The sequence below is a fragment of the Gymnoscopelus microlampas genome (genome assembly GCF_963454915.1).
Source record: "Gymnoscopelus microlampas genome assembly, chromosome: 13".
In the NCBI taxonomy this organism is placed as follows: domain Eukaryota; kingdom Metazoa; phylum Chordata; class Actinopteri; order Myctophiformes; family Myctophidae; genus Gymnoscopelus; species Gymnoscopelus microlampas.
In genome coordinates, this window is record NC_139950.1 from 45418895 (window position 1) to 45490983 (window position 72089).

General features: G+C 40.4%; 4 protein-coding genes across 8 annotated transcripts; 3 read left to right on the plus strand and 1 right to left on the minus strand.

Annotated features, from left to right (window-relative positions):
- The first annotated feature begins 8274 nt into the window (after positions 1–8274).
- On the plus strand, positions 8275–26239 carry LOC311058469 (nectin-4-like). 4 transcript variants are annotated; one of them, XM_084075930.1, is made up of 8 exons: positions 8275–8348; positions 18749–19096; positions 19389–19694; positions 20626–20719; positions 20999–21153; positions 23559–23667; positions 23786–23889; positions 24101–26239. In XM_084075930.1, exons 1-7 carry the CDS (start codon positions 8282–8284, stop codon positions 23883–23885), a joined length of 1179 nt encoding a protein of 392 aa, XP_083932056.1. In that variant the 5' UTR covers positions 8275–8281; the 3' UTR covers positions 23886–23889; positions 24101–26239. The 4 variants fall into 4 exon arrangements, 2 of the variants coding, with proteins under 2 accessions (XP_083932056.1, XP_083932057.1); XM_084075931.1 differs by having other exon boundaries at positions 24219–26239; XR_014602057.1 differs by lacking the exon at positions 23559–23667.
- A 569-nt stretch (positions 26240–26808) lies between these two features.
- On the minus strand, positions 26809–30466 carry LOC311059200 (uncharacterized protein). 2 transcript variants are annotated; one of them, XM_084076904.1, is made up of 4 exons: positions 30331–30466; positions 29291–29384; positions 28476–28563; positions 26809–27420 (listed from the first exon to the last, which is right to left on the minus strand). In XM_084076904.1, the coding sequence occupies exons 1-4, from the start codon at positions 30383–30385 to the stop codon at positions 26923–26925; spliced, it is 735 nt and encodes a 244-aa protein (XP_083933030.1). In that variant the 5' UTR covers positions 30386–30466; the 3' UTR covers positions 26809–26922. The 2 variants fall into 2 exon arrangements, with proteins under 2 accessions (XP_083933030.1, XP_083933031.1); XM_084076905.1 differs by lacking the exon at positions 29291–29384 and having other exon boundaries at positions 30331–30457.
- A 1288-nt stretch (positions 30467–31754) lies between these two features.
- sft2d1 (SFT2 domain containing 1) lies at positions 31755–56181 on the plus strand. Its single transcript, XM_084076907.1, has 8 exons — positions 31755–31954; positions 34615–34701; positions 35600–35685; positions 40198–40279; positions 42768–42803; positions 42918–42976; positions 51822–51851; positions 55744–56181. The coding sequence occupies exons 1-8, from the start codon at positions 31889–31891 to the stop codon at positions 55781–55783; spliced, it is 486 nt and encodes a 161-aa protein (XP_083933033.1). The 5' UTR covers positions 31755–31888; the 3' UTR covers positions 55784–56181.
- Positions 56182–59566: 3385 nt separating this feature from the next.
- prr18 (proline rich 18) lies at positions 59567–61260 on the plus strand. The gene has a single exon (XM_084076610.1). It carries the CDS (start codon positions 60194–60196, stop codon positions 61106–61108), a length of 915 nt encoding a protein of 304 aa, XP_083932736.1. The 5' UTR covers positions 59567–60193; the 3' UTR covers positions 61109–61260.
- Positions 61261–72089: the final 10829 nt, after the last annotated feature.

The window sequence follows — 72089 nt, forward strand, 5'->3', positions numbered from 1 at the left end:
AAACTTGTGACTTGAATAATTCTATCAGTAAGACAGAGGAAATCCTCAAGTAGTGGTTGCACACACTCCGGATCAAACTCTGCTGTTGATTCCACGTCCAGAACCTGCCTCGTTACACTCACTAATTCTTCAAACGTTGATGATGCCATGGTGAACGTGTCCAACACCTGATAGAGAACAGTAGTCATCAAGAGTCTGTCCAGCATTTCAATTTGCTGCAACAGTAAAGAACAGATATCATCTGCATTCTGCTTGGGGCGTTCAGGATCCTCCGGGAACTTCAATATTCTCGTAATGTCAGACCAGAACTGCAGGACATGACGACAGTAGCCTACCACTCGTTGCTGAAGCTCTTTACGAGAAGAATTTGCCACCACCATGCAGTGGAACACGAGATCTCGCACCATGCTATCAAAGCCACTGCCTCTGATTGAAGAGATGAAAGAACTGGTCAGTAGTTGTACAAGACTATTGCGCCTCCCGGTATAATACCCACAAGGACCCAGGGATCCTCTGTGGCAGTCACTCTTGAGCGTTACAATGATGTCGTTGACCGTACTTTCCACCTTGTCGAGGATGTACCTCTTGGATGCTTGGGCCTGCTCACTAGCAGGATGTTTGATGGTCGTGCACATAGCGGTGTGCAGCATGGAGACGCACTTTCTCAGGGTCTCCAGCGAGTCAAACAGTTGTTGTGCTTGTCTGGGATCCTGTAAGGATTTCGCCCGGTCCATCGTCAGATGGTTGAGGAGAAGCAGGGCCTCGGAAAACAACTTGAAGGACTTCAGAAGGGACACGATGTCCAGTGAAGACCCCAATTCACCGAGGCATTCCAAAACCTGGTCAGCGGCTGCTAATATTTTCCTTACGGTTGCATCGTCATCCACTACAAGTACCTATGGAGCAGACAGACAGGAGAACCATGTTGTTGACAAAGGATTTCTCAGACTTACATTTCAAATGTATTTTTGGATACTGCATGACCTAGCATGGCCTTGCATATTTAAACCAATTTGATAACAAAATGTAAGATCTAAAACGAGGAGCAATCTTACATGCAATCTTGATGAATTTTGAAGATTTTTTTATATTTACAGTATATACTTATTATTCATCCATTCACTGTGGATCATATAAGAAACAGTATATTTTCGCAGTTTTCTCCCATAGCCATGTTAAAGATCTCCCATTCCTTAATCAGCAGGTCTACTGGACAGCTCCATAGAGGATCAATTGGACATTTCTAAAGAATAGCAGTAGGCCTACCATAAATTGTAGGTGTATGTTTATGTATATATTATGTTTTGCTATTTTACGATTGCATGCACCGGTGTGACATTACACAGTTTTAGTTCTTTTGGCTAGTGCAAAATAGTGAAAATGGCCGATCTACAAGCTCACAACGCGTCGCAGCGCGACGCGTTGTGAGCTTGTAGATCGGCTATTTTCAAAACTTTTGCTTGTAGTTTGTAGCTTGTAGTTTCTGATCACATAATAAAATCAAACTGTACTTTGACCACTCCCAGCAGGACGTTTTGTGCAGCGGTGATGAGTTCCTCTTTGTGTTCAGACAGAGCGGGCTGGATGCTGAGCTTCTGGGCGGTGAGCAACACATGCTGTCCAGACACACTGACTGACTCCAACAGGGAGGACATCTCCATCTGCAGGACTTCATCTTCTGTCTCACTTATTTGCCTGGAAAAGGAAATCATAAACAGACCCTGGCATTGATCTGATACTGTAATGTGCATTACATTGCTTAACCAGTAATCCCATAGATACCTTGTAACTGTTGCCTCAGGGCTCTCTCCTTGGCCCATTCCTTTTTTAGATACACCAAATCTCTTCGCTGAAAATAGCAGATCCACAAGTTCACAACACATCACCTTGTAGATCTGCTATATTCATTGAATGTTTGCCTATTTTTGCCAAATTATCAAATATTATGACATGGCCAGAATAGGGACAGGGAGACCCCTGTTTCTGAACAAACACTAAATGATTGCTACTGGAAATTAGAGCTATTTAACAATGTATTACACCCCATTTAAAGCATGTTGAATGAGCCTGCAGAAATGTATGAAGTGACTTCTAAGTTATTGAACTGTGGAAAATAAACTACCATTCTTATTTTTACTTAATTAAACCACTGCACGCTTACATACCTGGAGGCCACTGCTGCCATTCTCTTAGTGGCTTTGGCCACCGCCAGCGCTGTGTCCTCTAGCTGGGTGAACCGCTCAGGTTCCGCCGCACTGTCACAAAGCAGAACCAGGTGACACAGATGACCAGCGATGGGCGCCACCACCTGCTCTGCCGCCGTAGTTTTGACCAAACCGTGATCCACCAGAGATGCCATCGCAGGAGTCTTGAGCTCTCAAAGAGAAGTATAGAATGGCTCTGTGTCTATTGTGGTGATGTTGTGTAGTATAAATAATTCATTGCACTCTAGTAGGGAGAGACCCTCTCAGCTTGATGTCAGTGTTACATAGCAACCAGTGTCAGCTGACCAACACCTGTAGCCTCTTCAGGAAACAATGCTGCACTAGTGGGCACTGTTACATATGTGCATATAGAATGTGCCACACATCCACAGCCAGCACAGGCCAGTGGTGGAAACATGTACTCAAGTACTGTACTTAAGTACAATTTTGAGGTATTTGTACTTTACTTACGAGTATTTCCAATTTCCAATACTTTTACTTCTACTACACTACATCTCAGAGGCAAATATTGTACTTTTACTCCACTACAATTATTTGATCACTTTATAGTTACTAGTTACTTTGTAGATTTAGCTTACAAAACATACACACAACTTCAGCGCTCAAAACTTTGAGTCATTTGAAAATAGCCGATCTACAAGCTCACAACGCGTCGCATCGCGACACGTTGTGAGCTTGAGGTAGCCTATAGGCCAGAAGATCTCCCTCTTTTAAACAACCAATATTAGCTGGTATATATGCCTGTAACTGTAAGCCACATTTCAAAATTCTTAATAATATTCATCCATCAAATTAATTGCTAATTAGAATGACATTTAATATAGATCATAAGGTGTAGCTTTTGTGACACTGAATTTGAATCATTATTTTTTCCCACTGTATGTACTCTGGGAGGATTTACAGGTAATAGTGTAGTGCAAGGTGTATGGATGGGAAGTAAAGTCAGCCCTAAATAATAGGGGCATGGCGACCGGTGTAGAGCCGGTGGAGACAACAGGGTTAATAGCATGTCAGGCACATCCATAACTACCCAGACTATAACCTGGGGCATCACACTACAGGCTCAGCATTTGGTCACAGCACCATTCATACAGCCTGTCAGTGATCAAACTCCCCCCACCCTCCCTGGCCTCCTCCCTGTGGCATTTAGTTCTCTATGTCAAATGTATGATTCTGTGGATTGTATGATGATATGTGTCTGTGTATCTTAACTTATACCCTTGAAGTGTGCAATGTTATGTTCATGCAGTAACTGTACCTTAGGCTCTGCTTGTGGGGGATTAGTTATCTCAGATTCATGTGTCATGCTTGTGCATAATCTGTAGTTTCACAGGAGCAGAGTCACACCGCCAAACTGAATGCAATATCATTGCAATAAATGTTGCAATGATATTGTGCCTTTTGGATGTGTAGTGAGCCTACTTTAGTTAAAATATCTTTGATGGGCGGTGCATGCTCTATTACGCGCACGCACGCACAGACAGACAGACAGACAGACAGACAGACAGAAGTTGTGAGAACCACTGATTTCCACCTAACTAGTAATTATAATTATATGTAACATATACACTTGGCACACCCCTTTTCACTGCCATTATGAAGGAGTTTAAGTTGACTTAATGTTGGTTAAAGCATAGACATTTTCACACACTACTAACAACTTTTGTGAGTACAAATTTGGAGAGATGTGGCCATGAAAAGCATTACATGTTTGGACAGCAGGGGGCGTAATTCACACTAAAACAGAGCGTACAGTAAGCAAGTAGCACTGTGTACACATACAGGCAGCTGTCTGTCAACACTTGGCAGGACACTGAAGGTGTGGCCAACTTCAGTGGAATAGCTTCAGTATGATGAAGAAAATGCCACGGCAAGAGGCTATGTTAACCACAGATACAACTGAAGCCTATTCATCATTTAACAGGTTTGTGCTTATATTTGGATGTTTCTCTGTGTAGCAAACTTAGCCAATATAGAAGATTAATCATGTTGTCTAGTTATGACCACAAAGCATGATGTGATGTGTGGTTTGATACAAAATGTCTTTACTCTCAAAACATAAGAAAAAAAACAGTGTTAAAAAAAACCCCAGAATAGTTAGCCTATATATGTATTGATTTTATGTCACTTTAAAGTTTTCTTTATGTTGAAATCTGTATAATGTCATAAAGATATTAATGTGGTCTTCGGTTATACTGCAGCCTGCATCAAGAACAGCCGACATACAGTGACTGTTGTTATCTGGAGTTATTAGAGACCTGAATGCTCTTTTAGATTTTATTTTAATTGAGCATCATAGAAAGATCATTATGTATCATTGTCTCAGTTTTGTTTTATGTAAGCTGGATAGAATCTTAATCCATTTAAAACAGACCTCTATGGAATTAAATTGCTTAATTGCAAAGTTCAATTTTTTTCCCCCACTGGATATGTGTGATGAAACTTCCCTATATGAAATATGCCATTTGTAGCAGAAGTGTCTTTCTGTATGTTGGAACATTCAAGGTGGAAGTACAGTATGTGACTGTTATAACGACTTAGCTGCAGAAATTGCATTTTAATGTAGGAAATGGCATCTTAAGTAACCATAATCTAAGCAAGACTATGTATTTCATAATCTAGGACAATGTGTTTTATACAAAATTAATAATCTGTTTGATCTTCTATGACTCTTCTTATGATAGAATAAAGAATAACCAAAGAGTCCTGTCTGTGTGAGTGCTTCTAAGGAAAGGAGACATTGAGTATAAGAGGTTGTAAAGTAGCTCAGAATACAGTGACCAGGCCTTATAGTATTTCTCAATTTGTTTGTGTCTTCTGAAGTTGCAGCACTTTCCTAACTGTAACGTATGCGTTGTCAAAACATCTGTTTCCTGTCTGCTGCATGTGTTTGTAATCTGCTAAACTTCAAGTTTCATGTTGAAGGAGGAGGGAAGAACTAATCTAGAATTCAGATTTCCTGTTGAAGGAAAAGAGTGGAAACGTCTGAATCTTCTGATACGCTGCATGCACAGTAGCTTGATTTGATTACAATGTGATTTTGATTGAACAAAGAAACTACCCCTGCATTGTTGAAGCTCTTCAGTGATCATCTACATAGAACATACGGTTGCTGAATGATAACTAAACGTTGTTTTTTTCAACTGGTGATTTCCATGGACCACCCATGCAGGAAGAACGTTGTCAGAGGAGCAGCAGGAGATCTGGACTGCTTGATGCAATGCTGAAGTTAAGTTCTGCAGCCAAGCTGCAGGATAGGTATGTAGTATGTTTATTTCTTACTGCTGGTTTCCACTGACTACTACAGAATTAGGTATGTGTTAATACAAAAAAATCTGTTGTGTAATTCTCTGTTTGTGGCAGGTATTTTATTATACAGCATAACAGTGGTGGCACTCTGGTGATCCTCTCAATGAATAAAACAAAACAATATGTTATCAATGTCAAGTCAAGTACATTTTTATTATAGCCCAATATCCCAAATAATGTCCCAAAAGGCTGCACATAAAAACAGAACAATAGTAAAAACCAAGTTAAAACCAAGGAGTGCAAAGTTTATGTATACATACAGCCACACATAATAAGTTACAGTAAGTAAATATGAGTGCAATGTACATACATATATACACACACACACACACACACACACACACACACACACACACACACACACACACACACACACACACACACACACACACACACATACGTTCACATGCACACACATAAAACACTGTAGACAAAAGATTAAATCAACACACTGGGTGACTGTAATAAAGTAGGTTAGGTGAAGTTGGTTTGGATTAAATCATGTCAAATGCTGACGCAAATAGGTATAAAGCTATGTAACTTATTTTACTGAATAAAAGTTATTTTGTCCAATCTGTATGGTAGAGTAGGATAATGCAATATAAGTTATACAGTTGTGGTGGTTGTATTTGGTCTCCCTGCATTTAGATCGTGTGTCTGGTTTGACATGACCTTTGACACGATCCTGTTTCTGGTTTGACACAAATTTTGAGCTGAAGGTCAAAATTCAATTTCTCCCCTGAGCAAGCATGCAGGCTCTATTAGCTCGGTGGTAATAATGTCATCACTTAAGTAGAAGACTGTGGTTAAAATCTGGGGTAGAAAAGGAAATTTATAGCACAGCTAGGATTAGGTCAACTGAGCAAGATTCTCAAATATGGATTGGATGTGGTTCCAAAAACCAGGGGCCTGGTAAGAGAATGCCCTGCCACCTACTGATTATTTATTTTGGGGATGGTCGAGAGACCGGCATTTTGTGATCACAGGGACTAATAGTAGTATACAGAGTGACTAGCGGTCGGTAGGACGGATCAAGGTTGTGTTGTATTTTATAAGTTAACAATAGAATCTTGAAGTTGGATCTGGTGTGTTTAGGGAGCCAGTGTAAGGAAATAAGCACAGGGGTGATATGGTAAAATGTTCTCACCCTGGTTAAAATCCTGGCAGCAGTGTTCTTTACTAGTTGTAATTTGTTAAAGGTTGATTTGGGTAGTCCAGAAAGAAGGGTGTTACAGTAATCGAGTCTAGATGAGGCAAACGCATGGACACGTGCTTCAGCCTCAGGAATTGACAGGATGGGAGGGACGAATCTTGGCAATATTTCATAGACACATGCAGTCTTTGTAATAAAATTGATGGTTCTTAAAAGAGAGATTTGTGTCAAATAGAACACCAAGACTTTTAACAGTAGAGCTGTGTGAGATTGTGGAGCCAGCTAGATTCAGTGTGAGATCACTGATTTTGTTTCTAATGCAGTACATCTGAACCACGTACTAACAATTCTTCTCAGCGTTTAGAAGTAGAATGTTTGATGACTTCCATTGTTTAATTTCTAAGATACATTGTGCAAGTTTAACCAGCTGATGACGTATGTCAGGCTTCATAGAGATGTAGAGCTGAGTGTCATCAGCATGAATGAAAATGTTATTTATGGTGTCTAAGTAATACAGTACAAATAGAAAAGAGAAAAGGGCCACGGATCCCTGTGGTCCACCATAACTGACAATATTGTGGTTTGATGAACAGTTACTAATGAAGAAAAAAGTGAGATCTTTCAGTTAAATATGCTCTAAACCAGACTAGAACCGTTATATTATACCTCAGTGAGACCAATGTTATTTTCTAGGCGATCAAGCAACATATGGTGATCAATTGTGTAGAAGGCTGCACTGCACTGAGTTCCAAGAGTAACTTACAGTTATAGTAAGCATGGACTCTAGTCAATGAATAACTGTGCCATGTTTTCCCATTCAACACCCCCGGCCGCAGGTGTCTAGCCTGGTAACCCCCCAGGCTAGCAGGTGTCAGTGATCCTGCTAAAATGAGAAAACATGGCACAGGCTGACTAAATACCCGATTTAAACGGTTGTTTCACCCGTCGCTTAAATGTTACTTTCCGACTATGTTGCAGACAGCTGTGTGCTTACTGGACTACCTTTACCTTTTGGATACGGTGTGGGGAAAAGGGTAATAAATGAATCGTCGGGACCTTTTGCCGGTTGCGATTTCCGACGCGGCGCAGCGGATAGCGAGGTTTGTTTGAGTCACTCACTGCCTAGCAACCGCTGCTGAATTGTGGGAAATTCTTTAGCCTCGCGTCACCAAACTTTCCGGAGTGCGGAGGAAAGCCTGGTTTCGTTCTAAAACTATAAAAAAAAAAAAGATTCCTGGATCCGGTGGTTGGTTCCGGTTGGCGTTGCATTGTTTTTGTTCCCCACATAATGCGAACCAATTAGATTAGTCTTTCTTGTCGTGCTGCGAGTTAGAATAGAAAATGGACATTCCAAACTAAACACGTTTTAAACTAGGGGAATCATTTTGGAGATGCATGGCGCCGGTGGTTGGTTCCATAGATATATATATGGTTGGTTCCACTTGTTGCTTCCGGCCACCTGATGACGTAACGTTCCGACCGGATCAGAAACTCTGGAGAATGGTATTGATGATCCCAGGCTAGCATGTCTATTGTCTAAAGAACGGACGGCATTGCCCCCACCATTCATTTCACAAGCGCAAGACACAAAGCCATGTCGTGGTCGTTTACTCTGCTGCCGTGGCTGTTGATGTTGATGTCGTGGATGAACACAGTTCAGAGTATGTTTCTATTCTTTATTACTAACATTATGGTCTATGCCTATGGCCGAAATGTTTAATCAAAAAACATTGTCAACACTATGACTATCTATAATACCCGAAATCTCTGCGTGTGTATGTGTCTCCCCAAAAGCTAAGGTATGGCAGATCACCTGACACAATCAATTACAATGACCAACAAACACGGGAGGATGGGGGTCCATTCATTGTTGTCTATTTTGTTTTTTGTGGCATAGCAGGAGAACGAATTTAACCCCTTGTTTGAGCCAAGTCTGGGTTGAACGTGAGTAGTGGAGCTTCCTCTGGTGTTGTGATTGTTGACTTAATTAACGTTTGTGAAGTAGTTTGACAGGTACATGGGTATCTTAACGTTGTGGTGTATCTTGTAGACCAGGCCCCCCAGCTGGCACGCGACGTCCGTTGACGTTGATTTTTGGTTGGATTTAGGTTGTGACGTCAGCTAACCAAAATCCAACGTTGGACCAACGTCAACTTCCAACGTTGTATCAACGTATTAATTTGACGTCAATTGACGTTGATATTTGGTTGGTTTTAGGTTGTGTTGGTAACTGACCAATAACCAACGTCTATTCAACGTAATATCCCAACGTCATGTTGACGTCGAATACTGACATGCTGTTGTCGGATTCTTGACCAAACCTCAATGTCTGCCCAACGTTATTATGACAACGTCCACACAACGTTGCAGTCTAACATCATCAGACGTTGATATTTGGTTGGTTTTAGGTTGTGTTGGTAACTGACCAATAACCAACGTTTATTCAACGTAATATCCCAACGTCATGTTGACGTCGAATATTGACATGCTGTTGTCGGATTCTTGACCAAACCTCAGTGTCTGCCCAACGTTATTATGACAACGTCCACACAACGTTGCAGTCTAACATCATTAGACGTTGATATTTGGTTGGTTTTAGGTTGTGTTGGTAACTGACCAATAACCAACGTCTATTCAACGTAATATCCCAACGTCATGTTGACGTCGAATACTGACATGCTGTTGTCGGATTCTTGACCAAACCTCAATGTCTGCCCAACGTTTTTATGACAACGTCCACACAACGTTGCAGTCTAACATCATTAGACGTTGATATTTGGTTGGTTTTAGGTTGTGTTGGTAACTGACCAATAACCAACGTCTTTTCAACGTAATATCACAACGTCATGTTGACGTCGAATACTGACATGCTGTTGTCGGATTCTTGACCAAACCTCAATGTCTGCCCAACGTTATTATGACAAACGTCCACACAACGTTGCAGTCTAACATCATCAGACGTTGATATTTGGTTGGTTTTAGGTTGTGTTGGTAACTGACCAATAACCAACGTCTATTCAACGTAATATCCCAACGTCATGTTGACGTCGAATACTGACATGCTGTTGTCGGATTCTTGACCAAACCTCAATGTCTGCCCAACGTTATTATGACAACGTCCACACAACGTTGCAGTCTAACATCATTAGACGTTGATATTTGGTTGGTTTTAGGTTGTGTTGGTAACTGACCAATAACCAACGTCTTTTCAACGTAATATCACAACGTCATGTTGACGTCGAATACTGACATGCTGTTGTCGGATTCTTGACCAAACCTCAATGTCTGCCCAACGTTATTATGACAACGTCCACACAATGTGGCAGTCTAACATCATCAGACGTTGATATTTGGTTGCTTTTAGGTTGTGTTGGTAACTGACCAATAACCAACGTCTGTTCAACGTATTATCCCAACGTCATGTTGACGTCGAATACTGACATGCTGTTGTCTGATTCTTGACCAAACCTAAATGTCTGCCCAACGTTATTATGAGAACGTCCACACAACGTTGCAGTCTAACATCATCAGACGTTGATATTTGGTTGGTTTTAGGTTGTGTTGGTAACTAACCAATAACCAACGTCTGTCCAACGTATTATCTCAACGTCAGTTTGACGTTGAATACTGACATGCTGTTGTCGGATATTTGACCAAACCTCAATGTCTGCCCAATGTTATTATGATAACATCCACACAACGTTGCAGTCTAACATCATCAGACGTAGATATTTGGTTGGTTTTAGGTTGTGTTGGTAACTAACCATTAACTAACGTTTGTTCAACGTATTATCCCAACGTCAGGTTGACGTCGAATACTGACATGCTTTTGTCAGATTTTTGACCAAACCTCAGTGTCTGCCCAACGTTATTATGACAACGTCCACACAACGTTGCAGTCTAACATCATTAGACGTTGATATTTGGTTGGTTTTAGGTTGTGTTGGTAACTGACCAATAATCAACGTCTATTCAACGTATTATGCCAACGTCGTGTTGATGTAGAATACTGACATGCTATTGTCGGGTATTGTGACCAAAACCCAATGTCTGCTAAACTTCATAATGAAAAGATCTCCTCAACATTCAAACCTCATTAGATGTAGATATTTTGCTGGGTTAATGTGGCTGTTACTTAAACAAAATCCAACATAGTCTGGCTGTAGAATATGGACAATAAGTACTGAAGGTTCTGACATAGAGTAATGATCTAGCATCTGTTTAACCTGCAATAGTCCAACCAGAGCAATTGGTAGCTGTTTCATCTGTGGTTCAACTATATTCTTCCAGATGAGCTACAGGGCCACCCCATGGCCCAGAAAGGTGTTTGTGCAGTTCTATAACCCTCAGCCTTTTCCAGATAACTGAATTTGACTTTCAGACAAATACCATCAAGTTGCTCCTGGGGCACATGCCAGCATCCCACCTATAGTGAACCTGTGGCTGTATATGAGACTGATTAGCTACAGGTTTCTTTGCCAGTGTGGATTTAGAGCCAAGGCAACATGGTTAAGGCCAGTTATACCTTTTCCCTTCCACTTTAGCAGATGTTAGTTGTCGGTGATCAGCCAGCTGCATCTTAAAGGAATGCGACCGACAGTGAGGTAGGTAGACAGCCATGTCAACTCTTTATCGTCAATAATTTGCCCTTAGTTTGCTTCAGGAGACCTTCCTTAGTTCCAGAGGGCAAATTCAGTTTCAGCTTATGGCTGCTCAAATGTTTTATGTTGAGCGCTTGGGGTGGGTGGACTGTAGGGTCCACCCCTACAGTGTCTTGCTCAGGACACTTCGCCCCGTCCAGGGCCTTTGAGGCAAACCGGGGACCTTCTGATTATCTAACCAGTAACCTATGCTGCCCTAAATAATAAACCCATATGAAAAGAAATGCATCAATACATTACAATGCATAGACACCGGCCTACCTCAAAACCAGGGTCTTCCTTAGTTGTGACATATGGAGCAAGAGTGTGTGACTGTGACACCGTTTATCATCCACACCACTATGTATGTACTACTGGGTGGACGGAAGGGCGGACAGATGGACAGACAGACAGACAGACAGACACTTTTTTGTTACCCTTTCAGCCTAAATGCATGACTGTACCTCATGCTGTTTACATTTCTGACTAATAAAGTAATCAATCAATCACAAAAAGTAAAATAATTGTTTGCCCTGATATGTAGTGGAGTAAAATAATAAAGTATCAAAAGATAGAAACACACAAGTGAATTTAAAAAATACAATGCTAAGTACAGTACTTGAGTAAATGTACTGATTTTCACCATTGTTCATGTTTCATAGCTGTTGCAGTTCTTTATGTTTGCATTATATTAATTGCTAATCAAATAAATGATTGAGGGAAATATTTCACTTTTTGCATTAGGCCTACAGCATAATGCCATATGACACATACAATGTAAACTGACATTTAACATAATAACATTGGGCAGACATTGAGGTTTGGTCAAATATCCGACAACAGCATGTCAGTATTTGACGTCAACCTGACGTTGGGATAATACGTTGAACAGACGTTGGTTATTGATTAGTTACCAACACAACCTAAAACCAACCAAATATCTACGTCTAATGATGTTAGACTGCAACGTTGTATGGATGTTGTCATAATAATACATTTCAAACTGGATTGTCAAATGTCTCCTCAAATCACTGAGCAGTATAGCAACGTTCTGCTCTTTCATTGGACGAATCATTGGACTTGTGGGTGGGACCACAGTTGTATAACACCAGACTGGGCGGGGCAACAGTAACTGCTGCAGGAGCCTGCAGTTTGAATTTGGAGGGAGAGAAGACAGGAAGAGATACTTGTTTGTGCATGGAGATGTTTTTTTGACCATCCCAGGACTTCTAGAATCACAATCTTTTGCACAGGTGAGTTCATAATTAATTTCCTTCTAACTTGAAATGAAATATTTGATTGTTTGTTTTTAAAATAAAGTTCTACATTCTGTTTATGACCGAGTGAGGTGATTTCTTCATATTGCAAATCAGTCATGCTTTGTTGTTTTCTTTTTCTTTTCCTTTTCTTTGCATGTTTTTGAAACTGGCAGCATTGTTTGAGTAAATCATTTGCCCAAAATGGTTACAGTACCTGCCTTTTGTGGCAAAACAGTGGGAACTAGAAAGAGGCTATACTGCATTAACTAGATGGACTGATCCCCATTGCTTTGTGTTGGTGGCTTGGTGCTGCTGAGTTAAACATTTGAATTGCAGCTTTTAAAGCTAATGTCTTATTTTAGGTGAAGTTCTGTTGTTCATGCATGATTCATGTTTTCAGTTGGGAATGTGTGTTATTGAAGGGTAAAAGCTCACATGCCTCACAGCCTGATTTTTGTGTGAGACAGTGCTGTGTAACTAAAAATCAGGCATAAGGGTTGGTTGCATTTGAATAGCCTTGTGTAGCCTTTATCATAGTTTTGATTATATTAGCTTGTAAGACATTATTTTCAGTCTAATATTGGCCAAGCCTAACAGTAAAGCCCACCTAAAAAAAATAAACATAATAGAGGAATGTAAACACTATGTTGAAGATTGATTGGTAAGTAACCAATCCCCAACGTCTGTTCAATGTATCATGCTGACGTCATATTGACATAGAATACTGACATGCTGTTGTCAGGTATTGTAACCAAAAACCAACGTCTGCTTAACGTCATTATGCTGACGTTCACACAATGTCAAATTCTAACATCATTAAGCGTTGTTTTTTTGTTGGATTTAAGTTGTGTTGGTAAGTAACCAATACCCAACGTCTGTTCAACATATCATGCTAACGTCATATTAACATAGAATACTGACATGCTGTTGTCGGGTATTGTAACCAAAACCCAACATCTGCTTAACGTCGTTATGCTAACGTCCACACAATGTTAAGTTCTAACATCATTAAATGTTGATTTTTGTTGGTTTTAAGTTGTGTTGGTAAGTAACCAATGCCCAACATCTGTTCAACGTATCATGCTAACGTCAAATTGACAAAGAATACCGACATTCTGTTGTCGGGTATTGAGACCAAAGCCCAATGTCTTCTTAACGTTATGACGTTAACGTCTACACAACGTTAAATTCTAACGCCATTAGACGTTGATATTTTGTTGGTTTTAATTTGTGCTGTTAAGCAACTATAATACAACGTTTTCTCAAAGTTTTTTTCATTTCTGAGGAATGTAAACACTATATTGAAGATCTATTGGTAAGCCATCTTAAGTTGAAATATTGAAGTAAGTCCTGTACAGTTGAATGGCCCAAACAGAGTGAAGAACAGTTAGTATTTTGCCATAACCGATACTTGATATACAGTAGCTGATAATGAAGTAGGTGTACTGTAGGTTTGATAGCTGTCGTTTTCGACGCTGTTCCAGCCCATATTGAATTTAAATGTCCACAGATGTTTCGGAAGGCAGAGGTAGCCTATCTAATCTGTTTTTTTGTGTGTGTGTGTGTGTGTGTGTGTGCGTGTGCGTGTGCGTGTGCGCGTGTGCGTGTGCGTGTGCGTGTGCGTGTGCGTGTGCTACTTCAGCTTCCAAACACCTGTGATCAAGACTTGGTGAGCCTCCACCAAGTCCGAAGTAAGTATAATATCAGGGCGTTAATTTGAGGGGTAATATGCTTTAAATTGGTTGTAATTTAAAAATATATATTGAATTAGATGATTCAGGTTTCCCACGGTAGTGACTTTCCTGGAACATTTTGAATTGAGTTATAAATTCCCACAGGGCTTTGGGCACCCTGATGATAGTTTTTTGACACAGTTAAACATAACAGGCACAGATAAACTAGTAAACATTAGTCTACAGTCAGCAGTGTAATGTAAAAGCAGTCTTATAGCGTTAATATTGAAAGGGTAGGGATGTGAAGTTTCACTCAACCAACGATTCGATATAATTCACCATACTGGGTTCACAATACAATTTCTTCTTGGGTTTTCTCTGAAGTAGTTGTGCCACGGCATGAGGCCATTGTGAGAAGTCTCTATCTTGCGTCAAGTATATTTTTCATTCATAATGTGTTGTGTATTTCTTATTTTCATGCTAGATGTGGTACATCAAGAGGTGGAAGGTCCTCTCAAGTAGAATACATCGGGTAAGTACCTCCACACTGAACTTCACTATTATTTGACAATAAAGCAACATAATTTTGATTTAAAACAAGTTTGATTTTTCACCGCTATTAAAGGCATCAGGTTAACGGCTATAAAAATGAGGCATCATATACAGTATATGAATAGTTTTGATGCGATAGCATCAATATATTCTAAAGAAGTATTTGTATAATTTATTCGTCATGTCCCTGGTGTTTAAAGACCTTAAGAGGTGTAACGATAGAATAATATCTTAGCTGTCCACTTAATATGGCATTTTCCTTCCTGTGACTTTTACCATACTCTCAGGTTGTCATGGTTGGAGACACAGGAGGTAATTCATTGGATGATGCACCCAGAAGAATGATGCCGTTCCTCATGTCACATGAATTGACACTCCAGTACAACCTTTGTTGACATCATGGCAAGAATAAGTCCCCGGGGCCTGTGTCTTTTTGACGTTGCATATGGTAAGTTAAACATTTTAATTGCCCGATGTAACTTGACCTTTCCGTTATCTTTCAAATTCAAAAAGGAGTGCTACAAAATGTTGATTATTTTTATATACGTTGGCAGTTATGCCTAAGTTCAAGAGTTTGGAATCACTGTGAAAATTAAGTAAGTACAGCCAAGACACTGATGATAATGATAAATGTAATAATAATAATAATAATAATAATAATAATAATAAGGGTAATAATAATAATAATAATAATAATAATAATAATAATAATAATAATAATAATAATAATAATGGTAATAGTAATAATAATAAGGGTAATAATAATAATAACTTATATTCTTCAACATTTCTGTTCATTAAATAATCCACCAAGTGCAGCAATATCTTTAAAGACCTTAGGCATTCTAGATGTCATATTCTCTAGATATCCAGGTCAAATTTCACCCCATATTTTCAGTAGAATTTGCCGTACTTTGAGACTGGTTTGTATAAAACTTCTCATGAACCTTACGGTATAGCTGTTCCCAACATAGGATTTAGATCAAGCAATTGTGATGGCCCTTCCATCAGAGACAGTACTCATATCTGCAAACTCAGTTAATTTCAAAATCATAATTTCTCACTGATTCCAAACTTTTGAACAGATATCTGTCAGTCAATAAAGATGTTTCATAATGTAAAAATCAAGTTAGAGTTATTAAAATAGCTTATTCCTGTCATTTATCTTTAGGGGAACTAAAGAAGAATGCAACCCTCAACAAATTAAACAGAATGATGCAGAGAAGACTCTCCAAGTGATTTACGGGAGCTCAGTGTTATTTCTCTCTCTTTTTAACGTTTTTGCCCTTGGTGCATATGTTATAGACATGCCTCAAAGAATGCACTTCATTGTTTTTATTGATTTGTACTGTTTAGTTATTTTAAAGTTTCACAAATGGAATCATTTTCCTACAAAGGCACTTTGGGCTCTGAACCTATTCACCAAACCTGTAACTGTTTGGACAACAATATGACTTGTAATTTCTGTTTGTTTATACTACCTATTCAAATGTGCCAATTACAAGTTTAAAAAATATATAATAATGTTGTTTTATTAAACTTTGTCAAATAATATTGTCTGATATTGTATTTTCACCTTGGTAAAACTTGACACTGAAACAAGATGTAATTTGTTGTTGTTTGTCTGACGTCGTGATGATGAGATATCGACGTCAAAATGACGTCTGGAAGATGTCCTGTTCCCACCGCCCACTCAGTGGGCACAGGAGACGTTATTTTAACGTTGATATCTTGTTGTGACAAGATATCTACGTGACAAGGTAACTCTGGAGGTTGACGTCCTGCTAATGTTGGATTGACATTTTATTCTCAACTAAAATACAACGTGATTACAACGTTAGAAATATGTCATATTTTGATTGTACTCTAACGTTGAGCCAATGTTGTACTATGACGTCAACCCGATATAAATTTTCAGCTAAAATACAACTTGTCAGTTTATGACGTCAGACAAACGTTAGGTTATGACGTCAGACAAACTTTCATTTACAACTAAAATACAACTTGTATCCAACGTTGGGAGTCTAACCTTTAATCAACGTCTACATAACATCAGAGATTCACGTTAAATCAACGTTAGTTTAAGATGTCAAACCAACGTCAGTTTATGACGTCAGACAAACGTTAGGTTATGACGTCAGACAAACTTTCATTTGCAACTAAAATACAACTTGTATCCAACGTTGGGAGTCTAACCTTTAATCAACGTCTACATAACATCAGAGATTGACGTTAAATCAACGTTAGTTTAAGATGTCAAACCAACGTCAGTTTATGACGTCAGACAAACGTTAGGTTATGACGTCAGACAAACTTTCATTTACAACTAAAATACAACTTGTATCCAACGTTGGGAGTCTAACCCTTAATCAACGTCTACATAACATCAGAGATTGACGTTAAACCAACGTCAGGTTATGACGTCAGACAAACTTTCATTTACAACAAAAATACAACTGGTATCCAACGTTGGGAGTCCAACCTTTAATCAACGTCTACATAACATCAGAGATTGACGTTACATCAATGTTAGTTTAGGATGTCAAACCAACGTCAGGTTATGACGTCTAAACAACGTTGGGTTATGACGTCTAAACAACGTTGGGTTATGACGTCAGACAAACTTTCATTTACAACCAAAATCCAACGGTCATCCAACGTTGGAGTACAACGTTGGGACAACGTTGTACTGACGTCGCGTGTCAGCTGGGCCATTGCAAGTTGCTGTACTATGTCCTCAACCCTGAGCCATCCCGCTCTAGCAAAATGAGCAGGGGTTAGATGGGTTGTAGGCCATGTTTGAGGCCAAGAAGGAGCCATACCAGTTTGTTTTGGGATGTCTGGAGCTTTGTTTTTAAAGCATTTGTGGTGTTATAGTACCATGAGAGGTGCGTGCATAGTCGAAGTGACTTTGGATGAGGGCTCATGTTAGAGTCCTCAATGTATTCTTACTGACCAGAGAGGAGATCCTGTACAAAAATCTTGTTCTTTGGTTGACTTTTTTGATTACTTTAGTTGTCATTTTATCACCGGAAAGATTTGCCTCTAAAATGGAACCCAACGAGGTAATTTTCTATTTTCTTGTAATAGCATTGTCACAAGAGGCACAATCTTTTATGCCGATGTATGGAATTCCATGTCAGCCATGCCCAAATATGGAGCGTCTAGGCCGTCCTATGACATCATATTGATGACATCAGGGTATTCCATATATGGCGATTCGCGTATTTTTCGATATTGTTGTAGGACAACCGCCGATCCGACCAACTTTCACACTGGGAACATCACTCCTTCGGGTCCTATGCACACTGAGTGCTATTCTCTTTGAGTCGGTTGTTGAGGACTTCTTGTCTTGGAGATGCAAACAACACAAGTACTAGGCTCAGCATTGAGTTTGACTGTCCCATTGCAAGCTATGGTTAAGTATCGTAGGGCTTGGCACAACTAAACACCATCTTATGAAAAATTAAGACAGGACATCAAGCCCCCAAGCACTTAAAAGGAGCCGAATCCACGCAAGATGTTCCTTTGTCACTGTAACTAAAACAATCCTTATTATTGCCACTGTCTTCGCTAGGTCTACCGTGTAAATTATATCAATTTGAGGCTTCAAGCTCAATAAAGAATCTATCTGATACAAATAGGCCTGCAGACTAAAAATGAAAGAAAATGTTTATGCCTTACAATAGAAGTGAAGAATCATTGACAATGCATTTTATGAATCATGTACCATGAAGGATTTCACATAAAATCACGTCCAGTTGGATTAATGTTGAATCAAGTTGCTACTGTTTCCACTGTTGACGTGTAACATAACTGCTCTTATTCTGTAGGCCTATTAGAAATGCAGGTAATTCAGCATTAGTAAAGTTTCTCATCTGCTATTCGTCTATCAGATCACTTTGTAATTACCTTAATTGTAAATTGTGTTGTGCAGGTATCAAGGTGATTGGAGCAAAACAAACGGCAGTACAAGGACAGGATGTCTCCTTTCCCTGCACACTGACTGAGAAACCTGCAACTGAAGAAATCGCTCAGGTCTTCTGGAAGAAGACAACCAGAAACAACACCAAAGTTCACGATTTCTTGACTGTGTCTCCTGAATATGGTGCAGAACTCGTCGACGATCGTGACAGTAGATTCAAGTTCATCGGGAGCTTAGAAGAAAACAATGGATCCATCCATTTCTCTAATGTCACGCTGTTGGATGAAGGAGTCTACACCTGCATCTTCACTCTGTTCCCAAGTGGATCATACAGAACAGAGATGCCTCTGACTGTGCTTGGTAAAATATACCCTTTTATATTGTAGTATATTGTATAATGGCGTTATGACAGCCAGGTTATCAAAGCAATAATACACACAAGGCTGTGATATATTTCATATCATGGCTAGAGTGATGAAGTTTTGTTCAGAGTTTCTCTTTATAATGCTACATAATCGCCTTATGCTTTATGATAGCCATTAGAAATTGTACATTTGTTTTCCTTTTTGGATCAAATAAGATATGCAACTAAGCATTGGCTAGTCAGTTGATGCGACTTATTTGTCTACTTTTGTTTGTGCAACTCTCTTAGTCCCTCCAGTGACCAGCCTGAAGGTTGAAGCTCCTGCTCCCGTTGAGGGGGAGGATTTGGTCACGTTTGCGAGCTGCATAGCTTCTGGGGCCAAACCCCCTGCAGATGTCACCTGGGACACTGGGTCTTCTCAAGATTTGAGAGTTGCGACCAACTCCACCCTACATGCCAATGGCACCACCACCACAGTCAGCCATCTGGTCGGCACACCAACCAGAAATATCAACCACCTCCTTGTCCAGTGTGTGGTCAAGCAACAGGCCCTGGCAACAGAGGAAACCCTGCCCTTCACCATTGAGGTCCACTGTGAGTTATATACCTTACCCTACAGCTTATACACTTTCATATTTGTAACAACAGGGAGTCACATGTGCAGGTTAATCATTTTCTCCTGTTTGTGTGAAGTCCTTGTTGAACCACACTATACCTCTAGCGGAACAAAGTTGTATGTTGTCTCAATCTGTAGTCATGCATGTTTTCCAACAGACATCACAGACAGGTAATTGTCTTCTATAGCGTTTAGCCAGTAGGTTCACAGGTATGAGTAGATTCCACTGTGTGAGACCTTGCGTGCCTAGTGGTCGTACAGTAAATTATGCCAATGCAAAGCAATCATGCAAAGAGGAGTCACAAGGCTTCAGTGTTGACATTCAAAATAACCATTCATCTTAAAGTCAGTTGCATCATTATCTATATGGGTGCCATTATCTCCAGTTCAGAACATGGGTGTCACTGACGCGAACGGCCTTTTGGCGTGTAGTGAAGTGCAAGGGGGGGGAGAGAGTCAGCGCACTGAAGTCAAGGCACTGACTACTGTGTTGTTGACAGACAACGGATGCACGCTTATGAGAAACAACAGTTGTGTGCATTAGCGCAAGATGAGGATAAAGGAAGCATTCAGTCTAAAAATCTTTTTTTACTCTCTTGGTGATTGTCTGGCACAGTAGTTGTGAAGCAGTAGCAAACTGGACATTTAGACTGAATGTTTCCTTTATCCTCATCTTGCGCTAATGCACACAACTGTTTTGCCAGGTTTTATTTTTGTTGTTTCTCATAAACGTGCATCCGTTGTCTGTCAACAAGTAGTCTGTGCCTTGACTTCAGTGCACTGACTCTCTCCCCACCCGCCCCCTTGTGCTTCAACTACACGCCAAAAGGCCGTTCGCGTCACTGACATCATTCTTAAACCACTGCCTGCATACTTCATACTATGTCCATTTCATCTCCTTTCTTGCAGATGCACCTCTGTCAGTGAACATCCATGAAACATCCAAAGATGCGTTTGAATGTGTGTCTGACTCCAGTCCAAAAGCAACGCACACCTGGAGCAGGTAGTTTCAACAAACTAGTTTAAATGTAAACGGTTAAGTCTCCGCATACATATTCAATGACATTTGTTGAACCTGTATGCTTACACACGCTCGAAAGTTAAAATAGCCTTTCTGTTAAATATATTGTTTAGTTTATTTTGTATCCACGGACATAAATGTAACGAAACGCACACCATCCCAGCTAGACTGACACCAAATATTTTATTTCAAAACATGACACTTGTGTTCTTTTCTGTGTGGGATACGCTCATCCTGAGTGTTGCTGTGTCTCTGTTGTAGAGTAAACCGGTCATGGCCCCAGTCTGGGATCAGTGCCGAGGGAGGCAGGCTGCACTTCATCAGCCTCGCCTCTGACCTGGGAGGTCTGTACGCCTGTGAAGCTTCTAACCCTCATGGACAACAACATGTCTCTCTCTACGTGTACTATGACGCAGGTGAGAAGCTTGTAGATCTGCTATTTTTTGCAAATCTTTGACATTTAATATATTTTTTTTAAAGATATGTTTGGGGGGTTTTGCTGCCTTTTTATTGATTGGAACAGTAGACTGTCAGGAAATGGGGAGAAAGATGAGGGGGTGACACGCAGCAAAGGTCGTCGTGATTGGGAGTCGAACCCGCGACACGCTGTCAAGCTGGATTACCAGCCTAGGTGCTGGTTATGCCAACCATCCGGGCCAGAATATATATATATATTTTTTCTTTTAAAGCAAACATTTGTAACTCAAATCTTTGCTTCATGGGGGTCCCTGGAACAAAACATTTTGAGATGGGGGTCCGCGGGCCAAATATATTTCTAAAAATGTTTTCTAAATCCTAACAGTATGTTGCTATATCAATGGTGCTCCAACTTTTCCATGTCAAGGATCCCCCAAAATGATATGTATTTGGCCGCAGACCCCCACCTCAAAATATGTTATTCCAGGGACCCCCAGAAGAACAGATCGGAGTTAAAAATGTTCGCTTTAAAACATATATATATATATATATATATATATTCAAAGATTTGCAAAAAGAATTCCACGATTTTTCAAAAAATAGATCTACAAGCACTCTGTGCCACGCTATGAGCTATATATCTTTGAATAGCCAAAGAAATCTTAAAATGACACAGATGCGTTCCCGGTCTGGATTAAGTATGACCTCATTATGACCACGGATACGCTCTAATAGTTTGAAAAACATATTTCATTTAATTATGTCTTTAATAAACAGCAATGACTCATGAGCAATCACCATGCCCAAAAGACACACAACCGAACTTGTGCAAACTTGTGCGTTTTCATAGTTTAGACACAACCTTGTCATAAATGGATTATTTATAAATCGACTTTGATTATACATTTTTATTTAAACAGTACATTCTGCATTGTATAAGTTTAACCATCAGCATGACACACATGCACACTTTCAGTACCGTAATCTAGAGTTACAATAGTCCCGTAGTTAGGTGCTAAAACAATGTTAACAAGGCTATCCTAACTATGCAGACTGACTGACTATGCAGGGGAATCAAGTTAGGCAACACAAGCATAAGGCCATAAACAGTAAAGCGATATTAGAGATCATTTCACTGCTGGCAGACGGTGGTAAACAACCATTGTTTATATTGCTAGCCTAACAAGAACCCAGCTACTGTAAGTTAGCTATCTAAAATAGCTGACATGTTCTGACTCGAAGAGAGAAACAACAGAAATAGATTAATGTAAACATAATTAAACATGGTCTCCAGTGTAAGTTGTCGTCATGATGAAACAATAGCACACACACCTAGACATAAATACTCTACTTAGAATTACTTAAGGCACTTACCTATCTGTGCTTGACGCAAAGCTTCCCTGAATGTAAGAAAGTATTCAACGCTCCACAGTAAGCAGACCAGGACAGACTGAGAGGTGCGTACGTGTCAGAGCAGGAATCTCATAAAGAGAGGGTGGTGTCGTGGCAGTCCCACAGGAACTAACAGCAATGAGAAAACAAGGCGTTGTTGTGATTATTATCAGTCTACAGCAGTGGTGTAAAGTAACTAAGTACAGTGTAGTATTTCCAATGTTCAGTACTTTTACTTCTACTCCACTATACACTCAGAGGCAAATATTATACTTTAACTCCACTACAATTATTTGAAAACTTTAGTTACTAGTTACTTTGTAGATTTTGATTATTATTACAAAACATACATTAACCACTTCAAAAACTTTTATTCAAGTAAATTTAGAATTTCGTACTTGTAATGGAGTATTTACACATTGCAGTATTGATACTTTTACTTAAGTAAAACATTTGAGTACTTTTTCCACCACTGGTCTACAGGTGGTTGAGGGTGGAGCCCTTGTTGAACACAAAGCCTCTGCTCTGGTAGATTTACTAATAGAGCTTCATACCTCATGTTGGTGATCATAAGGAAGGCAATAGATGAGGGTCGTGAGGATTCCCTGATTCTCTCTCCCTCACGGTCTTCACTATGTGCTGAGTGCTGGTACACAGGGCTGAGAAGGCATTAGTGGGAGTCCTCATGGTAGGTGTTTACACGGTAACCGGAAGACTCGCCCCAAAACACGCTCACCCAAAAGAAAATTTGCGGACATCTCGAGTTTAAGTTTAGGAATAAGGTTAGGGTTAGGCATAGTTTTACTGAGGTTAAGATTAGGAATATGGTTAGGTGAATTCCGGACTTTAACTTGTAACAGAGCACTTCTACATTGCAGTATTGGTACTTATACTTAAGTTGTAAAAAATGTAGTACTTTTTCCACCACTGATGTCATGTCATGTTCCCATGATGTCCTTTAGTGTCAATGTGTCATGATGAGTCTTTTATATCTCTGTCTTCTGTTCTTTAGGAGGCTGCATGGTCTGCATGACTTTATTCATTCTCAGCATCCTTGCCATTACTGTTGCTGTTGGTTCTGCCCTCTTGTACTACAGGCGAAAATACGGAACTTTCCCCTGGTAACTAACAGTAACACTAACAATATTATTTTATTTTAGATTTAGATATTCGGAATAATGCAAAAGAAATGTATCTGTGAAGTATTGTTCTGATATGAGCTGATGATTCCTAAACCAGGAGAGAAGAAGTGATGTTTCAGAGTGCTCACCGGCTGTCCAAAACACCCAATGATCTACATGATGAGAAACACAGACCAGGAGAAGAAAGAGAGACATGATCATGTAAGCCATTTTCTTCTTTGGGATATAGCTTACTCTAACTTAACTCTATAGTGCATTATGCAGAGTTTTTCAGTGATGAAAGCATTGTAGTGTAATGCAGGTCAAAACAGCATTTTATTACAGTTACAGTTGTAGAGTTGTAGAGTTGTATTTTGATGATGGTTGCGTTCATTAAAAACCTTTTGGTTCTCTGATTTATTGATTCATGTAGAGATCTCTGGAATGTTTACCAAAGGTTGGTACCAATGATACCAAAGGGAGGTACTGTGTTTGGACCACACGTATGCATGGATGGCTCCTTACTTTACATAAATGCAATCCCGCCATAGTTGATCGGTGTGCAGAAGCAGAGGAATGGCTGCCCCACCCCTTACTTACTTACTTACTGCCCTTTATGCCGGCTGGCATGTAGGGCAGCAACAAAGGATCTCCACTCCTGTCTGTTCTGGGCCAGCGTCTTTATAGAACCCCAGGTGTGATGCAGGTTCTGCATCACACCTGGGGTTCCCACCCCTAGCACTGCATTATTGTATTGTATCTCTATGTTTCATGATATGATCTTTTTAAAACGGGACCACTTTGTGGCAGTGGGGTCTGACTTGTTGTCGGCTGCAACAGAGAGTTAAGTAATGGTGGTTGTTGATTGCTGTCAGCCTATAAAAGACAGTTGGCCTCATCAACATTCCATCCTGTGACTCTGCACTTGCAGCCGAGAACAAACCATGCCCCACTACTTTACATTTAACAAGCTGATACGTTAAAGAATGAGTTACATACTGTTGTATTACTGTAGATTGGCGTCCCAGAGATAAACTATTTGATGGGGGGTCCGTGGTCCAATGTATCAGACTGGGTGTACTTGAATTTTGAAAGGTTGAGAATCACTGAATGCAATGGCTGAGTCGCACTGGGAATTTGGCTTCCTAAGTAAGTGCCTTATTCTAAAGTGTCTAATTCACCCCATTTAACTAACTCGCCCTATTTAACCATTAAATTATTTCTGGAAAAATGTACCAAAAGAAATGGAGCTTTAATGATTCTGATTGTAAACATGATGAAAGATGGTCATTTGATATTCATAGTGATTCCAGACATTTATTTATTATTTTTTGGTTCACAGAAACCTTGATCCTGTGTGTGCGACTGTGCGTTGTACCGAATGAGAATGTTGAACTGTTATAAGTTAAACTACTGTACTGTTCTTCAGTTCTGAAACACTACATTTATTATTGTCGTTAGAATTATTATGTGTTTTAATTAACATGAAGGATTTCACTCCTACAGATACATTTGGGATGTTATTGTTCATAACTCTATAGTGCATTATGCAGAGTTTTTCAGTGATGAAAGCATTGTAGTGTAATGCCGGTCAAAACAGCATTTTATTTGGGCTGTCAATTGTTTTGATAGCTTTTTCAGAGATCCTCCTTTGTAGTTTTCTTTTTTAAAGGTAGGACTATTGTTTGTGTATACAGTTTAAAGTCTATACACTACTGTATGATATGGTTTGACAGTGTTATAGTATGCAGCTGAGACATTTGAAAACGGGGAGCCTCAGACAACCGAACAGTTTCAGAAAGTTTGTTCTAATATGTTTTATTGAAATTTGCTCAATATATTATTTGTTTTATTAGCCTTTTGCACTAAATCATTCATTTCTGATTAAACATGCACTATGGTAGAGCTCACACAGTTTTTTAGTCGTGTGCTGTTTGACTGTCCTCATTTGTGCTTTTGTTGTGACACATGTAATTTTTGTTACTGTAATAAATGGCAATACCTAAATGGCTTCACAGTGGCTGCCATTCTTTTATTATTAAGTGTTGACACTGAATCAACACTTCACATCTTGGCTGGGGCACTTTGACTACGCTGCCATCTCCTGGTACAACGGCTTCTCGCAGTTGTTAAAAAACAAACTGCAGACAGCTCAAAACAATCTAATTTGGATGGGTTCATCAAGGTTCATCCACATACTGGTACACACCACGATTTAGAGCACTTTAAAACAAAAATAAACTGGTTAACGGTAGAGAAGCACAGTCTACATTAAAATGCTGTTCACTTTTAAAATTGTAACAAACAAGGTCCCAATGAATTGCCTCGCCATTCGGATGCTATGCATTGAATGGAACATTATCACGTTTTATCAGACCATTGAATGGGCAAAGTAGGCGACATACTGACCTACCCGCGATTTATTAGACCATTCATTGGGTGTTATAAGCCAGGACATACTTGGGTAATCGGTATTCTGGTGAATTTACAGGGAACAACTCACTTTGTTCCCTGTAAATTCTAAAGCCATGGGTAAAAACTTCTTGTACAGTGTAGCAGTGCAACAATCTGTCGTAGGAACTCAAAACAAGTGCTTCCCTGAGTACTTTAGAAAGAGCTCTTGGCTACAAAATGGTTAAATCTTAGCGATAATAAAAAAAAAAAATTCTGATAATAATCTAAATTAGGCAATTAGGCAAAAGATTGCCGTTATGTTTTTTATGTTATGTTTTATGTACAGAGAACCACAATGGAAATACGCCCTTGGGCTTTATTGTGTATTGATCCTAGGTGATGCTATGACTGTATGTCAGGAACGGTGCTCTTTTTTAAATGTAATGTCACCAAATAAAACCAATCAATCATGACTTGTGAGTCAGTCTTGTACTGTATAGTCACTGTACTTATGCTCAAAGTTGGATATACATTTCCACAAGTGTGTGCTTTTCATGGATTTTCTTACCACAAAAGAGCAGACCTTTTCTTGGGCCATACTTTTAATTGCCCACAGATAAAACAGTAGTGTGAAGTTACTACAAGAATTGTATCTGTATTTTAATCAATTTCCTTCAATCATGATGTGAAAGTCAGATATGGACCCTAGATTGAGAACCAATGCAATAAACAGTACAATAAAAAAAATAAATAAAGTTAAATGTTTTTTAATTTTTAAATACATCTATAAGGTATATACAAAACAAAAAATATATAATTGGAAACATAATTAAAGGTTCAGCTTTTCTTTTCAATTAAATCTCAGCTCTTCTTCACTAGTTCCTCAAAAAGTTCCAGGAAGCGTTTGGTGCTCTCCTGCGTGGCCTGGAAGCGTTCCTCCTCCCTGGCCGCCTCGGCCTCCAGGAACTGCAGCACGCTCTTCTCCTCCTCTTTTCTCCTCCTCCTTTCTCTTTTGCGGGGCGGAGGACTGGTGGAGGTGGACGCCGGCTCACCGTCCTCCTCCTGCTGTGTGAGGAGGAGGAGGACGGTACTCGAGCCGGGCTCCTCCTCCACACGCGTCTGGCTGCTACTACTAGTGGCCTCCTTCACAGGTCTAGGAGGAGGAGGAGGTGACACTCTGCCACCCGAGTCCACGTCAGGAGACTGTTTTTTCACCTCACACGGTGAGGAGTCCATCACGACGGGATGCTCGATGGACGACCCGTCCCCGACGGCCTCGTGCATGGTTTTGAACCACGCCCAAGTGGTGGGCGTGGCCTCTTTGTCGGTGCCCGCCCCAGAAGGGGCGAATCTGAGCTCCTGCAGGAAAGATAAGCGAGGGTGAAGGTGAGCTGTGAGCCTATTCATAGGATACAAAGGTAGTGTAGCCGCTGTTGGACCATAAGTATTGTAAGTAGCCTTTGGGAACCAACAGTTCCTGAACCATGTGGCCCCATAGGTCAGGAGCCTATCTTGTTTCTTTTTTTAAAAAATGTGTATTTATTGCTTTTGACAAGTACATGGGAATACAGTTGCCACAGGATGTCAAAAGTACTTTTTTTTTTTTTTGTGCCCTTACATCTACCCCCCACCCCAACCCCACATACAACATGCAACATTCAGACATGTAACATACAATTACGTAACTCAAAAGAAAAAGGGAAAAATATATAATAATCAATTCATAAGTATTATGATTTCCCTCGCTAGCCCTCCCCATGGTACATATGGAGTGTATACAAAAAAGGAAAGTAGGAATCCGTTATTTCTGTCCCTTTAGCATGTATTAACCTAGAGCTTGTCAACGTGTCAATGGTGGTGTTTGCTTTATCTGTCCTGTAACGTCTTTAATTTAGTTATATGTTTAATCATAGGGCGATTTCCACTCCAATAGTATCCTTCTTGCTAATAAAGAAATAAAGGCAAGATTCTGCTTTATGCCCCTTCCAATATGTTGGTGATCTGAAGAAGTTCAAAACAACTATCTCCTGTTTCTGTAGCGTGACGCAGCTTAATGTACAACAAGTACATCCCCCCCACTGGTGAGTGGTCTCCCAATAGGGGTCAAATGCCATCTCCTCTGAAGATGAGGCAATGTTCATCACATGAGTGGACAAAGTTCTGGATTTCATGTTTGTGCAAATCTGTATCTGTGATGTGTCAGAAACGAGAAATGGCTGTATAATCAGAACACTTTTACCATGTGGTTGTTAACAGTGCCGATGCCAGTACTGATGGTCAAGGGTTCAGATAAGGTCCTGTTTGTTCACCCTGAGGCTTTAATGTGTTTCAACAACATGAGAACATCTAAACGCATGCAGTAAAGCAAAAACAACACTGAGCGCTTAGAATTATGAAGCACATTTGAACCACACCTTATATTTTCTCTTTAAGTTGTCCCACTTCTTGGCCAGTTGAGTGGCGCTCACAGTGTCATCTATGACCATTTTCGTAAGCAGCACCCTGAGGAATGCAAGACAATGTACACGTCAAACCCAAGTGGTCTCAAATAATAACATGTACACTTTAAGAATGAATAACTCACAAACAAGTCCTTCTGGACATTTTAATGAGCCACTTGAACCCAAGCATTTTGGGGTGAAAGTTCACAAAAATCATCTATTTTTGGCAAAGAGATACTGTATGGTGTAGCGGGGAAAAGCGGTCCAATTACAGAGCAATGAAATAGCATGGAGTACAGTAAAACATTTAGTCTAAAAGTATAGCACAACATTTTTTGGGGACTCGTTTCCATTATGGTCCGATGCAATTCAGAGCATAGAATATACACATTGATACATGTCATCAACAAATACAAACAGCTATATTTATAAAGGAAAACAGCGGCAGTATGACCCCTCATTTCATTGGGAATTAATATCTGACTCCACTTGTAGTGTTCTGGTAGTTTAGGGCGTGGCGTGCCCGCCCGTGCCATGCACATTTAATACAAATTACCAGAAGGACTTGTTACTTGTTTTTGATTGAATACTTTATTAACATGATTATTAACAGTACAGGTAAAGGATAACACAAAAAACCAGAGGGGCTTGTTTCCATTGTACACATTTGGGATTTATTAATAACAATGAACTATGAGGTTGTATACAAATTGAGTGATTCTGCAAGTTAAACTGTAAAGAACACAGCTCAGATTACAGCTCAGTGACTAAATGAACATGCAACTCACTCCCAGGCTTTTCTGGCAGTGTGCCTTTTCCCCGTAAACTGGTTGTCATGCGCCGTTCTGAGCTGAATGAGCTGGCGGGTCTCATCATCAGTCCCTGTGTAATAAGACATTATGATCAGGTGTCTGTCAATATCAAATTATCCGTCATATCATGTTATATGCATGTCCCAAAGGCCTATATGTGTCAGAAGTAGAACATGTAGGAGACTACATAAAAGGCGATAATACTGGCATTGATATAACACAGAAAATGCACTCAAGATAGCCTAGATCATTTATATCTAGGCTATTTTCTCCCACTCATGTAAATTAAAATGAGTGTTGCAAAGTTGTTCTTGTTTTTATTTAGTTTTAGTTTTTATTGTTAAATCTACAAGTATGGTACACAAGAGTGTAGCAGTGGACATATTTAGGAACAACAACACATAGAAAGAAGTTAAAGTACAATAGAATAGTATGTCATAGCACACTGACTTTGAGGTACTTTAGGTGCTGTGTGTGTATAAGGATGCAAGTTCATGCAATTTGGCATCCTTGGAAAAGTAAGTAAAAGTATCAATACTGCAATGTAGAAATACTCTGTTACAAGTAAAAGTCCAGAATTCAAAATGTACTTGAGTAAAAGCACAAAAGTATTGGTATCAAAATGTATTTATAAGTACCAAAAGTAAAAGTACTCGTTGTGTAGAATGTCCCATTTTTCACAAGTTTTCAATTGTTTCAAATGTGTAATTAGTTTTTTTTTTAGATAGCAGATCTACATGCGACACACTGTCTGATTATTACAAAACATGTGTATGTTTTGTAATAATAATCGAAATCTACAAAGTAACTAGTAACTAAAGTTTTCAATTAATTATAGTGGAGTAAAATGTTTTTAAAAAATTGCCTTTACTCCAGTAAAGTAAAACATACCTCAAAATTGCACTTTAACTTAAGTACAGTAGTACTTGAGGTAATGTACTCAGTTACTTTACACCACTGTTATTACTGTACTATAACCGTACATAAAGCGGCTGAATGGAACAGTAAACACTTACATTTATGAATAGATGCCTCTACAGGGGCTCCATATATGATATTTATCTCTGCCATGGAGGAGGATCCACACAGTAGTACCTATAGACCTGTGAGGTCTGTGAACTCTAATCTCCTCGGTGATGTTTCTCCTCTCTCCTCCTCCTCTTATAAGACCTATTGAAACGTCTTTAAAGGTGGCGGAACCACTTCCGGGTCCACGAAGAGGAAGCTTTCCGGGTCACGGCGTGAGAGAACGGAGGAACCACGAGGGGGCGCAAGATTACAGAAATGTAGCGCGCGCCACACACACCCACACCCACTTTCGGTGGACTATACCCCAATACTTCAGTGGTTCTCAAACTTTTTCATGTCAAGGACCCCCAAATTGACACTTATTAGCCCACGGACCCCCATTTCAAAAGATATGCCAGGGACCCCAATAAGAGAATATTTGTTACGGCTCTAGCAGTGATTCTCAACCATTCTAATGTCAAGGACCCCCAGTTTGACATGCATTAGGGCTACGGACCCCCATTTAATGGCATTTCTATCACTTGGACCGCAATTTATATTGTAAAGTCAATGTCAATTTAACTCTGAGAGTGTACAAATGGAACCAAATGGACCCTAACCGGTCCATTTGGTTCCATTTGTACACTCTCAGAGTTACAGACCCTTAAGGGTCCATTTGGTGCCTAATCTATCATTTAGCTGGGGACCCCCTGGAACTCCCCAAAGGACCCCTGGGGGTCCCCGGACCCCACTTTGAGAACCAATAGACCAATTATTTGTTTACTAACATTGAGCCTGGACGCACAGGTTTGTTTCACGCAATCAATTCCCAACCTGTTTCGGGGTGCACTGGTTTCAGCACACCCCAACCCCCTCTTGTGTGTGTTGGCTAGTGAGACGCGTCCTAACGAGACCTGATATAATGGGTTTCGTTGCGCGTGACGTCGTCTGTTAAGGGGTCTATGGTGTATATACTATGAAATGATCTGCGGTCAGTTTCGCAACTTTCCTCTCCGATGACGAAGCATAGAGAGAGACCAGAGGGAAGCTGATCTCTAGTCAGCAGCACTAGCTCTTCTTACCAGTGTTGCCATGTCCGCTTATTGTAAGCCACTTTGGGCTTCTTTTTCTGTAAAGTTGCTTGTAAATATTGGTTAGTTGCGGCCGGGTTTTTTTTTTTGGCTTGTTTTTAAAGTGTAGTTGCTTATTTGGGCTTGTTTTCTAATGTTGTATAAACCAGGGGTTCTCGAACATTTTCACGTCATGGACCGCCCCAAATTTATATGTATTTGTCCGCACAGTACCTGATTTGTGAGACCCCCCCCCCCCTTTTTTTTTTTTTTAAATCTACAAGCTCACAACGCGTTGTAGCCTGCTTGTTTCTCCCGCAGGAGCCTGGCAACGCTGACACCTCAACTTTCCCGGAAGTCAGGAGGAAGTTGTTGTGCTGATGTGAGCAAACCGCTCGCGACAAGCCGTTTATATTTTGTTGAATTAGAGTTTAGATATAATTAATTACGAATTAATAAGTATAATTAGAGCTATAAACAGTTCGTTTTGAACGACATGGACAAGCTTCGTCGTGTGTTAAGCGGCCAGGAGGAGAACGAAGAGCTGGGTCTGACAGCACAGGTATGTAATGTAATGTAATGTAATGTAATGTAATGTTAATGTAATGCAGTTAAACTTTTTCATGTCAAGGATCCCCAAATTGACACTTATTAGCCCGCGGACCCCCATTTGAAAAGATATACCTCAGGAACCCCCATAAGAGAAGATTTTTTACGGCTCTAGCAGTGATTCTCAACCATTTTAATTTCAAGGACCCCCAGTTTGACCCGCATTAGGGCTACAGACCCCCATTTAATGACATTTCTATCTCTGGGACCCCAATGTATAACCTAAAATCAATGTTCATTTAACTTTGAGAGTGTATAAATGGAACCAAATGGACCCTGACGGGTCCATTTGGTTCCATTTGTACACTCAGAGTTACAGACCCATAAGGGTCCATTTGGTTCCTTGCTATCCATCATTTAGCTGGGCACCCCCTGGAACTCCCTCAAGGACCCCTGGGGGTCCCCGGACCCCACTTTGAGAACCAATGATGTAATGTAATGTAATGTAATGTAATGCTACATGTCAACAGTTAGCATCATAAAGTCACTTTAACACCAGACAGCTACATAGCTTAGCCTAAGTCAGGCGTTTTTCTGGCCACGTACCCCTTGGCTGAGAGAGGGAGATAACTCAGGGACCCCCCCACTTTGTTGTGTATAACATTGTGTTGCAGATTAAACTTTTTCATAGTTATCATAGATCGCTTCATAGACTTGTTTGACAGCGTCTATCATCAGTCAAAAATGAATATCTTGTTTGGTTTGTTGACTTTTCTATTAATTGTGTTGGATTGATTTTAAATTTAATGTGCATTTTCAGACCTTTGACCACTCTATACTTAGTCAATTTGACCGTTGCCTCTGTACTTGGTCTGCTCTTTTTTCCTGCACAAACTCTTTGCCAAAAATAACAGATCTACAAGCACACAACGCCTCACAGTGCAAGGCGTTGTGTGCTTGTAGATCTTGTTATTTTTGGTTAATGTTCCCCTCAGAATAGCAGGGATTCAAGGGTTCAAGTTAATGTATAAAGAAGTTCCAATAACACAAAGATTTGGAGGGCCCCCTGTAGTAGCTCTGAGGACCCCCTGGGGGTCCCGGACCCCCTGTTGAAGACCCCTGGCTTAAATTAAGCTCAGATTTTGGAGAAGTTTGGCTGCACATTGTCTGTTAATGTTGAGTTCCTTAAATGTGTAAATGTCAGTTTATTATGTCGCTAACAGCTTGCTAACTTTGTTCTTTTTATTTAAAACAATCTTTATTTTATTTTTTTGTGCAGACTCGTGAACAAAGTCACTTAATCAGCAGAGGGCTGTCATGAGCTTTACTTCTAATGTACTTAGTTTGACCTCCCAGCAAGTATGTTCACGCAAATTAACTCTGTCAGCAGGGCTGTCATGAGTCTGGCCAGTGGTTCTCAAACTTTTTTAATTTTATGGACCCCCCCCCCCATAACTCCGAGAGTGTACAAATTTGGTTCCTTTTGTACACTCTCAGAGTTACAGACCCCTCACTCAAGGAACCCTGAGGGTCCCTGGACCCCCAGTTTGAGAACAACTGCTATAGGCTAATCACTTTCACTTATCTATCAATAGTTAGGCTAATCAATTTCACTTTGTCTGTGTGTTGCCACTTTTTACATGCTTTCATGAGAAGGAGGAAATGAGGTAAGATATTGACTTGCGCTTTAATGAGTTCATCATCTGAATATCACTATTACTATAAATGTGTGCATACCGCATACCATAAATAATATGCTAGATATTAGACCTGAACATCTTTAGGGAATGGGCTCTGTTATCCTTATGTGAAACCTTGCATCTGTTAGCCACTGTCTGGATATAAAATGCTTAATATCTGTCGTGGAAATCTGTCGGCATAACCTCAGAAACAAAGACTCAGAAACAAGGACACACAAAGCCATATCTTAAAACATGAATGATTTGTATTGTATTGTATTGTTGTAACAAGAGGCAGACTTACAATCCAATCCAATGGAATGTCCTGTCTGACCACAGTTTATTTACTAAGCCATGCACACGCTATTTTAGCACTCATCTGTATTGACAACAACACATGGTAGTACCTCTTGGTCCCTATAGGTTACAGGTCAAAGGTACAGATCATTTAAGAATACATTTACTAACACACTAGCTGTGGTACTGTGGTTACAAGGACACCAGCATACATCATTTAGAGTTCTCTTTAAATTAATAAAATAACTTATTTAAAATCTCCTCGACATTTCCTTCATCAGGCTGTTTTAGTAGTCACCTTGTCCACATCTATTTTATTTATAGTACAAGGGCTAGGGTTGTATAGGGTTTGTTAATTTATTTATTTGGATCCCCATCAGCTGTGCCCTAAAGCCTAAAGCACCGCAAGTCTTCTTAGGGTCCACATTTAAAAACGTATATACATTAAACATTACAGTTCACATACTGTAAATCAACACACACTAAAAAACTGCCTTTTCAGGTTCTTTGAATGTTCACCGTGTCTGATCTGTCATGTTGTGTTGTACGTACTCAATAGTGTGTGTGTGTTATAAAAGAATGTCTGAATGTACACCCTTGACAGTGGTAAAACGTCATCAGTAGGAAGTCCACGTCTGTTGTTCGGTGGGGTATTTCTGTGGGTCATTGTGACATCCTCTCATTGTTCTCTCACCAGGTCCTTGATTCTACCACGCTCAGCTACAGCACCAGGGTGAAATGGTTTGTCATATGCTTCGCTGGAGGCATCCTGTGCTCGATATTAGTGAGTCTTGGCTTGTATACTTTGCCACACATAGCAACGTCACTTCATCTAAAAACATTATTTTCAAGCGATAAACGTGGCAAAATGGATGCTGTTTATTGTTTGAAAAGGTATTAATGAGTAAATTAGGTTTAGGTCAAACCCATACTCGTTTTTCCACTGTCTGACTTTAAGCAAGTCTCTTAATTTGTCCCATAATAGCTAAATGTTATTTAGTAATGTGCATGAAATGCGTATATTTGAAGAATACTGTAAAACTATGAGCTAAAATCAGCAAACCTCTGGTGCTGACATTTGAAACAAATACTGTAGGTAGCCACTAGCCAGCCACATAAGACAGTTAGACAGATAACCCTGTCTGTCCCACTGATAACAGACAGAAGCCACTGCATACTGATAATTCACACTCACTCTGCTGTGATGAAAGGTCTACTCTCTTAACCACATATGCCGGCTTCCCCTATTTCGGGCATGTCATTATAGCTGACATTTTTCAAAAAAAGTCTTCTATAGCAAAAAGGTTGAAAACGGCACACTAACAGTGGTTAAGTATGACGTAGAAATGAGGGCTTAAGTGGTTCGGGGGGGTTACAGTCTTTTTGTATGCTGACAGTGCTGTCAATCTTTACCCCCTGGTTGTTCTGTAAAGTACAAGTTAAATGGTATCCAGGAACTGGCTTTACAGAGCTTTAGCACTAGGGGGAGCCCATGTTCTGTCATTATCACCGTGATGATCAAAATGTCTAGAATGATTTACACAAGAAGAAACTTTTAAGAAAGTGAAGAGTTTAATAGTGAAATTATTGTATAAGATAATCCAGGATGAGGTTAGTTAAGAACATACATATGCTGTAACTGTTTGGAATGACATGACTGCTTTGTTTTCTGTTTTTACCAGGGTTCAGCCCTGCTGTTCTTGCCCAAAGCCGGCATTAAGCTCTTTGCCGTCTTCTACACACTAGGGAACCTCGCAGCACTATCCAGGTAAGACTGCTGCCTAAGCCATGCATGGTCTACCGCAGGGGTTTTCAGCCCAAGGACCCCCTAGCTGAGAGGGAGATGAAGCAGGGATGAAATTGTGTTTTAGATTAAACTTTTTCTGTTTACTTGGTCTGCTCTTTTTTCCCTCTACACCTATACCTCTTTGCCAAAAATAGCCGATCTACAAGCTCACAACGCCTCGCGCTGCGAGGCGTTGTGAGCTTGTAGATCGGCTATTTTTGGCTAAAGTTCTCCTCAGAAAAGGGATGCTAGGGTTCAAGTGGTCAAGGTAAAAGAAAAAAATCATATCACACGAAGATTTGGCGGACCCCCTGTAGTAACTCTGAGGACCCCCTAGGGGTCCCGGACCCCCTGTTGAAGACCCCTGGTCTACTGATGTTCCAACGGTACATTTCCATCCTGTGTGGGACATTATCGTGATATTCAAATAAGATCAGGCCCAGGAAAAATACAGTGCTGCTGATATTAGGACGGGTACAAGTAACTCTAAAGTTAACACTTTATCTTCTTGGGGAATCCATCTTTTATGATCTTTTGACAGTGAAGTGACAATCTAAGGACCTTTTCTAATAACTACAAAAAATAAATATATATAGATATATAAGGGGGGAAAAACACCATTACTGCATCAAAAGTAAATAATCAACAAACTATACTATAAAAACTGTGGCCAAATTGTCAAATCATATAAGAAAGAGGCAGAAATTGAGAAAATAGCAGATCTACAAGCTCACAACGCCTCGTTTTTCACAATAATCTGTTGAACCAAGTCAAACAGAATGGACTGCTTATCACTCAATGTTGTGCTTATCAGGGTGGGTGGGTCCACAGTTCAAATATGATTATTTTGGGGGGTCATGGCCTGAAAAGGTTGAGAACCACTGCTGTAGGAGGCGAGCCATCTAGTGCAGTGGTTCTCAACCTGGGGGTCGCCAAATAATTTGGGGGGGTCGCCAGATTTTTGGGTGAATTTGAAAAAAAAAAAAAAAAAAAAAGGTTTTTTTTTTTTTACAAAATATGTTTTTATGTTATCATAAATTCATGTTTTATCAGTTAATTTACTTAATTTACCCACTTTTTGCAAAAATGTTTTGATAATAAACAATTATCAAATAACCTATTATAATTAAATAACCTTCGCGCGCTCGAACGGGACCGCGCGCGTGCACGCGGGGGGTCGCGGGAAATAATATCATTATTTTGGGGGTCGCGGCCTGAAAAGGTTGAGAACCTCTGATCTTGTGTGTGTGTGTGTGTGTGTGTGTGTGTGTGTGTGTGTGTGTGTGTGTGTGTGTGTGTGTGTGTGTGTGTGTGTGTGTGTGTGTGTGTGTGTGTGTGTGTGTGTGTGTGTGTGTGTGTGTGTGTGTGTGTGTGTGTGTGTGTGTGTGCGTGCGTGCGTGCGTGCGTGCGTGCGCGCGCGCGCGCGTAGCGCGGCCCGAGTGCCGCGATATGAGCTATGAACATTTGTGCAATTCTTTGAATATATATATTTTTCAAAGCAAACGTTTGTAACTCAAATCTTTGCTTCTGGGGGTCCCTGGCACAAAATATTTTGAGATGGGGGTCCGCGGCCAAATGCATATCATTTTGGGGGTCCATGACATGAAAAAGTTTGAGAACCACTGACATAGTAGCATAAGGTTTTTTCAAAAAAACACTTAGGATTTAGAAGATATTTTGTAGCCTCAGGTCTTAATGGGTTAAGTATGCAAATAGTTCCATGGAAGTGTGCCATTGATTTAGAGAAGACCGTAATCTTAGGATCCTCCTGGTATGGGGAGGTTTCACATCCTGTACAGACACTCACTTCCTGATGTGGAGCGTGTAGCGCGGCCCGAGTGCCGCGATATGAGCTATGAACATTTGTGCAATTCTTTGAATATATATATTTTTCAAAGCAAACGTTTGTAACTCAAATCTTTGCTTCTGGGGGTCCCTGGCACAAAATATTTTGAGATGGGGGTCCGCGGCCAAATGCATATCATTTTGGGGGTCCATGACATGAAAAAGTTTGAGAACCACTGACATAGTAGCATAAGGTTTTTTCAAAAAAACACTTAGGATTTAGAAGATATTTTGTAGCCTCAGGTCTTAATGGGTTAAGTATGCAAATAGTTCCATGGAAGTGTGCCATTGATTTAGAGAAGACCGTAATCTTAGGATCCTCCTGGTATGGGGAGGTTTCACATCCTGTACAGACACTCACTTCCTGATGTGGAAGGGTTTTCTTGTTTCGTTTTGACTAGATACTACTTGGCTTCTATTGTGTAAAGTTGTGTGTATCTTTCTATGACATGTTTTATCCTTAAGCAACTTTTAGAGTGTTCTCATCATCTCACGGCATTAGCAGCTTGCATTTGAATAGAAACCTAGACACACTAGACACCATCTATAGACCTCAGATGCTGTGACAAACCACATTGTGTTTTCCATTGACATGCTGTTGACTGTTCATTGACGGTGGTATTGTTTTCCAGCAGGGGGCAGTCTTTTTGTCTCAAGTGTCATATTATACAGTATCTACCAGTAACATGTTGACAGACACACAAGACAATGAATGAAACTGGATCACCTTGGGTTTCCAAACCCCTGGTTACTGCTCCAAAGACATAACAGTGTTGTTTTAAATAGGCTTTGAACACAGTTTACAGTTTAGGCATTTAGCAGACGCTCTTAATCCAGAGCGATTTACAGTAAGCAAGGACACGAGATAATATATCATAATACATCAAATGCATAAAAATAGTAATCTAATAATAAAGTAATACATAAGTAAACCAATAATATAATAATAACTAATACAGACGTAAAACAAGAACCTGTCATCAGCCTACATTGACACTATACACGCTATAGGATGGCAGGTCAACAATGACCTGGCATCTGTCTACATAACATGCCATCTAAGTTACATGTTAGCCTTTGCATAATCCTGCAAGGTCGCCAAGGCTAGGAGGTCAAGTGCTACGGGCTGAACACAAGTGACAACATTATACAAAGCCAGATGGTTTCACCACCACTGTGCCAGTCTCAGTGGAAGGCTGTATCGGAGACATGGAGTCGAACACAAAACACACAGGATTAAATGTTTTCTACAAGGAAATCATTTCTATTCTAAGCTCACAACGCGGCGCATCTTGGCATGTTGCGAGTGTTCTAATGTGCAACACAAGATGAAGTATAAAATAGGGCATACATTTTTGAAAAAGCATGATGAGATGAAATAATGGACATATAAGGTTTCTACCTGACATAAACAATTTATGAAGCATTTCGTGCAAGTCCATTCTGTTTATAGAGCCTAAGTGAGGAAGTTTGGCCTGCTTCCTGCTGGGGTATACTGTAACGTATAGGGCCGTTGGCATTCACTTTCTGGAGCTGTTGAACCAGAGGTGGATTACTCTGACCGGCTCATCATGGGTCACCATATTTTAATGTCTAACATCCTCACGGCTAAAGTCTGTGATGGTTACGGTTAGACGCACTGATGTAATGGCCCACAGCAAAATTACTAATCAGCCGTGTGGTAGTCCATATAATTTACTGTGTATTTCACCCTGAGCACTCGACAAGTCCTCACCTAGCACTCTGCTGCAGTGCACACCTTCAGTGGTAAAAGTAACTAGTAACTAAAGTTTTCAATGAATTGTAGTGGAGTAAAAGTACAATATTTGCCTCTGAGTTGTAATGTAGTAGAAGTAAAAGTACCAACAATTTGAAATACTCCAGTAAAGTCAAAATACCTCAAAATTGTACTTAAGTACAGTACTTGAGTAAATGTACTTAATTACTTTCCACCACCGCACACCACGCTGTATGACACTCCACTCTGAACAGACAGCCCCCTCAGTCGTGCTCAGCACTTTCTGGCTAGCTGAGTGGGGATAGCCTTTGTTTTGATTCCGTATGCTGACGTCATACCTGCCATTCTGCAACCCACGTATTAAGAAACGGTAATGGAGTTGTTGATCGTGGGTTTTGAATGTGTCATCGTGTACTCATGATTATTACTGTGTACTACGACTGAGGGAAAGATTCAGATATATCACTTGTGTATTATTATACTTACTGCTGATGTGTTTTTCATTTATACATGTATGTGTAAGTATTAACTTTTTTTTGTTGGGGGGGTCTGGGGCCAAAATTCATATCATTTTGGGGGTCCTTGACATGAGAAAGTTTGAGAACTGAACCACTGATGTTAGCAACATATTTTCTTTTCAAAAAAAAATGTTAGGATTTAGAAGACATTTGTAGAATCCCTCAGAAGCAAAGATTTGAGTTAGAAATGCTTGCTTTGAAAATATATATATTCAAATATTTGCTAAAATTTTCACGATTTAAGAAAAATAGCAGATCTACAAGCTCATAGCGCGGCACTAGGTGCCGCGCTATGAGCTTGTAGATCTGCTATTTTTGAGTAGCCAAAGATGTGTTTTTCATTTATACATGTATGTGTAACTTATTAACTTTTTTTTGTTGTTTCATTTCAAGCACCTGCTTCCTGATGGGACCATTAAAACAGTTAAAGCGCATGTTTGAACCAACAAGACTGATAGCCACCATTGTTATGCTGGTAAATACATTCTTTTTTCCCCAGTTTTGCTACTGTCTATCTCTGTACATAGTCCCCTGTAGCTGTAGGGTGGACAAAAACAACAACATATTTCTGGTTAAGTATACATAAGGTGACAACATTCTCACAGGGTTCATCAGTAGTTATTTGGGATGGTTGAGGTGCTATATAGCACCGCCGCCATATAAAGCCCCTGTGTGGTTCTTTGCTTGTTTAGTTTTGGCACCTTTTTAATGGTTCTATTGCAAAATTAGACAAAGGTGCTATGTGGCACGTTTAAGACAGGTGCTATAGCACTTTTAAGACAGGTGCTGTAGCACCAAAATAGGTTCCCCTATGATTATGAGCCAAAGAACCACTTTTAGTCCTATAAAAGTAGAAAGTACTCATTATGCTGAATGTCCTATTTGACAAGTTTTCAAATGTTTAAAATGCATTAAAATCTTTTGAAAATAGCAGATCTACTAGCTCACAATGCGTCGCATCTCATTATGCTGAATGTCCTATTTGACACGTTTTCAAATGTTTAAAATGCATTAAAATCTTTTGAAAATAGCAGATCTACAAGCTCAGAATGCGTCGCAGATCGGCTATTTTCAAATGGTCAAAATAAATGTAGGGATGAAGTGGATAATGTATGTTTTGTAATAATAATACAAATCTGCAAAGTAACTAAAGTGTTCAAATAATTGTAGTGGAGTAAAAGTACAATATGTGCCTCTGAGATGTAGTGGAGTATAAGTAAAAGTACTGAAAATTAGAAATGCTTAAGCAAAGTAAAAATACCTCAAAACTGTATAGTACAGTACTTGAGTAGTAGTTACTTACACCACTGCTCTTTAGTATCATATGTGTTTAGTCAGTAAGGGAACTGAATCTGTCTGAGCTGAGTACGAGATTAACGGACAGCTTCGCGGCACTGTTGGGGATCACGCCATTGACTATGATTAATTTTCCTATAAGTATTTGTTGATAACGAGAAATGTGTTTTAACTCCGGCGTATCATTTCCGATCTGCTGACGTCACGTCAGATTATCCACATTCCGCGCGTCCTGTTGACATCTGTTCCTTCCGGATTTATTTAATCTTTGTTATTCAATCTAATCGAGGTCTGTGTGCTCGTCTATCAATGAATCCGGATAAACAGACAACGAGACGCACAGAATAATATGAGAATGTAATCGGAAAAAATAGATAGTGCCGTCTAGGCCTGTTGCAATTAATCGCAATTATATGAGATAATCGTTTTTTTTTTTGCATATCGTCATAATCGTTTCCATGTTGAAAAATGTTCACATCGTTTCAAATATTAAAAAAAATCAGAAATAGCAGATCTAAAAGCTTACAGTGCGTCACTTCGTGACGCGTTGTAAGCTGACGCATTGTAAGCTTGTAGATCTGCTATTTCTGATTTTTTTTAATGTATGAAATTATTAAATATGTCAATAATTTATTTGTATATTTAAGTTATTTGTCATATCTGCCTTGTGCATTTTTTTTATTTGATTGGAACATATGAAGCCTTTTTAGGCTTTATAATATGTTCCAATGTTTAATGGCCAAACACACAATTCAATCGTTAATCGCAATTATTTGAGTGAAAATTAATCGTCAACTTAAATGTGTAATCGTGACAGCCCTAGTGCTGTCAAATGATATACGGTAAGCAGTGTTGCCAGATTATGTGAGACAAACAAGCGACCAGGTCTAGGAAAACCAGCCCAAAAGAAGCGCCTATGGGCCACATGAACACTTTAACATATACATCTGCTATTTTCAAATAAAATCTTGCGGGGAAAATTATAATAAGCAGATCTGGCAACCCTGACGGTAAGGTAAGCTCATTTATTTCAAATAGCATTGGGTCACAATGGGGAGCATGCCCCCCCAAAAAAGGGGCGAGGCTTTGGTGGAGACACACTGTCCGGTCTGGTCTGGTGTATGTTCTGTGTCAGACAGTTGATGTGGGGAACCGGCCACTCATAGCTGTGCTCAGCCCCGTGTCTAAAGCCAATAATAATACCCAACATTTTGATTGAGAGTTTTACCTCCTGCATTGCTTTACTCCATCCATGACAGTCATGTCATGTGGGAACAACAGACGCGACGTGGAATCTCTCTGTTTTCCATTCGTCTTAAGCCCTGGATTAAGTGAGGCTCCAGTTTATTGTCATCTGTATTTGCTTACTCCTTAGGTGGCCTGCGGCTGGCTAACCTTTGAGTGTAGACATAACCGATTATAAGAGTTAGAATCCTTTGTGGTATATTACCCACTTTGAACCTGGTGTCTATGTTTGGGGCATGTCAATAGGCAAACATTTTCTGTTTTTTCTTTTATGCCTTTTGGTTAGAAGCCTTGTGTTTTCTGTAAATGGCCAAACAGTTCACATATAACAAAAGTGTTACCATTTTTTTCATATTGTGAGTTTCGTATTGTTGCGCACGTTTGCCAGATATTTACTTTGACTTTTTTTTGTCATCCTCCAGCTCTGCCTTGTGTTGACACTCTGTGCAGCGTTTTGGGTAAGTAAATAAATAAGACTGAAACTGGTTGGACTGTGTATCGGGTACTAGTAGCGGCATTGGGTTGCTGCAGAGATATTCACGTCACATCTGCTTTTGTATTTCTTTGCACAGTGGGACAAAAAGTTGTTGGCTCTCATCTTCTGTATTCTGCAGTTCTTGGCAATGACATGGTAAGTGCTACCCTACCTCCCTCAGCCATCTCTCCACTGTAGAACAGTTGGCTAACAATTATTTTAGCCACCATTGTTATGCTGGTAAATACATTCTTTTTCCCCAGTTTTGTTACTGTCTATCTCTGTAAACAGTCCCCTGTAGCTGTAGGGTGAACGAAAACAACAACATTTTTCTGGTTAAGTATACATAAGGTGACATACATTCTCACAGGGTTCTTCAGCAGTTATTTGGGATGGTTGAGGTGCTATATAGCACCGCCGCCATATAAAGCCCCTGTGTGGTTCTTTGCTTGTTTAGTTTTGGCACCTTTTTAATGGTTCTATTGCAAAATTAGACAAAGGTACTATGTGGCACGTTTAAGACAGGTGCTATAGCACTTTTAAGACAGGTGATGTAGCACCAAAATAGGTTCCCCTATGAGCCAAAGAACCACTTTTAGTGCCATTTAGCAGTGGTGGAAAAAGTACTAAAATGTTTTACTTCAGTAAAAGTATCAATACTGCAATGTAGAACTCATTACGAGTAAAAGTCCAGAATTCCAAATTTGCTTGAGTAAAAGTACAAAAGTATTGGTATCAAAATGCACTTAAAGTACCAAAAGTAGAAAGTAGTCATCATGCTGAATGTCCTATTTGACAAGTTTTCAAACGTTTAAAATGCATTCAAATCTTTTGAAAATATCAGACCTACAAGCTGATCTACAAGCTCACAGCAGATCTACAAGCTCACAATGCTTCGCATCGCGACGCATTATGAGCTTGTAGATCGGCTATTTTCAAATGGCCAAAATATATGTAATTATATGCAATTATTTTGTCAATGATACCCATTCAAATCAAAAGGCATTCACACAGGAAAGCATAAGATCTTTAGTCCAGCTGCCTCAGCTTGTGTTATGTGTCAATGAGTTGAGATCATTGGGCTAATTGTAAGCTAATCTGACTTAGTGCCCTGGAGCCCATGCTTGGCCTAAATCCTGTAAATGGTTAAACTTGAACTGTCAGACACCCAAAGTGGCCTCATGGCACATGCTTGGTCTGGGGGGAAAAAGCTATGCTTGCATTTTCTCTCAATGTTTTGAATATTCTAACGGTATGCTGTATGTGATCTTACGGTTTAGTAGTTGATCTGGTGTTACAGTGTGATAGCTAATTGATTAGTTAAACGTATCAGTAAGGAACTACAGTATGAAGTGTCATATGTTTATCATTATACTATAATTGGAAATTTGGTATTTTGTGGTATTATAAATTTGATTAGCTTAGGATTCTCCCTAGTATTTATGAACAATGAATTATGTTTGGTTTAGGTACCTTTGTTTAGTAGTGGAGTTGTGATGAGGATAAGCTGCATCACTTTTCACTTAAAGGGACGTTCACGTACAGTAGATGGGTTTTCACGTGCATCAGGGGTGAGGACGCTGGTGCGTTTGTTATTACACCTGGCATAGTCCATGTTGGCGGCCGTTCAGTGTTGCGATGTGAGTGTCTCTCACATGGTTTGGTGTTTATGTTCTACCTACGTCGATGCACAACGTTACCTCCACCTACTCTTTTTTTTTTGAGAAGGAGGGGGCAGAGGAAAACGTGCTCACTACTGCCCAAAGGTCGCCAAGGGTACTTCTTGCAAACGTACATAAAATGCACGTCGGGTCGAGTGCAGTCCGCAGCCAGACGGACAGAGGACCGTTCGACTGACAAAACGTGATGAATCTGTCTCCCCCTCCGGTCCATATTTCAGCCCGTGGTTCTTACGTCGACTATGTACTGTGTGTCACTTTAAGTGGGAGGGTTTTTTGCTTGGGAGAAAACGTGACGTCAGGGTAGGACATATCTCCTGTCAGTTGTGGATCGTTCCCTTGCCAACTAGTTTTAGACACCGTGACCCGTATTTTTTTTGATTGACACCGTGTGAGCTTGATTGAGCTTGTGATTGACTTGGCGGCACAGCAGCAAATAAAAGGTCCAGCCGGTGATGTGTCTTGGCGTGTCAGTGAGTGTATTTGTTAATGTGAGCATATTTGCACAGCGGTGACAAAGAGTTTCTGTGTATGAGAAGAACACGTTACTACCCCCAGCAGCTCAAGTAGGATCATAATGGACTGGTCTCTCTGGGCAGCAGAAACCTGCGTCATCAGACAAGACATGATTGGCCTTAACTGTTGCTGCTAGCACACGAATATGGGGAGAGATTTGTCTCAAAAGTATTTGTGAATCCAATACCAAGATGCACAAATATTCTTTGATTTACAAATGTGTTTCCATGATTTACAAATGTATTTTGCGATCTACAAACACAAATTATTTATTTGTGACTTTTGTAAATTTGAATTTGTAATTTTTACAAAAAAATATTATACTTGTGTGTGCATTTATCATAAAATATCATTTGTAAATCATCTATTCTGTGTGTGAATTGTTGGATCTTATTTGTGAGTAGACCAACACACGCATACATTCCTTTTTCCTGTTACATCATTTTGAGACAAACATCATGCTTTTTTAAGAGAATTTTTACAAATGTATTTTCCTATCCACAAACTTACTTGTAACTTGTAAGTTCGCATTTAAATACATGTGCTAAGTTTCACACAGTGTTGGTGAGATTCACTCTCACTTTCTGCAGATCTGTGTGTTGGTGAGATTCATATACTTTCTGCAGATCCGTGTGTCTGCAGATCCGTGTGTCTGCAGATCCGTGTGTCTGCAGATCCGTGTGTCGGTGAGATTCATACTTTCTGCAGATCCGTGTGTCTGCAGATCCGTGTGTCTGCAGATCCGTGTGTCTGCAGATCTGTGTGTCTGCAGATCCGTGTGTTGGTGAGATTCATAATTAACTTTCTGCAGATCCGTGTGTCTGCAGATCCGTGTGTTGGTGAGATTCATACTTTCTGCAGATCCGTGTGTCTGCAGATCCGTGTGTTGGTAAAATAAATAAAACTAGAAAAAGTGCTCCTCGGAGCACAGGTCTCCGCCAGGTCAGGTAGGTTATTGTGGGCCAGCAATTTTCGGAATTCGCCAATCAGGATGGAATATAAAAAATTTGACAGATCCATCTTGATCACTTGACTATAGAGATCATGTGTACTGATTTGCATGTTTGGACAAAATTAAAAGTAATATAAAAAATAAACTTCCTGGTGACGCTATAATAGGGCAATGTTAAAAGGGTGGCGTTTGTTCTTCAACGTAGTGCAAATGTGCGTGCAAAGTTCCACCACAATTGGACGCTGTTGTTCATGATTTGCGGCATTTTGTTCAAAACGGGCCACTCCTGCAAACTTTAGATGTCAATGTTAGCCAATCACGATGGAATATGAAATATCAAACAGATGCATCTTGATCACATGACTATAGAGATCATGTGTACCGATTTGCGTGAAATTTGGATAAAATATGAAGGCTTAATCTAAAAAAAAAAAGTTTTACATAAGTCGGCCTCCTGGTGGCGCTATAAAAGGCTAATGTGAAAAATGCAGGGCAGATGTTTTTCCTTGGCCTCTAGGGAGTATGTGTGCATAGTTTCACGCAGGTCGGTGCAGTTATAGTTAAAAACACAAATCGGCCTTTTATAGCGCCACCATGAGGCTGATTTGAACATTTTCAAATGGCATTTCTTCCTCGGCCTAGTGGGAACATGCGTGTTAAATTTCACATAAATCGCAAGCTGCGTTCATGATTTGAGGCATTTAGTTCAAAATGGACCAATCCTGCAAACTTTGGAAGCCAACCTTAGCCAATCAGGATGGAATATGGAAAATCAGGCAGATCCATGTTGATCACATGACTATAGAGATACTGTGCACCGATTTGCGTGATGTTTGGATAAAATCTGTAGGAGTACTGTCCAAAAATGTCTTTTGCACAAATCGGCCTCCTGGTGGCGCTATAAAGGGCCCATGTGAAAAATTTGGGGCAGAGGTTCTGCTCTGGCATCCAGGGAGTGTGTGTGCACAGTTTCGCTGCGATCAAGCCAACGGTGCCAGAGATTAGCTGTTCACAGACACACGGACAGACACACACACGGACACACGGACGGACGGACAGGGGGTAAAACATACTCTCTCGCCATGCCTTCGGCCTGGCGGATAAAATAAAATAAAATAAAATAAAATAAAATAAAATAAAATAAAATAAACTGTCTATATACTGGGGGGGGGGGGGGGGGGATTGTAACATCTTCACAGTCTAATGGTAGGTATGATGTCTCCCCGGGATCCAAACTAGTTAAAATAGCAGATCTGCAAGCTTGTAGATCCGCTTGTAGATCTGCTATTTTCATTGCGTGTTCTTTTTAATTAATTGATGGAATTTCTTAGATTTTTTATTTATTAGTTTTTAGATTTTAGACTTTTGGGTGGGACATTTTTTTGAAATTATATATAATATATTTGAAACGGAAAAAAGGGATCTTTCCTTGTGAACCATAAAAATGTGTACATGAGCCACAAAAGGGTCCCCACCCACTGTTTGGGAAACAGTGATCTAACCCAGTGGTTCTCAACCCTTTCAGGCCGTGACCCCCCAAAATAATCATATTTGAACTGGGGACCCCCCACCCTGATACGCACTTGGAATGTAGGAGTTGATGCATTACGTTTAGTTTGACTCTATTGTGAAAATAGCAGATCTTCAAGCTCACAACGCCTCGCAAGGAAGGAGTTGTGAGCTTGTGGATCTGCCATTTTCAAAATGTTTTCTTATATTTAGTTCTACATGTTGAGAACCACTGATCTAACCAAACTTGACCAGCTTATCAGCTGGGCTGTCCAGTGTCCAACCATCTGACCAGCTAAGTCCAGCTGGTAAGCTGGTCTTTGCTGGTCAGTCCACCCATTTGACCAGCAAAGACCAGCTACCAGCTTGGCTTTGCTGGTCAGTGCAGCCAGCCAGCTGGCTGACCAGCAAAGACCAGCAGAATCCAGCTTAGTGACCAGCTAACCAACTACACTGACAAACCAGCCTGACCAGCTTGTCCAGCCTGGTATGCCAGGCTGGACCTGCTTAAGCTGGTTTGGTTTAGAGTGAAGTGACAATTTAAGAATCTTAGAGACCATTTTAATACCAAAAAAAAACAAAAAAACATTACTGCATCAAAATAATCAACAAACTATAGTTACTATACTATAAAAAATGGTCAAACATTGGCCAAATTGTCTAACAATAATAATAATAGAGGATATGCGCATGCTTAAAGTGAATGGCACATCGAGTGGCAAAGCAACATGCAAAGTGAGTTTAACATTGTTTAATGTTGTTTAATGCAATCAGATATGGCTTTTCTGTTTGGGTGCATGGGCTGTCAAGGCCAGAAAGTATTTTTTTGACACTCAGTAGGCATTCCTGCATAACTTCCGGGTTTGATGATGATGTCACACGCATATCAAGTGCACGTGTGTGCTCACACACACACACACCCCCCCCCCCCCAGTATATAGACAGTATATTTTATTTTATTTTATTTTATTTTATTTATTTTACCAACACACGGATCTGCAGACACACGGATCTGCAGACACACGGATCTACACGGATCTGCAGACACACGGATCTGCAGAAAGTGTGAATCTCACCAACACACGGATCTGCAGACACACGGATCTGCAGACACACGGATCTGCAGAAAGTATGAATCTCACCAACACACAGATCTGCAGAAAGTGAGAGTTAATCTCACCAACACTTTGTGAAACTTAGCACATGTATTTAAATGCGAACTTACAAGTTACAAGTAAGTTTGTGGATAGGAAAATACATTTGTAAAAAATATCTTAAAAAAGCGTGATGTTTGTCTCAAAATGATGTAACAGGAAAAAGGAATGTATGCGTGTGTTGGTCTACTCACAAATAAGATCCAACAATTCACACACAGAATAGATGATTTACAAATGATATTTTATGATAAATGCACACACAAGTATAATATTTTTTTGTAAAAATTACAAATTCAAATTTACAAAAGTCACAAATAAATAATTTGTGTTTGTAGATTGCAAAATACATTTGTAAATCATGGAAACACATTTGTAAATCAAAGAATATTTGTGCATCTTGGTATTGGATTCACAAATACTTTTGAGACAAATCTCTCCCCATACACGAACACTGTGTACTCGAGTCTCACTCTGACTGTACCGTGAGAGTAGGAAGCATCATCGTCACCGTGGCAACCGCAATCGCCCACACATTCAAGCCTAGTCATAGGAGACTGAGGACACGGTGCATTTACGTTCAGACACTCCCGTCACTTCCTGTGTTAGCCTGGATACCAGTGTTGATTTTGAGAGCAATTTTTGATTTAGTTTTAGTCATAGTCTTTTGAACAAAATTCCATTTAGTTTTTTTTTTTTTCATATTTTGGTCATCTGTTTTAGGTTTAGTCTGGTTTTAGTCGACTAAATATAAGATTTTAGTCGACTAAATATAAGATTTTAGTCGACTAAATCTACAGTTGATTTAGTCGGCTAAAATGTATTTTGGCGGTGCCTTGATGGCGGCGTAATGGCTGATTTTACACATGGTTGCATGCTGAAAATAGCCGATCTACAAGCTCACAACGCGTCGCAGCGCGACACGTTGTGAGCTTGTAGATCTGCTTTTTTCAGAGCGCAACACCCGAGCGCAACCAAACATAAAATGACTTGTCTTTTTAGTTCTACTGGATCTCTTCTCCTCTCGTCCCTCCCTAACATTGTAGTCTAGTTTTTATTTTTTGACGAAATTATCAATATATTTAGTCTTAGTTTAGTCATCGTAGCTTAGTTTTTATTTCGTTTTTATTTAGTTTTCGTCAGTGAAAAAAGGTAGTCGACGAACATTTTTCATCATAGTTTTAGTCGACGAAATCAACACAGCTGGGGATACCAAACGATAATATATAACAGTTATTGTGTTCATAATACTTTTGATAGGGAACATTATGGCTGTAACTTTGCCAAACTCCTACCCTGTGGTATGCAGGACCTTCCATTACCTCGGCCTTATTGTAATTATTACCACACTGCCAGTTCCCACATCTACGGAGTAGAAGAGCCGGGCCTGCTGTGTGATGGTTGAATGAGAGGGCAGCCATACGCTGTTAATTATTCATTTATTGTACTTACATGCCTCACATGTTTCAAATAACTGGGACGCTTGGAAGTGATTGATTTGGCATCGTCGTTGGCTGTACCGTAGGTCGTAACACAAGATGATGAATGTGTGTATTACATTTAGTGTTTTAAAGGGGTAGTTCACCCAAACAAAATGATTAGTCACCCCATGGAGACTTGAATTCATGGATATATATATATATTTTTTGGCCAATATTTTGATGACCAGCGGCGCTGTATGCAGTGGTAGGCAGGCACAAAGGAGACTCTTTGTGTGTCCTACCGGAACCACTGCCGGTCATCAAATTACTGGCTTAGGAATGCGACAAAAACTAAAAAAATATCCATGAATTCAAGTCTCCATGGGGTGACTAATTGATAGGAAAAAAAAGTCATTTTAGGGGTGAACTATCCCTTTAAGTGCAAACCAATTTAGAATCCTCAGTTCATCAGAGTTGTCCCTGTAGTTCACAGCAACCACTTGTTGATAATTAAAAATGGGTTTAATGAGGTGATCCAGTCAACATTATCAATTGTCCATCCAGTATGTTCTTGTCTCTGATGGACTGTTCACAGCTTGAGCATCCTCCTTCTTCTTTTTCACTATTTAGACTGTTTTATATTGTATTTGCTGGGTACACACACAGTAAAATCCTCAGTGTAAATGGACAGGTCCGTTTCTTTTTATTTTACAGTGTAGGTTTAACAACCGCAGTGTTAAGTAGTGAGTCCAGAAAGCAAAGCCAAAACTTCAGATGAAATGGTGCAAGACAATAATGGGATACAAACCCAGGCTTGTGTTAAATGCATGCACACACCCTAAAAAAACCTTTGAACACATTAGCCTTGTTGTCGACTGTGGATGTTGATGATTTAATCCTCTGGCGCACGTCTGTCAGAGATGCTGGGGTGAATGACTTTAATCTGTTTCATTATGTTGATGCCTCAATAAAGAACATGTTTACGCATTTTGTGTTAATTATCAAAATGCCTTTGTTAGAGAAGAGACAGCTGTTACCTATTAAGACCTAACAGTATCTGCCTTAAAGGTTAATGTTGCTGTTTTGGGCGAGCTAAAGCACATTGTACACAAACAAAAGGTTAAGCATTCTTCATGATTTGTATATGGAATGTGTTTTAGTCATGAAATAGGTAAGCTAATTGTTGCTAATTGAGAAGGCACACTGAGAAGGCTTTTATTATGACTGCACTTTTCTTTACACTTTTCTTTCAGTGTTGTGCAATTGTATTTTTACTGCATTTTATCTATTACGATCTTTGTCTTCAGTTTGTCATGTTTAGTCCGATACCAAATTTTAATATTGTCGGATTAGGAAATAGACAGGAACACTGACTTAAGGGAGTTGTGGAATAAATCTGATAATAAATTAAAAGGATGTAGTAATATGGCAAAGCAATAGATAGCTATAGAGTAACAGGACGATCTAGTCTTATTGGAATTCTTGGTTAAAGGATTACATTTTTTTTAAATTATTTTTTAACATTTTATTGAGTGGAAATTAGTTACATGAATTGATGTATTTGAATACTTGGACAAGGTGTATATATTTTTTTAAGTTAAATAACAAAAGGGTAGACGTAATAACCTTAGGCTTCAGTCTATACCTTTTTTTTCTCAGGCTAAATGTTTTGATGAATTCAGTATGTTTTGTATGATTTTTGTTTTGTTGTGAAAGTCTGAAAAAACAACTAAAAAAATAACTAATTCTCCTTTCTTTGTTCCTTTCCAGGTATAGCATCTCGTACATTCCATTCGCCAGGTAAGACAGCATCATCAGCATTAGGTTGACATACTGTAGTAACTGGGTGTTTGAGCCCAGTGACCACCATGATGTGTGCCACTACTGAGAATCCTAATGCCATACGTATAAATAAGTGTCACTGTCAGTCACGTGCCCACACAAACGTAACGTGGGTAATTAAACCCGACGAGGCAATCCTTGAATGAAAAAACATGTTTTTATTTACTGCTAAGCAGCACCCTGCTGTTTCCCTTCAACACATGGCCGTAATCCCCTGCTAGGAATAGACAGACGTCACCGGCCATCCCCTTGTCACCCAAATGGCAGCACAACGTCATGTCACACCCTCTCAGTGCTTTTAGCCTTATGGGGCCAGTTGTTGTTGTTTGGACGCACAAAAAAGTCTAACTAACATTCTGAGCATAAATGCACTTCATAGTCAGAACCAGTGTTGATTTTGAAAGCACATTTTTAATTTAGTTTTAGTCGTAGTCTTTTGAATAAAATTCCATTTAGTTTTAGTCATATTTTAGTCATCTGAAATGTTTAAATATTTTATATTTTAGTTGACTAAATAACATATGATTTTAGTCGACTAAACCTACAGTTGATTTAGTCGACTAAAATGTATTTTGGCGGGCTTTGAGGGCGTCGTAATGCCTGATTTTACACTTGGTTGCATGCTGAAAATAGCCGATCTACAAGCCCACAGCGCGACGCGTTGTGGGCTTGTAGATCTGCTATTTTCAGAGCGCAACACCCAAGCGCAAACGAGCATAAAATGACTTGCCTTTTAGTTCTACTGGATCTCTTCTCCACTAGTTCCCTCCCCAACATTTTTGTCTAGCTTTTATTTGTTGACGAAATTGTCAGTATATTTAGTTTTAGTCATCATAGCTTAGTTTTCGTCAGTGAAAAAAGGTAGTCGACACATTTTTTCGTCATAGTTTTAGGCGACAAAATCAACACTGGTGGTCAGACTCGGAAGTTATTCTCACTGTGTTTGGCTTTCATAATGTTCACCTTATGCAAGCTGGGAAACTCTCTGAGGACATGACAATACATGTAATCTAATCTATATATGGGGGAGGGGGCATAGCTGAATGAGTAGAGAGGCCGCTTGGGGAAACCGAAGGTCCCAGGTTCGATTCCCGGGCCTTGGCAATGTGTCGAGGTGTCCCTGAACAAAACACTCAACCATTAACTGCCTTGCTGGGTGAAGCTGAAAACAGAATTCCCCTCGCAGGTTCAAATAGGTCTAATTATTATTATGTATGGAGTAAAATATGTTTTTTTTGTCTTTTTCAAATGCTGTCACAAATTCACAAACGTTCAGAGGACACAAAAAAACTGTCCTCAAAATGTTGCTTTTCCTTCTATAAATCAAGCCATATGTCCCCCCGGCACCTGGCTGAGCTACCACTCAGAATGAGGCGAGAGAGGTGATGTTATTTTGACAGTCCAGCTGTAAACAGGGTTATCTCTCATCTAATGCCCCCTGGCCCCCCTGCAGTGAGCGCCTCGTGTACAGCGGGAGACTCTTTAATCCATTCTGACAGCTGAGAATCCTCCTACAAACATCCCTCATTACCCCTCCCCCACCTCCCCCCAGCCCAGATGCTAACACAGTCCAGACAAAGACCAATGTCTGCGCTGCTATAACCTCCCAAAGTCCAAATCTGTACAGAGAAATGTACAATGGTGCCGACTTTTTTTTTTAACGCTGTGGGTTACACTTCAACATTTTTACACCTATATTTCCTTTTTGTTTTGTTTGGTTTCTTTGTCAACAAATTTATTTTCCTCTGGCCTTAAGCCTCTCGCACTAATCCATTTTTTTCATTTAGTTGGGATTGGATTATTTAGCTGTCTGTTGTTTTTCATGGTATTATTTCACAGAGGTAAATAGAATAGCGTAAACAGGTGATTTGTACTTTTACCACGTGAGGGTGTCACGCGCCGAAAGTAGCCGATCTACAAGCTCTCACAACGCGATGCGAGTATAAATGAACATGCCCAGTCAAACTGTGATATCTGGTTATAGCCACATCACCACATGTCCAGGAGAGTTGATCCCTTAAAGTATGTTACCCCGTTAACTCTATTTAAGACCTGTCGTCTAGGCCTCTCACAATTATGACATAATCGCCTAATCGCATTTATTTGAGATAATCAATAATTTTTGGCATAATCGTCATAATCAATTCCATGTTTAAAATGTTCATATATTTTTTTTAAATGGCAAATAGTGGAAATAGCCGATCTACAAGTTCTAAACGCATCGCGATGCGACGCATTTTGAGCTTGCAGATCGGCTATTTCCACTATTAATGTTTATTTTTAAGTATGAAGTAATTAAATATGCGTTATTTGTCATATCTGCCCTGTGCACCTTTTGTTTACGAAGGCTAAAAGCCAAACAGAAATGTAATTTTTATTCATAATGTCCCATTCATTTTCAACGACAGAAACACAATTAAATCTTTAAATCGCAATTATTTGAGTGACAATTAATCGTCAAGTAAAATTTCATAATCGTGACAGCCCTACTGTCGTCCACACACACCATGTTAAAAGCTACTGCAAGTGATCTTCTGGCAGACAGAGCAGTCATTTGGATATTTCCTCAGAAATAAGAGACATCTAATTTGTGTTTTTTTTTTTCATACTGTGTTTTTGGAAGCGAAAATAAAGGCGCGCCTCAAATGAAGACGAATGAAGCGAACCTTTGGGTATTATAATGGCAAAAAGGGAGAATGCTGAGGTTGGATATTTTGTGTGTATGTGTGCTATGAAAGAACAAATCAGGTGAAGACGTAGGTGTGAGTCACCAACCCCCATCCTTCATGGTTTGCCTACGATCGGCTCTCTCCGTTTAACCTTGAGTGGGTTCACACCTCCTCCGCTGAATTTTGAGCGTGGCAGGCAGAGTCTGCATAGCAACACACTGATGGTGATGGCAATGGCAACGGCAACAGTGTGAAAGGAACGGAACAGGAAGAGGCGGCTGTCTGGCGTTGCCTTGGCGATGGCGTGCGTTGCGCCGTCCGTCAATGCACAGAACCTTGAAAGAGGAAGCCCCCCCCCCATTGGTAGCATGTGCTGCTGCCGCCCAGCCAAAACACGCTTACTTATTCATGATGAGCCTCTCCCTTAGCCCTCGTACGAAATGAGTTGTGTCATCTTCGCTTCTGTATGCATGACAGAAAAAAACAAATTTGCTTCAGCAAATACAAGATATCTAGAGTCTAATGCCAGGATAATTAGAACTCGTTATCGTATTTTTTTTAACCTATTAAGACCGGGAACGCGTCTGTGTCATTTTAAGATTTCTTTGGGCTATTCAAAAATAGCAAATATACAAGCTCATAGCGCGGCACCGAGTGCCGCGCTATGAGCTTGTATATCTGCTATTTTTTTTAAATCGTGAACATTTTTGCACATTTTTGAATATATATATATTTTTAAAGCGAACATTTGTAACTCAAATCTTTGCTTCTGGGGTTCCTGGAACAAAATATTTTGAGATGGGGGTCCGTGGCCAAATACATATAATTTCAGGGGTCCTTGACATGAAAACGTTTGAGAACAACTAAAATTATTGCAACAGTGTTTCAGAAAACTGTTAGGATTTAGAAGACATTTGTAGAATCCCCAGAAGCAAAGATTTGAGTTACAAATCTTTGATTTAAAAAAAAATATATACAGTCAAAGATTTAGCACGAGTTAGCGTGTTTTAGCTCGTAGTGCGGCACTTGGTGCCGTGCTATGAGCTTGTATATCTGCTATTTTTTTGAATAGCCAAAGAAATCTAAAACACACCGATTTTTTCCTGGTCTACATGTAAATGGCTTAACATATTGTCTGTTTGTTATTGCAAGCTGCTATTCATGTGTCTTTGTCTTTACAGGGACGCTGTGATGAAATGCTTTACTACCTGTCTGAGTTAGAACGGCTGAGTCCTTGGTGTCACGTGAAGACCGGTCCCAGTATGCAAACTACAAGCTCAGTGGCTCTGTAAAAAAAAACAAATATATATATATCTATATTGTTTTATATGCTATCTCTCTGCATTCTTAACATTGCTCTGTCAAACTGTGAATTCTCACTTTTGCCATTAATCTAGCCATTAACTAGATTGTTTTCTGTGGCTACAATCATAACTTATCAGCTTGTGTATTGCTTTGGGTGTGAGCGAGAACGACCGCTTTTAACGCTTAATATGTTTTAAAAAGATATTGCTATTGGTTTCTTGGCCAATTTTGTACCATTCGAGGGCAGGGAAATTACTTTCAAGTTTTGCTGTGCAGTGCCTGTAAAATACAACACAATTTGCCTTTCTACTTTATGCATTTGTATGTCTACTATGTACAGTAATATTTACTCTACAACACATGCATGTTTTATGTAAATTGCTTTTTCCTATCGGACCATGTGTTCAGTGAAGCACACGCACGCCGATAATACACTGGAGGCTATATCATATTGAGGTTTGATCAGCCAAAGAAACAAAGAACCACATAATGTAGTCTAGTCTAGCAGCTCTACCATGTGTTGTTAATATAACAACCCCCCACCCCTACAGACACACAGATCACCTGCATTTCTCTGGGGGGAGGGGTTATTTTATCCCCCCCCCCCCCCCTTTTTTTAATTTAACCCAATAAGACCTGAAACCGATTCTACAAATGTCTTCTAAATCACAACAGTTTTCTAAATAACATTTGTTTCAAACTTTTTCATAATTGTCAAGGACCCCCAAAATTAGATTTATTTGGCCACGGACCCCCCATCTCAAAATATTTGGTTCCAGGGACCCCCCAGAAGCAAAGATTGAAGTTAAAAATGTTCGCTTTAAAATAATATATTATTCACAGATTTGCACACATTTTCACAATTTTTCAAAAACAGCAGATCTGCATAGCGCTCATAGCGTGGCACAGATGCGTTCCCGGGTCTTAATGGGTTAATGGCCACAACCAATGCAATAATGACTCGGTCCATTCCGCCTTTGTGAGCGTTGTGATTCTGACGTGACCTGATAATATACCATAGCCTGCATAGGATTTCCCATGTTGCTTCATTCAACATGATGGCATATAGCCTCTGGAGGATGCAGTTGTCATGACAACCCCGGGAACATACATTCCCCAGCCCATCCCCATCTGCCATGCCTCTATGATGATCACATAGTTCCTGGCTTGTGTTAAATGCAAAAACGTGTCTCATGATATCAAACTACCTTGGATAACCTTGTGGTCACTCTAGTCTAGGGACCATGATGTTGTGTTGTTTTGCTTCACAGTCAAAGGATTTAAAGACCTGTGGTCTACCTTGATTATTCACATATAAGTCTTGTAGCTTAAGGGGTTTCTCCAGGTCTGCTGCTAAACAACAAGCGTGAAGCTTAATGTTTATTATTCACACATTTCTCCACATTTTTGTTAGGTATTCTTTACCTCCACTCTGCCTCATATACGACCCCTGCATAGTTTCATTAGATGGTCGTATACTAATGTCTGTGGATTGTCTTGGGACAAAAATCTCCTTTCAGCCGTACTCATTCAAGATGCCACATCAGTTTCAAGGGACATAATAATTTCAAGGCTCTGTGCTCTTAATTGTGGGGAGGTTAGTTTTGTTTTCTTTACCTTTTTACCACTGAATTTATTTCATAGATTACAACTAGGACGAAGAGGAGCAATGAGTCTGAGCTCTGCAAACTGTTTCCTGGTGATGTAATCCAGTGGTTCTCAACCGTTTCAGGCCGTGACCCCCAAAAAAGAATCATATTTGAACTGGTAAGCACTTGGAATGTAGGAGTTGTGGCATTACATTTTCGGTTCCACAGATAAATATTGTGAAAACAGCCGATTGAGCGAGGTGTTGTGAGCTTGTAGATCGTCTATGTTATGCCTCTTATGTTATTTGACATTTTGGCCAATGTCTGACCAGTTTTTATAGTATAGTTTGTTCATTACTTGTGATGCAGTAATGGTCTTTTTTGGGGTGTATTAAAAAGGTCTTAAAAGTCCTTAACCCATTAAGACCTGGAACGCAGTTGTCACTTTAGATTTCTTTGGCTATTCAAAAATAGCAGATCTACAAGCTCATAGCGCGGCACCGAGTGCCGCGCTACGAGCTTGTAGATCTGCTATTTTTGAAAAATCGTGAAAAAATATGTTTTATATTTTTTTCAAAAAACTGTTAGGATTTAGATTTTTTTAAAGAAACGCCTCAGGTCATTGTCTCTTCACTGTCATCTGGGGACCCCCCCAAAAACCATCTGTCCCGATCCACAGGTTGAGAACCACTGCTGTAATCCACTGTTGATTCAATGAGAGCAGAGAGTGCTGCCATGCCAATGCATTCACTCACTCCAACACGACCATGATTCAGTGAACCACAAATAAATATGAACCAGGCAGCGTGCCACCATGTCGTGGGTAGGATTCCATGAGTTACATTATATCTATCTTCTGCTCTTGGTTTGCTCGCTCTCCATTGGCTGAACAAAAGCAGAAATTCCTAAAAAGCTATATATATATATATATATAATATCACCCCCCGCAAAAATATCAATTACACACCCCACGAAGCCGTGAATTCATGGAGATTTATTTATTTTTTGTCGCATTCCTAAGCCAATAAACAAATGACCTCGTCATCGGCCAATAGGAGACTCAGTAGGATTCTCTTGGTCATCAAATTATTGGCTTAGGAATGTGACAAAAACTGTCCAAAAATCTCCACGAATTCAAGGCTTCATGGGGTGTGTAATTGATAGAAAATAAGTCTTTTTTTGGGGTGAACTACTCCTTTTACCCATTAAGACCTGAGGCGATTCTTAAAAATGTTTTCTAAATCCTAAACTGTTTTTTGAAAAAAAAAAAAAAAAATGTTTTCAAGATTTTTCCAAAATTAGCAGATCTACAAGCTCATAGCGCGGCTCGGTGCCGCGCTATGAGCTTGTATATCTGCTATTTTTGAAAGGCCAAAGAAATCTATAGTGACACAGATGCGTTCCAGGTCGTAATGGGTTTAAGAATTACTTTGTAGATGTATTGCCAGAGGAAGTTCCATACAAGCACTCCCTATTTTTCAAGAGTTCCTTTAATGAATACTAGTGCATTATTGTGTTAAAATTATGTTAATATCTAGAGGAAGGTTAAACTAATGTAATTGCTGTCAGTGACTCAAATTTAGTTTTAAGTTACTTAAATGTACTACTGGAATTTATTTCAGTATAATACTGTTGTCCCTTTAGTAGAACAACAAAGAATTTGTGCATAACATTGTAATATATTTTTTTGACTTGTTGATTGTAAGGTGTTTTGTGATGTAACTTGTTAAATCTTTAATCTGAATAAGTGATGTGAATGTTTAAGGCTTGTCGGTTGATTGACAAACTCGTCAAACTATATTTATCCACCGACCAATCATAAACCTCCTCAGGCAATAACGAATAAAGGATTTGCAGTGTGAAAATGATGCAAGGGGGTATTATTTATTGATTTCTCTATCATACACTAACAGTGATTCCCTGGCCTTGGACCCCACTTTGAGAGAACCACGCACAAACTGAAACAATGTAACTCATGGAGGAGCTGTCTGAGTGAATTGGCAGATAACACCAATATTGATAATATCTATTTTTAAACGTTATATCAATTTATCTTTCCCTTCTTGGCTTTGAAACATGGCAAAAAAAAGTGCATCTGAGAGACCTACAGTATGAGATATGAACCCTACCCTATTGCGGTGATTTGTGTAATTTCTTCAATTATTTGGAATAATTACATTTATCCCATGTTTACTTTATAAGACTGCCAACCCGTACCTTTTATGAGCCTATGAAAACATAGGTGATGCTATTGGCAACTGAATGCAATTATTCCTAGACTAACACTAGCAGCACTGGGCTTTTTGCTTGGCTTCTATAGGAGAATTTTATAGCTATTAAATCGGATTGTTTCTTCAAAGAGAAAACTTTATATATAATATATCAACTCCTCCATAGTGTGAAAATAATGAAATGATGTCATCATCCCATCCATCCATGTGCTTTCATTTATTTTCTCGGCTTTGTTTAGCAGCTTGCTTCCTCTTGGCCACGCCTCCCCAGCCAATGGGATAAAACGCAGGCTTTGCTCTGGCAGCGGTCAGTACTGTAGCACTAGTTGAGTAGAATGTGACTGAAGAGGACAACAGGTGCACTACCATACCGATCACCATCATGGATAATAACGTCCTCGTCTCTTTACATGGGCTTCTTTTCACCTATGCACTTTGAGGACTATTACTGCTGCTTCTTTTTCATACCCTGATTATTATTATTATTATTCACAAAACTCGAGAATATGCCTTTCCCACCGATCAACCTCCACCAGCGGATTTCCTCCCCGGGTAGGGAGCTGTTCAGGAGGAAGAAAGCTCCTCCACAACAGCAGCCCGATCAACTCCTTAAAAGCAAACCGAGAGAAGAGAAAGAGAAGCCCTTCTTCTCTGAGAAGCTGTGCGCGTCTTGGACAGCTGCAGCCAACCTAAAGAATCTGGGACGAAAAGCCCAGCCACACAAAACGAAGCCTCCTGCATTAACCACCACTATTACTACCACCACCAGCACTACTCAGGGGCCCTTGGCCGGTCAGGAGGCTCGTCGTACCGGTCATCATCATAATAACAAAGACCCCTCGGCCTGGCTGACCGTCCCCAAACAACCTCAGGAGTCTTCATGTGACGCCCTGACCCTCTCCAGCTCCATGGAGGAGTCCTCGGCGTCGCGCCGGAGCAGCAGGCAGTCCTCGTCCCGGGGGGAGGACAACCTCCAGTTCACCCTTAGCCTCACGCCAGAAGCCATCCTGGTCATCCAGAAGCGCAACCTGGAGAAGCAGATGACCGCGAGCAAGCAGCAGCAGAAGGCGGGCGGGGACTTCAGCAGACACCGGCGGGTGTTCCCGTCCTCCTCGTCCAAGAAGACGCACGGAGCGCACCGTGACCACGCGTCCCGGAGCGCCGGGAGCGGCATCCCGGTGCCGGCCAACGCCAAGCCGTCCTCCTCCGAGCAGCCAGACATCACCGCCATCGTGAAGATCTCGCTGCTGAACGACCAGTACAAGTACGACGACGTGGAGTACGAGGAGGACGACGGCGACGCGGTGGACGAGACGGTGGTGAGGAAATGCAAAGAGTGGCTCCGGGGCGTGGAGAGCGCCGCGGCGTTCCACGGCAAGGCCGAGAAACTTTCTGCACTACCGCACCTTAAAGGATGCTGATCATCAGCAATACCTCACGTTGACATTTCGTTTAATGATAGTCTACACACGTCCTGAGTGTTCATTTGACTCTTTAAGATGATAGGAACCTTTATAAATGAACACTCAGTCAGGATTGTATGCCAAGGACCTTGGTCTGGTCCATGCGTGAAGGTGAAGGAGTTCTCTTTAACGCTATGTTACTTTCGTTACTGGTCTGAAGTAAAAATACACTTTTGCTACTAAGACGGTTTTAAGATGTTGAAAGCCTACTTTCCTTAGCGGGAACACTCTGAGCCCCCCACCTTATGTCTAAAATACACATTTTGGCCAGAAAATACAATATTTCACCGAATGGGGGAAATATGCGCCCCCTACAGATTTGGTTAATGGTTTGTTTTATTGACTAAATCTGTAGGGGGCGCAGTGGAGTGACTAAACACATTTTCTTTCCGGTGAAATATTTTCTTTTCTGGCCAAAAGGTGTATTTTAGACGTGAGGTGTGGGGCTCCGAGTGTTCCCACCAGGGAAAGTAGACTTTCAACATCTTAAACCCATCTTTGTTTTGGTGAGTAGCGAAAGTGTATTTTTTGTATTTCTACTACAGACGAGAGGCTGCGCAGCCTGCTCTACCGGGGGTGTGCGGCCAACGGCTCCAAAGTCCCATAGCGTTAAGGTGAACTCCTTCTATAACACATGGACCAGAGCTACCATGGACGACCGATGAACGGACGCGCATAGGTAGATAAATAGCCAAACTCTTAATGCCACTAGTTTCCTTGCGCACGGGAATGTTGCTCTGCGAGTGTTATTCGGTGTATTTGGTGACGTTTGAAAAATAATAAGTACCTTAATGTTCTGTACTTTTTTGCACATGTTATTTTTTTTGTTTTGTTTTTTTCAACCAGTCGATTCAGTGAAGGAATGCTGTGCGCGTGCCCGTGGAGCGCTGGAAACGTTCCTTTGTGTCTGAGAACAATAGCTGTCAACGGCAACGGGGTGCACGCGCCTTTCTTTTGGAGCAAAATTATTTGGGACTGTTTATTTTTCCTCTCACAAGAAGAGACACTATATATTATGTAATTTTATATCTTTTGTAGAGAATAATCTCTTTTGTCCAACTAGGCCTATTTAATATTTGCGAAATATTTGTACTGTCAAAATGTTTTTTTGACAGCTGACATTTTTATGTCACTTGGAAGTAAAATGTTTTAATCTATGCAAGTGTCAATGAGCCTTCTGAAATTATTTTAGTCATTTGTGCAATTTTTGTGTGATTTGCATTATAGAGGTAATTTATTTGGTTATATCCCAGCTGGATAGAGCAGTGTTGTCTGCGGACCCCCAGGGGTCCTTGAGGGGGTCCCCAGCAAAATGAGTGAATGTAAGCATCAAAAGTTTAATCAGCTGATCTACAAGCTCACTCTCTAGGTCTAGGTCGTCCTCAGACGAGTCCTCCATCGTCTGTTCCAGTCATCCCGGTACTCCATACATCCGGCCAGCTCCTTGGTGCTTTGCGCTCCTGCATCTTTCTTCCATCACCATGTGTCACGGTGCAACACGTGAGCTTGTAGATCTGCTTTTTTTTTGGGGGGGGGGGGGGGGAATATTTATGAAACATTTTAACAACACAAAACCTTGTATGGGGTCCCTGGCCCAAAATATTTTCAGACGGGGTTCCCCGGCCAAATATCATATTAATTTGGGGGTTCTTGACATAAAAAAAGTTTGAGAACCACTGGTTCACTGGTTTAGAGTGGTCCTCGACTAAGTAAATCTAGTGGCTATTTAAAGTTATAGACTGGCAGAATGAAAGGGTTATTGGGCCTATAAACTGTATAGAGTTTACTAGACGTGCATCTAAAAGCGTAAAAAAAAAAAACCCACAACTAATTAAGTCATTGACTAAGGCTAAACCACCCGATTAATCAATTAATGGACTATTAAGAGGACAGGTTTACTGTGTAGATCAGCGGTTCTCTAAGTGGGGTCCAGGGACCCTCAGGGTTCCTAGGCGGGGGTTTCAAATGGACCCTTACAGCATTGGTTCTCAAAGTGTGGTCCGGGTCCCCAGCTAAATGATAGATTAGGAACCAAATAGACCCTTATGTGTCTGTAACTCTGAGAGTGTACAAACTGGTCCATTTGGTTCCATTTGTACACTCTCAGAGTGAAATTAACATTGATTTTATAATTGACAATATAAATTGGGGTCCCAGAGATAGAAATGCCATTAAATGGGGGTCCATAGCCTGTCAAATAGGGTGTCCTTGAAATTTAAATAGTTGAGAATCACTACTATAGAGCTGTAAAAACCTTCTCTTATGGGTGTCCCTGGCATTCAATTCAATTCAATTAGGCATATCTTTTCAAATGGGGGTCAGCAGGCTAATAAGTGTCAATCTGGGGGTCCCTTGACATGAAAAGGTTTGAGAACCACTACCTTACAGGTCTGTAACTCTGAAAGTTATTGGGGGGGGGGGGGGTCCTTGAAATGAAATAGTTTGAGAACCACTTAAACCATTGCAAAGTATGCGCAATCAATCAACCATCTTTCATTGAGGACTGTTCACTGTGTGTGTGTGTGTGTGTGTGTGTGTGTGTGTGTGTGTGTGTGTGTGTGTGTGTGTGTGTGTGTGTGTGTGTGTGTGTCCGTCCGTGTGGGCGTGCGTGTGCGTGTGTGTGTGTGTGTGTGTGTGTATACAATGTAGGCCTACATTGTTTTCTGTAACTTGGTAACCAAGTTTTACTGAGAGCTCATGCCACTCTAAACTTCAATCACACATTAGACGGGCGAGTGAGACAGACAGACGTTTACAGTAAAAGAACCAGTATCTTTTCACTCATTGACTGCTGGTAAGAAGCTATTTTTTTTGGTTTATTGCCCATTTGTTTTTTCGCTTGATACAGGGACATTGTTTTAGAATGTGATTTCATATGTAATTTGCTATCAGCAAGTGAGTAGCCTAATGTTTTTCTTCATCTTAAATACTGTATGTATTAGCTTGAATAGGCATGATCATAATGCCGTTTTAAAAAAATATCAATACTCGCCACCAACCTGTCCATATCTAATGATGTTTGCACAATCTATCTGGTTCTGTTTTCCTAGAGGTTGTATTGACAGTGGAATCATCATGAGGTCTAAGTGTAAAGACATTTACCACTCAAGCACTCTGCCCTCCATCTTGGAAACATACCAGTCAACCAAGGTATATCTTATTAGCAATATCACAAATATCATGTTCTCATTGCATGCATTGTAAAAATATGACAGAGAGTCAAAATTGACTCTCAAATGGAAATGGCATCAAAAGTGAGGTAATTAATATGTCCTGGTATGGGTATGTAATTGCCATGCATGCGTTAAATGTCACAGTCTCATCTACATACAGTAATATGGGTGTACAAGCACACAGTGAATCCCCAGTGTTTATTTCAATCTGAGAACGTAGAAATGGAATCAATTTGGTTCCAATTTTGCACTCTCAGATTGAAAATAACACTGTTGATTTCACAGTGCAGCAACAGCAGTTCAAGCCTGAATGGATGTTCACATCCAGTGTCACAAAGAGCGTATATTGTGACACCATGTGGAACGACATTACGGCCAGTACTGTTTGTACCCAGTTACATGTGGCTCTCCATGGCACCCGTTATCTACTGGCTCAGCGAGCACAAGTTGTGTAATTGTCTCCCTGTCAATTATGTTTTGTTTATAAGCCCCATCCATTTATGTTCTGTTATTAGTGGTGTTTTGACCCATAAGAGTTCATTTTGACACTTAATTCAGACTCAAATGAGTCCTCAGGGCTTTGCTGTGTAAGGCCTGTTCACAGCTCTGTCGGTGCAGGGAGTAAAGCATTGATATAATAAGCTAGAATCAGCTCCAAGTTGAGTAATAGAATCAAACACTGGCGTTTGAGTCCATTAAAGGAAAAGTAGAATTAAAAAGGAAAAGCAGGACCTTTGGGTTGGCAGCCTTTAAGAGTGTGGTCTTGGTTACAGCCAGAAACACTTTCTCCAGGTTGCCCTTCTGTTCTTTTTTTATTCAAAGTTGTTAACCACACAGCACGCCTCACTTCTCTCTTTTACTTTTCATCTTTTCTCACACATAAGCTTCCTTTTCACAGACCAGAACTCCTTTCTTCATCGTCTAATAGATGGAGTCTAATCATTTCTCTCCTTCTCAGCACCTGTCTATTCCACCTGTTTTTCACCCGCTTTAAAGGAAATAGATACAAAGACCATTATTGTTAGAGGCAGCACAGCAGTTAAGGTACAGATACAGAGTAAGAGAAGTGCTGGTAGATACAGCAAGGGTAGTGATAAAACAAAGGAGTCAGAAAAACAGACATCACATGAACAAAAGTATATGACAGCTGCACTAGCCTGGAATCCAGACGAATCTGCCACAGCAAAAAAAATCTTGCAGTGATATTAGTCTGGCCATGCCAGACTACTCCATAGCTGAGTGGTTAGGGGAGCTGGAGGCCCCGGTTGTCCCAGGTTCGATGCCACGCGGGCCAAGCCAGCAATGTGTCGATGTGTCCTGAGCAAGACATAATTGCTCCCCGAGGCGTTTGCCCCCGTAGCGCCCACTGCTCCTGTTATTTAGGATGGGTTGAATGCAGATACCTCATTTCACTATAAAAAAATATACAGTGACAAATGCCACAAAGGAGTGTGGACTATATTATTATTATTGTGCAGAACAAAATACACACAGTTTTTAGGCAAAAAGGGATGGCTGTGAGATTCTGCCATCATCTCAACCTTTTTTTCATTTCAAGGACTCTCGTGTTGATATACTTTAGCCCCACGGGCATCCATTTGATATATATATATATTTTTATTTTTTTTATGTCCGGAACACCAATCTAAGAACATCTTTATTGTTAGACATGATTTGCTCCGATATATTCTCTAATTTGGTCCAGATTTCCGGTGCCATGACCTGTAGGTATAGATATAACAGTGAAACTTGTGCTTTACTCTATAACATTTTCTTGTACCGTGATGTAATAATGGTGGATTAACTATCAATTGTTTAGCACATGGGGACCCCACTGGAATCCCCTCAAGGATCCTTAGGTGGTCCCCAGACCCCACGTTGAGAAACCAGCGGCCTTATCACAGTCTAAATAAGGCTCAGTGGGCATTAGCGGATGGCAGCGTATTATCCACATGGTGATTTATAGTGGATGACGGTGCAGATGGATGCTGCCGTTTCCCGTCACTCCTCCCTCACCGTCACTATCACACCCACACAGTCAAATCCTAGAGTGTTCATTTAACCCTGAGAGTGTACAAATGGAACCAAATGGACCCGTAAGGGTCCATTTGGTTCCATTTGTACACTCTCAGAGTTACAAATGGATTAAATGCACACAGAGCCTGCCTCCCTGCCAGCCTGCCACGGCCGCAGGCCTATCGCCGTGGCAACGGAACGGATAAATCCAGTCTCCCAACAGGCTTTGTGAGAACAGACAAAGCGGCCACTTCCTCAACAGTCTCGGCCCATAAACTTCAGTAATGTGGCCATTCAGTGGCGGCCTTGTTAAGCAACGGGCCATTTCCCAGAGGCAGAGCGAACTCAGCCAAGGAGGCGTACTACTAAAGGAGTAGTTCACCCAAAAAATGACTTATTTTCCATCAATTACACACCCCATGAAGCCTTGAATCTATGGAGATTTCTTTTTAGTTTTTGTCACATTCCTAAGCCAATAGGAGACTCAATGAGTCTCCATTGAGTCTCCTACTGGAGTCATGTTTTGGGTGAACTACTCCTTTACGCCCGACCTGTTTGGCATGTGTTCTGACCCATATCAGAAAAGCTGGCTAAAGGTTGTAAACTTGTACTTGTACCCTCATCTTACTCTGGGTCTTGTGGTAGATACACTGTAATCCAATGACAGGTTCAGCCAGGGTAGATCATGATACTGTAGTTGAAAATGATGAAGACAAGTGGTCAGGTCATATCTCTGCTGCATGTCATTGGAAGAACATTGCAAGAACACAATGATTCACTGGATTATCCTTAGATCTTGGCAGACAAAATGAGCAACACTTTGATGTTGTTAGACTTTGCATTTAGGGACAGGGCCACGTAATGGCACTACAGCATGGTCATACGTTGATGTTTGTGTACTGTTAGATAGAGGATGAGGATAAAAAGAAGAAGACACAGAGCCAGGAGCTCCAGGAGATGAACTCAGACCAGGAGGCTCAGGCCAGACATCAGGCACTGTTGGATCAGGTATAGTAGGCCTAATTATATTATCACCCATTCTTGAGATTTGGGACAAAACCTTTTTTTCTTTCTTTCTTTTTTTTATTCTTCAATTATGCCGGGAAAATATATTTTAAAAGATCAAAGTGTTGAGTTGACTATTAAACCATGTAATGGGCCAACCTCCCACATTTATTTTTCAAAGTTGCTTAGAGCTTTATTAATGCTAGTGGCCGGGTACGTTTTTCTTACACTTTCAGAATGAAATCTCATAATTGAATCAACACTGCAGATGTTCTATCTGCAAAATGCAGACAGAACAGACAGTGGGCCGTTCCATAATCAATGCTTTGTTGAAGCAATCAGCCCCCTGTGTCTCTCTCTTTTGTCCCTGATGCTGTCACCCCCCCTGATTTTGTTTCTTGTCCTCCAGCGCCATCTAGAGGCCTTTAGGAACATGCATCGTCTCAGGGACTCTCTCTGTCGTCGCTACTCTGCTTTGATGACGGAGAAGGTTCATTCACAAAGACTACAGTTCTTACACAAACACGAGGCCAACACAATGAAGTCAAAGAATGAAACCAAGGTACTAACATCCATTTCACTACCCCCCCCTATTATTTATTTATTTAGGGAAGAATATTAGAAAATAACACTGAGTTGAATAGAGACAATTTCAACTGAATGTTATGTTCATCTGACAAACATCTAAATCTCAGGTAGTGAAGTCTACCAGCCCATACAGTGCTTGTTTTTTATACTAAGCTTTTTAACCTTTGTGTGTCATAGTTCACTCCCAAGTCCCAACACTAGCAACCTTTTCAGGCCGTGACCCCCCAAAATGATCATATTTGAACTGGGGACCCCCCATCCTGACCAGCACTTGGAATGTAGAAGTTGAGGCATTACATTTTCGGTTCCACAGATAAAAATTGTGAAAATAGCCGATCTACAAGCTCACAGATATGATTAACTAGTCTAGTGGTTGTATTCCATTCTATTCTATGTCCCTTTCCTGTCACAACAGTTCACACATATTGCTCCTGTGTTTGCACATGCATTGCTTTAGTTGATATTAGTGTGGTTTACAAATTATTTTTGGGTGTTTGTAATCTGTGGGAAATATGGGTGGAAGAAAAGCTCTGAATTCTTTTACGTAAGTAAAAGTAGTAATGCCACGATAGAAATACTATTTTACAAGTAAAATTCCTATATTCAACAGTGTTGGCATTAAATTATACTTAAAGTAGGCCTACCAAATGAAAATGTGTTGTTTTTGAAAATATGCTCACCCTAGGTTAACCCATTTAGACCAGGAACGCATCTCTGTCATTTTAGATTTATTTGGCTATTCAAAAATCGTGAAAGTAAAAGTCCTATATTCAAAATTGGACTTGGACTTGAGTAACAGTACAAAGTAGGCCTACCCAAAAAAATAAAGTGAAATGAGGAAGTAGCCTACTTGCGTAAATGTACAGTTGAGTTGGCAGGTAGTTAAAAGTGCAGCTCAGTTTTCACCTCATCTTGTGTGCAGAGAATGGAACTCTGCTCTGCAGTCTCACTTTGGTGTTTTCCCATTTAGCAAATTATTGGTTGGCACGTGGACCCCAGACCTCACAACCATAAAGGGAAATGGCTTCTAAATTATAACGGAGTCCAATATTTTAGCCAGATTTGTATGTAGATGTCCAGCTTTTTGATGTCCAGTAAATTTTTATGGCAAAAAAGCCCTTCTTGCCTTGTCTCTCATTCACCACTTGGTTTAAAAGTTACCAGTGGACTGGTATTTAGGCTGATGTAGGTGTAGTTTTTTTTCCTAGATTAGGGCAATCGTATCTAGAAAGAATGTATAGGTGTGGTGCTGGTGGCTGGATCTTTCATCTTTCATATCATAATTTTTCTCTTGGTTTTGATTCACTGTCTGGGAGAATATGTCTATTTATCATGGTGCCGTTGTCACTTGTAAGTTTAACCCTTCTTTGGTTCTTGGAGACAGCAGCACCAGATCATCTGCACGCACACACACAGCCACACACGCACGCACACGCACACGCACACGCACACGCACGCACGCACGCACGCACGCACGCACGCACGCACGCACGCACGCACGCACGCACGCACGCACACACACACACACACACACACACACACACACACACACACACACACAGGCTACATCTGGGCTGGAAAACACAGCCATCAAAGTCCCACTGTTGTGACTGCCACACCTCCAAGGTGACATGCATTTCATTAACATCATTACAGCAGTATAATTACAAACGTCATCCTGGGAGGCTTACATCCTCTGAACAGTAAGGACAGTAACAGTGTTGTGTATAGGTGATTACGGCAGTGAAGAAGGCTAACCCTTGTATTGTGGTCCATATACAATAAATGTTCCCATGGCTTTACTGTGAACTTACTGCAAACACATATGTATTTTATTTTTTAACAATAGCTGGCAACCTTTAGACCAGTGGTTCTCAAACTTTTTCAGGTCAAGGACCCCCAAATTGACACTTATTGGCCCGTGGACCCCCATTTCAAAAGATATGCCAGGGACCCCCATAAGAGAAGATTTTTCACTGCTAGCTACCAGTGATTCTCAACCATTTTAATTTCAAGAGGACCCCCAGTTTTACATGCATTAGGGCTAAGGACCCCCATTTAATGGCATTTCTATCCTTGGGACCCCAATTTATATTGTAAAATCAATGTTAATTTAACTCTGAGAGCGTTCCATAACGGTCCATTTGGTTCCATTTGTACGCTCTCAGAGTTACAGACCCACATAGGGTCCATTTGGTTCCTAACTATCCTCCATTTAGCTGGGGACCCCCTGTAACCCCCTCAGGTACCCCTGGCGGTCCCCGGACCCCACTTTGAGAACCAATGCTTTAGACTATATAACACAGCTTTTATGTTGTTGTAACTTGTAGCTCCCCTTTTGTTGTTCCTTACTTTTGTTGGTTTCTAACTTGAAAAAAATAACCTATGCCATTGGAACCCAAACGATTTGTGATTGACTTTGATTTTGACTTGTCTCGTCTCTGTCCTGGCCCGGGTGTGAACAGAGCAATAAGCTTCAGAGAGGGCCTGCGGAGTGATAGAACATGAGAGAGATCCTGTATTATCTTCCCCTCCTGTAAATAGTCGTGTTTTCTTCAGGAGGATGTAATTGTCCTCTCTAAATGACTTGCACTTGGATGGGGGGAGTTGGGGGGGGGGGGGTGGGCCGGGGTAGACAAAGAGGGCACCATAAAGAACTTTATGGACCTGCCGAGGAGGAATCCTTTGGTTCAAATTGCTGAGCAAATGAAACTGCCCCGTTGTTTGGAGAGGTTCTGCCAGAGATGTTTTGGGGAGGGGTATGGCAGGACCAAAGCCGGCACAGCACAGGACACCTGCTGGGGCCTAATTGGTCCATGCTGCAGTTAATGGCTTCCTGTGGCTGTGTGTTTACTTGTCGTTCTGTTCTGTGTATTCTGTTTCCCATCCCCTGAAACAAGAGAGCCCCTTACTACTTTAACCGCATCAACCCCAGCGTCCCGATTCATGGGCATGTCAGGCAAACATTCGGCGAACATTAGGGGAAAATAGCAGCTCTACAAGTGACACGGTGTGAGCCTGCACATCGGCTGTAGGCCTATAGGGTTTAAAGCAGGGGTCTTCAACGTGTTTCAGATTCAACTTTTTTTGTTTACTTGGTCTGCTCTTTTTTCCCTCTACACCAAACACCTCTAAGCAAAAAATAGCAGATCTACAAGCTCACAACGCCTCGCCTCGATCGGCTATTTTTTGGTTAAAGTTCTCCTCAGAAAAGGGATGCTAGGGTTCAAGTGGTTAAGGTAAAAAAAAAAGAATCATATCACACAAAGATTTGGTGGACCCCCTGTAGTAGCTCTGAGGACCCCCTAGGGGTCCCGGACCCCCTGTTGAAGACCCCTGGTTTAAAGGGATAGTGGTTACACAGATGTGTTCCCGGCGGTCTTATTCCCTATTCCTCACCTCTCCGTCTCTGTCTCCCTCCCTCTCTCTCAGAAACAGAGGAAGTTGGTCTATTCTCTGTTACAGCACAATGACTCGTACCTGAGGTCCCTCCCTAAAACCAGCCATTACATGGTATGTGTTCAATGTCAAGACAAACATAAATGCATTCCCACCTCTTGTTATTATTCTATCAACCTTCCGCTGTAAATTTCCACTCCTTTATGTCCTCTTTGAGCTCTTAGACCTTCAAAACAAGTTGATTCAGCATGGACATCTAAAGTCCCAGCGGGATTTAAGGGACTTCTACATGTGCATCGACTATACCGTTAGTCCAACACGACTACAGAGAAGTCTGCAAGAGATCAAGAAGAATGGTTGAGTGATATTTTCAAATGATTTTCAGTTAATGTCATCCATTACTCGGTACATCTGCACGTCTATTGACACAGTGGTTCTCAAACCTTTTTCATGCCAAAGATCCTCATCTGAAAATATTTTGTGCCAGGGATCCTCATGCAAGATTTGTGTTGTTAAATTGTTTCAGAAATCGAAAAAAAAACATTACAAGAAGTTTTGAAAGTAGCAGATTGTTATGACCCTGGCCTAGGGGAACCAGGGAACATAGCAAAAACAAAAAAGGAGACGCAGTGTAAAAAGTAATGTTGGTGTTTATTAAAGATCAAAACATAAATCAAACAAACTAGAAATAACAGATGAGATGTGGAAATCAGTAATGTAATGCGTGTATGGATGAGTGGATGGTGTAGTGTGGGTGC

Coding starts and splice junctions, on each gene's coding strand:
- sft2d1 (XM_084076907.1), top strand. CDS start 31,889: ATGGACAAGCTTCGTCGTGTGTTAAGCGGCCAGGAGGAGAACGAAGAG. Junction 31,955..34,614: donor AGCTGGGTCTGACAGCACAG/GTATGTAATGTA, acceptor TTCTCTCACCAG/GTCCTTGATTCTACCACGCT. Junction 51,852..55,743: donor TCGTACATTCCATTCGCCAG/GTAAGACAGCAT, acceptor TTGTCTTTACAG/GGACGCTGTGATGAAATGCT.
- LOC311058469 (XM_084075930.1), top strand. CDS start 8,282: ATGTCGTGGTCGTTTACTCTGCTGCCGTGGCTGTTGATGTTGATGTCG. Junction 20,720..20,998: donor GCAACGCACACCTGGAGCAG/GTAGTTTCAACA, acceptor TCTCTGTTGTAG/AGTAAACCGGTCATGGCCCC. Junction 21,154..23,558: donor CTACGTGTACTATGACGCAG/GTGAGAAGCTTG, acceptor TCTGTTCTTTAG/GAGGCTGCATGGTCTGCATG.
- LOC311059200 (XM_084076904.1), bottom strand. CDS start 30,385: ATGGCAGAGATAAATATCATATATGGAGCCCCTGTAGAGGCATCTATT. Junction 29,385..30,330: donor AGAGGCATCTATTCATAAAT/GTAAGTGTTTAC, acceptor CTTATTACACAG/GGACTGATGATGAGACCCGC. Junction 28,564..29,290: donor ACTGCCAGAAAAGCCTGGGA/GTGAGTTGCATG, acceptor TGCATTCCTCAG/GGTGCTGCTTACGAAAATGG.
- prr18 (XM_084076610.1), top strand. CDS start 60,194: ATGCCTTTCCCACCGATCAACCTCCACCAGCGGATTTCCTCCCCGGGT.